Source organism: Panicum hallii, chromosome 8, assembly GCF_002211085.1.
Source record: "Panicum hallii strain FIL2 chromosome 8, PHallii_v3.1, whole genome shotgun sequence".
Taxonomy (NCBI): Eukaryota; Viridiplantae; Streptophyta; class Magnoliopsida; order Poales; family Poaceae; genus Panicum; species Panicum hallii.
Genome location: NC_038049.1, coordinates 38,970,661 through 39,042,215, shown reverse-complemented (window position 1 = coordinate 39,042,215; position 71,555 = coordinate 38,970,661). Strand labels below are relative to the sequence as shown.

General features: G+C 47.1%; 4 protein-coding genes and 1 pseudogene across 4 annotated transcripts; 2 read left to right on the top strand and 3 right to left on the bottom strand.

The window, feature by feature from the left end:
- Window positions 1-26,804: 26,804 nt before the first annotated feature.
- Window positions 26,805-39,707, bottom strand: LOC112902905 (protein synthesis inhibitor I-like). Its single transcript, XM_025972097.1, has 2 exons — window positions 39,408-39,707; window positions 26,805-28,355 (listed from the first exon to the last, which is right to left on the bottom strand). Exon 2 carries the CDS (start codon window positions 28,306-28,308, stop codon window positions 26,914-26,916), a length of 1,395 nt encoding a protein of 464 aa, XP_025827882.1. The 5' UTR covers window positions 28,309-28,355; window positions 39,408-39,707; the 3' UTR covers window positions 26,805-26,913.
- LOC112902906 lies at window positions 38,950-40,356 on the bottom strand (annotated as a pseudogene).
- Window positions 40,357-51,073: 10,717 nt separating this feature from the next.
- Window positions 51,074-52,232, top strand: LOC112902981. Its single transcript, XM_025972185.1, has 2 exons — window positions 51,074-51,363; window positions 51,455-52,232. Exons 1-2 carry the CDS (start codon window positions 51,120-51,122, stop codon window positions 51,769-51,771), a joined length of 561 nt encoding a protein of 186 aa, XP_025827970.1. The 5' UTR covers window positions 51,074-51,119; the 3' UTR covers window positions 51,772-52,232.
- A 2,282-nt stretch (window positions 52,233-54,514) lies between these two features.
- On the bottom strand, window positions 54,515-56,895 carry LOC112903789 (P-(S)-hydroxymandelonitrile lyase-like). Its single transcript, XM_025972995.1, has 9 exons — window positions 56,487-56,895; window positions 56,310-56,402; window positions 56,069-56,161; window positions 55,888-55,973; window positions 55,505-55,771; window positions 55,295-55,425; window positions 55,053-55,148; window positions 54,841-54,949; window positions 54,515-54,721 (listed from the first exon to the last, which is right to left on the bottom strand). Exons 1-9 carry the CDS (start codon window positions 56,893-56,895, stop codon window positions 54,515-54,517), a joined length of 1,491 nt encoding a protein of 496 aa, XP_025828780.1.
- A 7,804-nt stretch (window positions 56,896-64,699) lies between these two features.
- On the top strand, window positions 64,700-66,438 carry LOC112902732. Its single transcript, XM_025971896.1, has 3 exons — window positions 64,700-65,251; window positions 65,687-65,794; window positions 66,138-66,438. Exons 1-3 carry the CDS (start codon window positions 64,880-64,882, stop codon window positions 66,258-66,260), a joined length of 603 nt encoding a protein of 200 aa, XP_025827681.1. The 5' UTR covers window positions 64,700-64,879; the 3' UTR covers window positions 66,261-66,438.
- Window positions 66,439-71,555: the final 5,117 nt, after the last annotated feature.

The following is a 71,555-nucleotide window of genomic DNA, read 5'->3' as shown; positions in this document are numbered from 1 at the left end:
ACATTGGACCGTATCGAGTTTTGAAGAGAGTCGGAGCCGTGGCATACCGACTAGAGTTACCAGAAGAAATGTCAGATATACACCCAGTGTTCCATGTTTCGCAATTGAGAAGGTGTTTAAGAGTACCCGAGGGAGAATATGTGCTAGTGGAAACAATAGACCTACAGCCGGATTTGCGATACCAGGAAGTGCCGGTCAGGATTCTAGACACTGTCACTAGGAGGACCAGAAACTCCGAAGTACGGATATGCAGAGTTCAATGGAGCAGACACGGAGTAGAGGAAGCAACGTGGGAACGCGAGGAGGCTCTAAAGAAGGAATTTCCCCATTTGTTCGGGAGCCAGCCGAATCTCGAGGACGAGATTCATTTAAGTGGGGTAGGTTTGTGACGCCCCGGAAATTTCAAATTTAAAACTACGCATTAAAGTGTCCCGACCAAAAATTTATTCGTCATAAAACCCTAACCCTAACCGGAACGCTGTCCCGTTCCGCACCGCTCGCTGACTTGCCGCTCACGCGCGACCGCCCGTCGCGATTAGCACCGGCGCTCCTCGAGCAGCGCGCGAACCCCGCGCGCGCGTGGCCGACCGGCCGCGGTCACCGCCGCGACCGGCGCCGACACCCCCCCTCTCTCTCTTTCTCCTTTTCTTTCTCTCTCCCATTTCCTTTCTTTTCTTTCCTTTTCTTTTTCTCTCTTCCCTTTCTTTCTTTCTTCTCTTCTTTCCCTCCTCCTTTTCTTTTTCCTTCCCCTCTCCCCTGCTCCCGAGCGCCGCCCCTTCTGCTTGGCACTGAGCCTCGGCCCCTCCTCCCTCGCGCACGCACGCGCCAGCCCCCCCCCTGCGTCACGCACGCGCGCGTGCCCGTGCGCGCCGCGCACCCCTGCCGCGCCGCGCGCAAGCCCCTGCCGGCCGTCGTCAAGCCGTGCCGTACCGCACTGTTCGCGCACGCGCGTGCTCGCCCCGGAACGCGGCCGCGCCGCCCGTCGTCAAGCCGTGCTGCCCGTCCGTTGCCCCCACGCACGCACCGCTCCGCCCCCTGGCCCGCGCGCCGCGCCGCCCGCCGCTGCCGCGCCCTTCCTCGCCGCTTGCGCCACCTCCTGTGCTTGCACAGCCCCTCCCCACGTGCCACGCTCGGCGCCCTCGCCGCCACGCCGCTACGCGACACGCGCGAAGGGCCGAAGCGCCATTAACGGCGCTCCGCCCCGGCCCCTGTCGCGCCTCGACCTCCACCACCCCGGCCGCCTATAAGAAGGGCCGAGGGGCGCCTCCAGCACCCCACAATCGCCGCCGCACGCCTGGCCCTTCCTCTCCTAGCCCACCACGCCGCCACACCGAGCCCCCGCACCCGCCGCCGCCAGCCTCCGTCGCCCCGTCTCCACAAGCCGTCCCGGCCCGAGGTGAGGCCGGGGATCGGTCCCCCTCGCTCTCCTCCCCCTTTTCCCCCACCCGCAGGGCCGCCATCGAGCCCGGGCCGCCGAGGACGGCTGGCGCCGGAGCTCCCCTCCCCTCTCCTCTGTTTCCAGTAAGGGGAGGAGGAAGAAGGTGGCCCTTTTATGCAAAACCCCCTGGCCTTCTCTGTTTTTCCGAAAAGAATCCCCTTTTATGTGTCACTTTTAGTGGCAGGAACCCCTGCTCTTGGTTATTTAGAAAATAACCCCCGCCGTGTAAACCAATGTCAAATAAACCCCTATGCCTTCCTAACACACCCCAAATAGTTCAGGAAATTACAATCAAGTCCTTTCTATAGTATAACTAATTACGAACGAGTCCCTGGACCCTGTTTAACCCCTGAAACCACCTTTAACCCGTCATTTTATGTGCGAAACGACCCCCGATTGACCCGAAACTTTACCACTCCATTTCTAGAGTAGTTCTAGCCATGCCATTAAGAAACCACCCGAAAATATTAACCCTACCTCCGTAACTAAATTATTTCCGATTCGAGCTCAACGATAAAAGCTTTTAGTTCTTGTGCTTGATTGTGTGTCTGTTTGTTTGCGTCGTAGGACACGGAGTGAACGAGGAAGGCCTCGACTGTGATCAAGCGAACGAGAACCAGTTCCGCGACTTCGAGCCCGAGGGACAGTGCTACGATCAGGACCTCCCGCAAGAGTTTGACGATGGCAAGTTCAACTCCACCCTTTGATGCATGTTTCTGTCCTAGTTTTTATAAACACAACCCGATGGCCTGTTTTATAAAATTGCATGGTTTTGCATGCCAAAAACATGGTAGGATAGCCACCCCTTCTTGTGATAACCATACCTCGACCACCTGGTTTTGCAAAGAAAGTGTGTGTACGTGTGGGAAGGGAATAAAGTGTGGTTTTGAAAAGTGAGTTAGACAGGATGGATGGCATTTCTGTGTGAATTGCCGTTGGTGTGCTCGTACCTGTGTGGTTGAGCGAGGAAGGGAGATATCCATCTTGTCACCCCTAAGGACCGAGTTGATGTGTCATCTCACCTAGCTTACTGTCGTGCAAACCACTTGACCGTTGTATGGGCAACGGCTTAGCATAAATCCCACTAGTTAGTCTGGTAGCCATCAGGAGAGCTGAGAGCAACGGGTGATCAAGGAGAAGGGATAAGCTCTGTGTGACTTATGCCCCGGTTAAACCTCGGAGGTAGGTCGAATGACCCCTTGATGGATCCCGTGGTGGCTAGTCAGGTCTAGCTAAGGTGGGTAATGGCTTTGTTGGGATCTGCACCGACACTAAGGTGATCGTGCTGTGGTACCCCACCTATGGGTAAAGTTGCACACCTCTGCAGAGTTAAAATCTATTCGAATAGCCGTGCCCATGGTATCGGGCAAGTTATGGTGTGGTCACATAACTAGTGTTTATCTCTGGGAATGGATGGGCTAGTGTGAGTTGTTTGGAAAGTGTCCGGCAGTTGTGCCGTGTGCTACGGCGGACGGGGTGTCCGGTAGCGGTTTAAAACTTGGATCCTGTGTGGATCAACATCGTGTGCTCCTTGGTATTGGAAAACTTGTTTTGAAAATGTTTTCAAAATGAACCCTTGCATATAACCGAGTTTTCCGCAAATAAACCCTAACCGTACCCTTGGATTGTCCTTTGCATTAATTTCTGTTATACCCCCCTCCGTGGGTGTGATTGGACTTGCTGAGTACGTTTGTACTCACCCCATTCATACTTTTACAGTGGAAGACCCAGACTACGTCCCCGAAGACAACGAGTAGGGTTTCGTCCTGCACCCAGTCTTGCCTGTGGATGAGGCCACCGTTGGATTCCGCATGGCGCAAGACTCTGATGATTCTCTTTTCGTAGCTAGTGTAGTGGTGTGGGTTCTGGTTGTAATCCTCGCGATAGTGGCGCTTCACTGCCCATTACCGCGTAGAGTTGTACGGTGATGTACCATCTGATGTAATAAAAGTGTTATCAGCCTCCTGGGACTGATAAATCAACACTTTTAAGTCTTCCCTGATGGGGGGGACGCTTCATTTAGCTATCTTGGAGAAGTCTGGAATGAATCGGCGATAATATCCTGCCAATCCAAGGAAACTTCGTATTTGATGGACTGAAGTGGGAGGGTTCCAGTCCATAACTTCTTGAACTTTGGTTGGATCAACCGATATGCCTTGACTAGAAATAGTATGTCCCAAAAATTTCACACTATCCAGGCAGAATTCACATTTTGAAAATTTGGCATAAAGGTGATGATCCCGTAGTCGTTGAAGAACGACACGTAAATGATTAGCATGGTCTTCTTTGGTTCTGGAGTAGATCAGAATATCATCGATGAAGACCACAACAAATTTATCGAGCTCCGGCATAAATACAGAATTCATGAGATACATGAAATATGCCGGTGCATTAGTAAGTCCGAATGACATAACCAGATATTCATAAAGTCCATATCTGGTTGAGAAGGCCGTTTTTGGAATGTCACTAGGCCTGATCTTGATCTGATGATAACCAGAGCGTAAGTCAATCTTGGAAAAGACCTTTGCTCCAGTTAGTTGATCGAACAAGATATCAATGCGGGGAAGAGGATACTTATTTTTGATGGTAACCGCATTGAGTGGACGGTAGTCGACACATAGTCTTAAGCTATCGTCTTTCTTCTTAACAAAGAGAGCAGAACAACCCCAAGGTGAAGCACTTGGACGTATATACCCCTTATCAAGAAGATCTTGAAGCTGAATTTTCAGTTCTGCTAATTCATTTAGAGGCATGCGATACGGCCTCTTTGAAATAGGAGCAGTGCCCGGTTGAAGTTCAATGATGAACTCGATGTCTCTATCTGGTGGCATTCCAGGCAAGTCGTCTGGAAAGACATCGGGGTACTCACATACTATAGGAATATCCTTGACTTTGATATCTGTGATAGCATAAGTACAAGGATGCAGATATTCTAGCTGAGGCAAATAAAGAGTAATGGCCCCACGATACGGTGAATCAATTTCGATAACTCAGGAAGATATGTCTAACCGGACTCGATGTTCAGTCATCCAGTTTGTCCCAAGTATAATATCAATACCCTCCAAACTTAGTAAAACCAAATCAGTTTTGATTTCAATGCTACTTAACTGAATTGGCACACTTTTAACTATTTTGTTGGAGGTGATTTTTCCTCCAGGGGTAGAAATCATGTATGACCCCTGGATAGGACAAGAATCAAGTCCTAGTCGGGTACCACAGTTGTTACTAATAAAGCTATGTGTTGCTCCAGAATCAAATAAAGTAACAACTGGTTTGTGGTGAATAGAAAATGTACCCGACATGACGGGAGCTCCATCTGGAAGTTCTGCTAGAGTGGTGAAGTTAATCCGTCCTTGACGGACTTGCATCACCGGCTTCTTGCCCTTGTTTTGGTTCCCCTGAGTAGAGCTTTGCCCGGGATTAGGCTTCTTGGGCCGCGGACAATCTCGGATGAAATGATCCGCACTCCCGCAATTGAAGCAGCGATAATTGCTACCTTTCTGTGGCACTTGCTGAATATTTGGCCGTTGGCCAGATTGTTGTGCTTGTTGCGGGGGCACAGGAGGTCTGTACCTCCCTTGCTGCTGGGGCGGCCTAAAAACCAATCTTCCCGTTGGAGCATTGCGCTGTGGTGCTCTGGGCGGCGTATTGGAAACAACCCGATACCTCGGTGGTTGAGCACTCGAGGGTCCAGCAGGGTTCTTCCGCTTCTTCTCGGCATAATGCGCCACAATGCAGTCTTCTTGAGTTAAGGCCATGTTAACCAACTCACTGAAAGTATTTGCCCTCACAAGGTTCAGGCATTCCTTGAGTTTGGTGTTAAGGCCTCGGCGAAAACGATCTTGTTTCTTGGCATCATTATCTGCATGATACCCTGCATACTGGCACAGATGATTGAAATTCTGTGCGTACTGCAGAACTGTATTGGCACCTTGAGTAAGAGCCAGGAACTCATTAAGTTTTCGCTCCAACAGTCCTGCGGGAATATAATGCGCTCGAAAGGCGACCCGGAATTCATCCCATGTGATGACATGCCCTGCAGGTTGTATGGCATGGAAATTGTCCCACCAGATTCGAGCAGCACCACGAAGTTGTTGAGCAGCAAAGGAAGCTTTGCTAGAATCCGCACATGGTATGGTCAGGAGAGCGAACTTCGATTCAATAATCTGGAGCCAGGCATCGGCATCCAATGGTTCTTCCGCCTTACTGAAGAAAGGCGGCTGGGTACTAAGAAAATCTTGGTAACTAGCCACAGGAGGATTGCGATCATCACGGCCTCCTCGGAATTGATGCTGCTGGTTTTGCTGGGCTTGTACCAGCAGGTTGAGCAGCTCCGTTTGCCGAGCCATGACTTCGGCAAGGTTGGGAGGAGGTGGTGGCGGTTGTTGGGAACCGCTGACCTGATCAGCCCGGAAACCTTCCGGGGTTCCACGTGTGGCTCCAACCATCTGAAACAAAGGAGATGCCCATCATTAACCATATAGCCTTACTCCCAATTTCAGAAGATATAAACAAAGCACATACTCCATTCAATCATCTCATTTCAGAATCATAAGGATAATGAACAGGATGATAAAACAGGAAACTTATATTACAATATTGGTTCTTTTGTTTTCCACATCGTACATCCGAAAGATCTCTACGCAGGCCATCTATGTTACAACAATTGGCATGAGATCTAGCTAAGTTACATACTCCTTAAGCTATTACACTCCCCATAGGTTACATCTAGATAGTCGATGATTTGCTAAACTAAAAATCGTCGAAGTTGCCTACAGAAGATTGACTGCCAGAAGAAGAGTGATGGGGACTAAGAACTGGATCCTCATGCTCAGAGTCAATCTCTGAAACACCCTCAATCTCTTCTGGGTCTTCTTCTTCTTCTTCAGGTACTATGGGTATAACGGGGAGTATCGGTTGCTGCTGCAATTCCTCAATGTGAGCCTGGGCATCATCAGCCACAAGTATCAGATCATGAATTTGTGCCTGTAGGAACTCAATAACAGTGCCACGCTGAGTGATAATATGATCACTCTCATTGATCTGATCTTCACGATGGAGGATTGTCTCATCTCTTGCTGCAATAATTTCATCCTTCTGAGTCACCAAAGCTTGTAACTCTTCTATTTGGGTTACTTGATGGTCAGCATTCCGATAGTGACTTTGAGCCACACCAGTTATCTGACTCACCCCATGACGCAGTAGCATCTGGTAATGATATTACACATCCATAAACCTGGTAACGATACGGACGGTTTCTTCAGCCAGATCTCCTAGCAGATGACCATGATGGTCTATCCGAAAATCCCAGTCCAAATTACCCGGGTCTATGGTAGGAAATAACCCAATAGGATATGTGGCAACTTCAATCGGATGCTGATTACAGAAAAGTTTGATAGCTTCTAAAGCAGCAGTTTCAAGAGTATCCACTAGACGATATCCAACCACTTCCACTTCTATGGGAGGCCATAAGGAGCGAAAAGGGTGTTGAGGAATTATCATCTTAACCCTGCAGCGGGGAACTCCTTCTTCACGATACTCTACCCCATCATACAGAGGAGGCTCTGTATAATGAAACATACTCAAGGATTCCCACAAAAGACGAGGAAATCCTTCCCAATGTAAACCATTGGTGTGAAAGTGCCCCTCCTGATCCCAAAAGGTATTAGCAGGAGCAGCCATCTGCGACAACAATGCAAATGGTAAGATATTTTTACCCTATTGAGAAAATTTACAAGGTAAAATTGGATTAAGATAGCTGATTCTGATAACAGCAAAGGCTGGAAATCAGATGGATACCTAAGATACCCAACTAAAGATTCTTACTTACTCAAACTAAGAAAAACCAACATGTTGCCTATTTCTTAGGAAACATCAAATTTAAGCATTCGATTTAGTTGATTAATGGATTATGCATGTACGTACTAACCGATCTCACACACAAAAATTAACTGCCAAGTAATCTTGGTCTTACGTGGTTAGTTACGGTGGCACAATATAAATACGTCTCTCACTATTAACTAGTCGATAAACCTTATCCGTCCTAGTTTCGTAATCGTGGTTAGTGTACCTGCAGAAGACCACAATGCATATATATATGTATTCAATGAACCTTTCATGCCAGCATGTCATGAAAGCGTCCCCATTCATTACTGCTCACTATAGAAACAGCATCTGTACAATTACCGCCGTACAGACAACGTTAACATACGTTATCGAGATAACGTATTCACGGGGGTACCGCAAAATACGGGGGTATGAACAGCGATCGCCATACCCTGCGCCGAACCATATACTCCCAATGTAGTCAACCGAAATTGGTACATTGGCAGCATCTCAAGTAGGCCACTGCTTGAGAAACAGCGTTCGGTTCGCATCACCGACAGGAAGGCCAAGCTCCCTCAGTTAGCTGAGGATCCTTACCTTCTTACCTCACGATCGAAGATGTCGTTACAGAAAGTAAGGTTGGGTTGTGCATAAATTTAAGTTTCAACAGAAAAGTAATGCTGGAAGTTAGAGTTATATATATATATATATATATGTTATAGCCACCTTTAATTTTCCCTTAAATATCACCCTAGGGCTTTACGTACTAAGCACAACCTTAACGAATCCAACGTACCTTTTGCAAAATACTTTGTTGGTCAAATTTTATACCGAAAGTATTTTTAAGGCACTTTATATCTCCAGTATACCTTGTTGGCTCTGATACCAGCTGTGGCAGAACCAACCTGAATTATACCGGCTCAAGTACGCGAGTCCTCACTGAAGGGCTACCTCGTACTTCAAACAGTATAAAACTATTGGTCTGTCGGGTAACGTCCCGATAAACCACCAAACGCAGGATCCAACAAGGTACCTCACACGAAGGTGAGTCCAGAGATACAATGCCAAAATATCTTACACCACAGGCAGTTACATTACAAAAATGTACAAATCATCATTAGCTCCCACAGAGGAGAGATTATTACAAGACAGGTTTTAGTTTTCAGTCAAAGCAGCGGAATTTGAAAAGCGTAGTCATTATACCCGTCGTCATTACAGATATTATGCTAGCCCTGGCATAATATCACTCGGCGGAATCTGTGTTGGCCGGGGACGGATCCCATTCCACGGACCAACCATCAGGCAAAGGGTAAGGCCACGGTGTAATGAAAGCTGGCTCATCAGGGAGATTACCTGGATTAAATCAACAAAAGCAAGGCTGAGTATACTAATACTCAGCAAGACTTACCCGGAATTGGGTATACCTTAGCCCATAACTAGACTCATGAAGGCTTTTAGCTTTAGGTAGAGTTTTCAGCTGAAAAGCAACAAAGAGTAGATCCTTATTTCCAACTTTTAGCTTTCAGGTTCGAGTGGATTAACCATTCTAGGTAAGCACCTATAACTAATCAAGCATGGTAAAATCTTTAATCAAGCACCATCTTTGATAATCATAAAGTTGCTCTTGTTACTCTATGTGGTAAAGGGAATAAGCAGTCTCATACATCGTGAGAGGCGGACGATTCTGAATCGAGATTCAACCCTTGCAAGGTAAACCTAACACACACGCTTGGAACACCGCAGGGTCATTCCGAAGCAACCGTTTGCCTTTCATTCCGACTCGTGGATCAGATCCACCACAAGCGACTGCAGGTCATACGCACTTCCAAAGTGCAGGACATACGTCTGTAGCGCGACTACAAAACCCGTATTCCTGGTTGCCCAGCAACACGTATGCCTACACGTCGAACAAAGTAACCAAAAGAAGCAAATACATGTGGTGGGAGGTATGTCCACTCCTCGGGCCGATCGGTTACTAGGCTTACCGCTTACCATATTTCACGGCATGTGGCTAGTACTTTCAAACACTTAACCACCGCTACTACACACTGCGACCTTACCAAATTCATCAAAACAGACGGGGTACCATCTTGACCATGATACCTCATAAAATTCCCGTCCGTCATCCTTATAGTGATAACAGGAATGTAAACATCACAATTCCTATATCGCGCGAGTGACAGGAAATCACTCGACTTCTACCGGTCCTATAAGCAGAGCGGCTATTCGGACTCAATTTCTAGTGTTCAATACATCGGTTCCTGGAGATATGCAACTAAGGTTTCCAAACAACTCCTAAGAACGTAATGCATAAAGACATATATGTAAATAGTATAGATTGCAGTGTAATAAAATAGGGGTTATGTCCGGGGCTTGCCTTCGCTGGTGGGGTTGGGGTTAGTCAAAATATTTTCTTCCGAACCTTGGTTCGGGGCTTCAGAGAAATCCGCGACGAGATTCCCGGGGTCTTCAGAATAAACTTCTTCTTGTTCCGGGATCAGCTGATAATCCCCGTCAGCGAGAGTGGTCGAGTCTACATGATATGCAAGTTGAAGTTTAATGGATGTATCCATTTTCATTTCAATTTCCGATAAAGTTGCAATCCAAATAAAAGAAACTATATTACAATAAATAACCAAACTACTCTCTACTGGGCAGTCATTTATCGAGTATTAACTAAACTAACTAGTCTCGATAGGCAACAGGGTGGTTACCCTAAACATCCGATTAACTATAATAAGTAGTATATCAGTTTACTATAAGCAACACTAAATACACTTAACAAACTCTATTTATTTTATTAGCTAAATATTGTAATTAATCTTAGGTTATTACTTAATTATGGCTAACTTGGATTAATTAACCAAATCTTGAATTAAGAAAAATAATTAGTACTTATGAAAATTATCATAGGTGGGTTTTATTGAAATTTTACTCTAAAGGAACTAAGCCACAAAATTAAACAAGATTATAATTGGAATTTTTAAGATATAATTATAATTGGAGTTTTACACTAAAACTAGAGTTCAGAATTTAAGAACATCATGAATTACTCAAGATTAATAGTCCAGAAAAGTTTCATAATTTTTCATGCATAACAATTATTATTTATGAATTACCTTTGAATTTAAGTTTGAAATTTGTAACTCAAGTTATATTAGGTTTCTGTTTCTCAAATTTTTATCTTAAATTACTCCTGTTGTAACAAAGCTAAGATAAATTTTTCAGCCCTAAATATGAAGGAACACATTTGGAATTAAATTAAGTAACTTTTATCAACATATAACAAAAAGTACTCGAAACCTAAGCAAATGAACAGTCTATGATCCGAATTTCAGCTTTAACATATAACATAGCACCTACAATCTATGATCCAAATTTCAGCTTTAACACATGCCTACAACATGAGATACAATTAAAACACTTATTTTCTAATATTTAATCTACATCAGAAATATACACCTACAGCTCAAACTTCATAAACAAAAGTAGTCGAATTTGACTTAAGGATTCCAACAAAATTTAGTTTGCATTTTTATGATATTTCCTCGAATAGATACAGAATTTCTAAGTTGACAGCCTAATTTACACAAAAGGTCCTTCGGTTACTATTCATGCCTTTACTTCAGTCTTGATTGCAATATTGTTAGAGCCCCTTCCTATGTAAAGGTCTTAGTCTTCCTCGTGTATCGACTACTTAGTTAATATACCTTTGTAACTAGGCTTAGCAATCGGCTACTAGTTCAGCTGATTTTCGATAGGCACGACCCTATCGGCCATATACCTTTTTGGCTACAGGTCTGTAGGACCCCATCGGCCATAAGCCTTTTGACTTCTTCCCTATCGGCAAAAGCCCATCGGCCCAGTGTTAACCACCCTATCGGTCCGATCCGATGCTAGTGCTCTGACCGACCTGATCCGATCTAGACAACCACGCCGGTTATGCGTCAATCGGATGTTTGCTGATATCATCGAACCACTCCAACACGGATTACTCCGGTTAACACTTCCGTCAATAGTTGGATGGGTACATCCAATAGAGAACGTATTTATCGGCTAAGCACATCCAGTACAACATAGGGAATCGGCTACTTGTGCCGATTCACAAATCTAACGCATGTGCACATAGTAACAGCCAATGTTCACACTCTCGACTAGTTTGCTAAAAACACAAATCGGCTATGCCGATGCGCACAGTGATCAGCTAGCCATCCGATTTAGATAACGTATCGGCTGCACATAGTCGATGCACACACGATCTTAGAGTTCGGTTACCCATTGATCTAAGCCGATTCCAGTTGTTTCCCATAGCGGTCAAATATGGCCGATCAATTCTTAGTTTTCTTATCCTTATCCACACACTGTTATCAGCCGATTTATCGGCTGAGAGATCGGCTATATGCTTACCAGTTACATACCCTCAACCACATCCTCCTTTGTCTAACTCCACACTTATGATCTCACCAACCTAGTTTAATATTAGTGTTCTGTTACACCTAATTCTTGAAATAAGTCTAACTTAGATAACCCCATCGGCTGAATGACAATTGATTGTTGTACTGACATAGTCAAGCCGATGCAACCACACCTAGTTACCTAGGATAACACTTAAGCACATCTCATTTAGGCACAGCCAGTGCAGAGTAGGACAATCAGCTACACAGCTGATATGCCCTCATAGATATAGGAGAACATTAAGGATGAAAACTGGCTACACAGCTGATTCACCAATCAGCTGAATACGCTGAGACACAGACCGTACGGATACATAGTTCGACTAGTCTATCAATACACCATCGGCTAGTTACTCGCATTAGTCAACTAGCTATGCCGATACATCACTCGACTAATTCTACCCGATGTTTAAATCGGCGAATGTGCCGATACACTAAATCGGCTAGAAGGTCAAATCACCGATCGACTAGTTTTGCTAAAGCATGGATCCGCTATGCTGATACACACGCGATTAGTTAAGTACGCCGATGCTCACACGAATTAGTTAGGACACAGCTGCTTTAGGAAACATCCCTCTGCTAAAGTGATCGATGTTTTCATCGATCAAGTAGAAAACCAGTGCACCTGTCAACCGGCTACCCAGACCAAAGTACACAACCTTGGATCAGTAAGATCGCACAGTAGACACGCCTCTGTTAGGCACGACCAAAGCACATCAGTCAGCTAAACCGGATGCATCCTCATCGGTTAAGACCAAGACCTATACACCAACCAATTAGATAATCAAACATGCTACCTAATGAAGTTAGTATAGATGTTTAGGGTAACCCCCTGTTGCCTAACGAGACTAGTTAGTTTAGTTAATACTCGATAAATGACTGCCCAGTACAGGATAGTTAGGTTGTTTGTCGAAATGTAATGTTCCTTTATTTGGATTGCAACTTTATCGTGAATTGAAATGAAAGTGTATGCATTCATTAAACTCCATCTTGCATATCATATAGATTCGACCACTCTCGCCGACGGAAATTACCAACTAATCCCGGAACCAGAAGGAAGTTATTCTGAAAACCCCGGGAACTTCGTCGCGGGATTATCTGAAGCCCCGAACCAAAGTTCGGAAGATATTGACTTACTGACTTCAGACCCACCAATAAAGGCAAGCCCCGGACATAACCCCTACTTTATTACACTGCAACCTATATTATTTATATATCTTTATGCATTAGGTTCTTAGGAGTTGTTTGGAAACTTTAGTTGCATTGTTCCAGGAACCAATGTATTGAACACTAGAACTCGAGTCCGACAAGCTGCTATGCTAATAGGGCCGGTAGAAGTCGGGTGATTTCCTGTCACTCGCGCGATATAGGAGTTGTAATGTTTACATTCCTGTTATCACTATAAGGATGACGGACGGGAGTTTGCGAGGTATCATGGTTGAGATGATACCCCATCTGTGTTATTGAATTGGATAAGGTCGCGGTGTGTGGTAGCGGTGGTTAAGCGTTTGAAAGTACTAGCCACATGCCGTGAAATATGGTAAGCGGTAAGCCTAGTAACCGATCGGCCCGAGGAGTGGACATACCTCCCACCACATGTATTTGCTTCTTTTGGTTACTTTGTTCGACGTGTAGGCATACGTGTTGCTGGGCAACCAGGAGTACGGGTTTTGTAGCCGCGCTATAGACGTACGTCCTGCACTTTGGAAGTGCGTATGACCTGCAGTCGCTTGTGGTGGATCTGATCCACGAGTCGGAATGAAAGGTAAACGGTTGCTTTGGAACGACCCTTTGGTGTTCCAAGCGTGTGTGTTAGGTTTACCCTTGCAAGGTTGAATCTCGATTCAGGAATCGTCCGCCTCTCACGATGAATGAGACTGCTTACCCCCTTTACCACATAGAGTAACAAGAGCAACTTTATGATTATCAAAGATGATATTTGATTAAAGATTCTACCCTGTTTGAGTAGTTATAGGTGCTTACCTAGAATGGTTAATCCACTAGAATCTGAAAGCTAAAAGTTGAAAGTAAGGATCTACTCTTTGTTGCTTTTCAGCTGAAAACTCTACCCAAAGCTAAAAGCCTTCATAAGTCTAGCTACATGGCTAAGTATACCATGAGACGGGTAAGCCTTGCTGAGTATTAGTATACTTAGCCTTGCTAGTTGTATGTTTTTCAGGTGATATCTGTGAAGACCCTACTCTTCCTTGCCTTGGCCCTGTGCTCTTCCAGATGATTGGTCCATGGAATGGGATCCATCCCCGGCCAGCACTGGTGATATCGAATGATGTCATGCTCGGGCTTAGCATGGCATCCGTCTGGACGACGTGTTAGGAATCGTCGCGTATGTTTTCCGCTGCTAAGAACCTTAACTTTAACAGTTGTAATGTTTTCTCTAGATTTAAAATTTCATACTGCTTTTAGAACTCTTGTAATGTAATCCCCTGTAATGTAACTGTGACATTCTGGTAAATAGCTTGGTCACACCCTAAAGTTTTGGAGAGTTGTTATGTGCCAAATGTAGTAAAGGTGTGTTTGAAAGTGTTAATAATAAGTAAAAGTGATTGTTTATATAATTATATTTAAACTAAGGTCCTTTTGTGCTAAATGGGTGAGCATGGAGGGTAGATTTGGAAAGTACAAGGGTTATTTTGTAAAAGTTAAAAACTTATGTTTAAAATGCAAAAATAGGTGAAATTACCTTTTGGATATAATTGTGGTGTAATTTTAAAATAGGATTTAAGCAAAGTCTAGAAATCTTGCTAAATTTCAAGTTGATTGTAAAACCTTAGCTCTTCTGTGGGTGAGCCTTAAAGCAAAGTTGTGCATTTTGAAAATCTAAACATTTTTGCTTTTGGGCCCATCTTCATTTGAGCAGTGGTGTGAAAGTTAATCATGCTTTACAGATAGGCCCCTAAGTTTTCTCCTTTTCACAGTTTAGTCCCCTGTCTTCCTCCTCGCACCCTCGCGCTCCTCTGTTTCAGACCACGCGCGCGTGCTCTCTGTTTCCCGCCGCCGGTACAGCTCCCCCGGCCACCGCTCTACGCCGCCACCGCTCCACCTCCTGCTTCGCCCCTTCCACGCGTCGCTTTCTTCCTTCCCGAGCTGCTTCGCGCCCTGGCACTTCTCTCCGCGGCCGCCACGGCTTCCTCAAATCCTCGGCCGTTTGACACGCCGCCGCCGCCGTGGCACGAGCTGAGTGCTCCCTCGGAGCCTTTAGTTTCTTGCCCGTAAGCTTCTCCAGAGCCTTCGCGTTCCATTCCCCTCTACATTCGCACCACATTCCACCCAGAAACCCGAGCGCCACTGCCGTCTTCCTCCTTCTTCTCCGGTGAACGTAGCTCACCGTGGGCAGCCACCCACCGCCACCCCCGGCCCTCGTGAACCCCCTAGGAAGCCGTCCCAACCCTCGCTCGTGCTCCCCACCCCCTGGTCGCCTCCCAACCCTGACCGGAGCTCCACGGCCGCCGAGCGCCGCCGCCACCGCCCCTGGCTCACTGTGGGGAGCCCCTCTCCGGCCTTCCCCGTTTCCAATCGAGCCCACCCCGAGCATCTCCACTCCTCCAGGAAGCTTTTTGACCACTTCTTCACCGTCCCCGACCACCGGAACCCGGTCCCCCACCGGTCCCCTCCGCCGCCGGCCGCTGTCTCTGCCACACCACCACTGCCCTCTGCCTCTTTCCAATTCAGTGCGACCAAGGGTGCGCAGACCCCCTGCGGTACTTTCCCTTCGCGCAACCTCGCCACCGGTGCCTTCCCTCGCCGGCGGTGACCACCCCCCCTCTCTGCCCCTTTCGTTTCTGGTCAAGGACCCCGGCTCAGAAGATGCCAAAGCCCGGGGTGCTTTTTGCAAACCCATAGACTCAGAGAAACAGTATCAAACAAGGGTCTATACGTAATGGTGTCTGTTATTTTATGTGATTGCTATGGCTGTCTTGCAAAATTCATAGGAAATCATAGAAAAATCCAAAAATTTCAAAATTAGTTTTGTTAGAAAGTAGAGTTCAAATTCTACAACTTTTGTTTATGAAGTTTGATATGAAACCAAATACTTTTGTACCTATTTAAAATCTAAGATTAAAAAGGTCTTTGGTATATAATTTCTATATTTAAACTTTGTTTCTCATGATTGTTGACATGAATGTTATGTGAGTTAGGTATAACCTTGAATTAAAGTTTCAAACTTAGATTTGTTTCATAACTCAACTTCTTTTGATTTAACTTTTCAAAATTGGAAATGCTAGCTAATTAGGTTCTATAAACCTAGTTAGTTAAAATCTTTTTCTATTCTTTAATGTGTTAATGATTAATGTATGGTTAGATTTCTAAAATCTTATAATCCTTTTTATTTCAAGTTTGAATTTAAATTTGGATTCAAATTCAAATCCAAAATTCAAATGTTTTAATTCCTGTTTGCAATAGGTTTAGAGATATCCTCATGAACTTTTGTGTGTTAACTTTTGTAAAATAAAATCTTAAAAATTAAACTTTGTCTTACTCATTCTTTTGCATCTCAAATAGAAACAACGACGCTTGACGACGGAGACTACGAATTGGTCTTAGGACAAGACCAAGGTTTTCCAGAAGATCCAGCACAAGTCGTCGAGGGACTAACTGAAGCTCCGAACCCGAGTTCGGAAATCTCTGACACTCCTGCCCTCAACCCTACTCTAGAAGGCAAGCCCCGGACATATCCCACTACTTTATTACACTGCAATCTATGTCTATTTATCTATATTTATGCATTAAGTCTAGGAGTTGTAATGAAACCCTAGATGCATGAATCCTAGGAATCCAATGTAATGCTCCCGAGTCCTTATCGGATAGATGCTCCGCTAATAGGACCGGTAGAAGTCGAGTGATTTCCTGTCACTCGCGCGACATAGGAATTGCATGTTTACTTTTCTGCAACCACTATAAGGATGACGGACAGGGTCATGTGCTGTATCATGACCTGGAAGTTTACCCTGTCTATTTTGTTAAAAGTTGATAAGGTCGATATGTGTGGTAGTAGTGGCTAAGTGTTTGAACAGTACTAGCCACATGCCGCGAAATATGGTAAAGCGGTAAGCCTAGTAACCGATCGGCCCGGTAAGTGGATATATTCCCACCACTCGATCTTTATGTTATGTTCACACGCACCGACCTGTGGGAGTACGTTCTGCATGGCAGACAGGAGTACGGGTTTTGTAGTCGCGCTACAGACGTATGTCCTGCACGAGTGATGTGCGTACGGTCCTGCAAGTCGCTTGTGGTGGCCTGTCCACGAGTCGGAATGAAAGGTGAACGGTTGCTTCGGAACGCCCTGTTGGTATTCCAAGCGTGTGTGTTAGGTTTACCTTGCAAGGTTGAATCTCGATTCAGGAATCGTCCGCCTCTCACGATGCATGAGACTGCTTATCCCTTTTACCACATTGAGTAAGAAGTGGAACTAATGATGGATAATCTTGATGAATGATAATCACTACCTTGCTTGCTTAGTGTAGATGCTAATCTAGAATAATTACTCAACTAGAAGATGAAAGCTAAAATTTGAAAGTAGTACATACTCTTTGTTACTTTTCAGCTGAAAATAAACCCAGAGCCTTTACAATGCCTTCATGAGTCTAGTTATGGGCTAAGTATACCCAGCCCCGGGTAAGCCTTGCTGAGTATTAGAATACTCAGCCTTGCCAATATCTATTTCAGGTATAACCTTCGAAAATCCCACGGACAACCTTGTGTGGCCAACGTCCGTTCCTTTTGGCTGGTCCGTGGAGTGGGACCCGTCCCCGGCCGGCACTGACCCTTCGGAGTGACACCAGGCTCTGGGCTAAGCTTGGTGTTCGCCTTCGCGACGTGTGTAGCCACGTAAAACTTTTTCTTCAGCTGTGAGTTTAGACAAGCTGTTACGCTTGTCAGTTTGAATATGGTTGTATAAATTTACTTCTCTTTGAACTCGGTTTGTAATAATGTATATATATGGCTGTAAATTAAAGTTGATGAGCTATTCTGTGATGTGAACTCGCCTTCGTGCGAGGTAAACCTGCTTCGATCCTGCTGAACCGTGGTTGTATCGGGCGGAGACCCGACAGACCAAAGGATTGTTCCGTTTGAAGTGCGTTGGGCTGATTGCAGTTGTACGGCGATCCATAGCGCACTTGAGCCGGAATAATTCGAGCGGTTCTGCCACAGTAACATATGATGGTGACTGTATCTCTGGACTCACCTTCGTGTGAGGTAACCGTATTGATCCTGTGTATCGGTGGTTTATCGGGACGTTACCCGACAGGCCAAGGGATTATACCGTTTGAAGCACGTTGGAGCCCTCTAGAGTGGACTCGCGTACTTGAGCCGGTATAATTCAGGTTGGTTCTGCCACACCTAGCCTATATAAGGTCTCGCCCCGGGTTATTTGAGGCTGCTGGAGTTTATGAGAAGCTACAGAAACTCTGCTGATGTTCTCCAAGCCAACCAAAGAGCTCATTGATCAAATCCTTAGGTTTAGCACAAGCTTTGTGAGGTGTAGTGCTAGGCTAGCTCTAGAGATAGTGTGAGAGTAAGGTATTGTGACCTTGTGCTGGTTCTTGAGTGAACTTCAAGCTTGTATCTTGGTGTGCCGGCCCCTTGGAGTCTTTGTGGCTCGTTGGCAAGTCTTCTACCCTCCAGCTTGGTGTAGAGCGGTTACGATGGCCTTGTGCGGGGAACATGGAGACCCCCTTCTTTCGTGGAGAAGCTCCTTAGTGGAGACAACATCGAGGTGATTGGGAATTTAGTGAGAGCCTTGGTGGCGAGTCAAGAAGAGTCCCGGAATACTCTCGGTGACTAGAAAGCAATACTCTTAGTGAGTACTTCAATAATATGCACTAGAGGTGGCTTTGTGCCTACCGATACCACAGCATAAATCTTTATGTCGAGAGTTCGCTTCCCCTCATCCCCTTCCTTTAAGCTTCCGTATTTTTTATTGCAATCTTGTGTGCCTTTACATTCTTAGTATAGTATCTTGCTGCCTTTACATTCTTAGTGTAGTATCTTGCAAGGATTTGTTACAGGTTGCAAAACTCTTTCGGATGAGATTTTAATACTAATTAAACCCTAGTTGCACATCTAGATAATATGCTTTAGCTTATATTTTGTGCTAACTAATTGGAGCCAAAGGTTAAGGTTTTAAGTTAGCCTAATTCATCCCCTCCCCCTCTGTTAGATCTGGGCATATGGGACTGCGCATATAGCCTACATCTTATATGATAAGGGGTGAGATATGGCCCACGTCCCACACTGGTTGTAACTACTCGTAGCCTAGTAGAACTACTCATACAGTAGTAAAACTAGTCGGATACAATAGGGAGCTACCAGAAAAGTATTCGGTTAGGACTCTAGAGCATCTATCCGACTAGGACTTCCATGTAACCTGTACCCCCAAACTATATAAGGGCGGACAGGGATCCTCTCCAAATAGGGGGGAATCACCTAGGGGATCACCCGATCACCATAAAAGGCAATACAGACCACACAGGATGTAGGGTATTACACTCTCGGTGGCCTGAAACTGTATGAATCTTTTGTTCATTGCACCTTCGAGTTCCTGATCTCGGCGACACCCTACCTACAAACTCACCACCTCGGGGGTATCCCTCGGTGGGCGTAACGGTAAAACACCGACAGCTGGTACGCCAGGTAGGGGTGTTCATCGAGCATCCATTGGAGAACTCGATGGCATCGCTCAGCTTCACTAGTAACGCGCTCGACAAGGGCACAACCTTCATCTTCGGCTCCTGGATCTGCGTCGCCAACGGTTTGGGTGGCTTCATCAGCCACCTAGTCGATTCGAAGAAGCCGGAGGCCTCTGCAGCAACTCGACGCAGCAACCTTGACTCCTTCGTCGACGATCTCAACGAGTTGCTGCTCTCCGATCTACCCAGGCAGATGCAAAGGACGTCCGTTTTTGACGTGACTTCAACTTGTGCTGCACCAGGACTACTCGGATTGGATTCAAACCGATCTGAGGAGGCTTCGCGATCTAAGTCCCTCCCCGACTTGGAGGAGGACTTTGATCGCCTCTTCAAGATTCGAGACGAGAGAGTCACCGCGTGTCGGGGGCTCCCCTTTCTCAACTACGACTCTGACTCAAATGAAGAGGACCCGTCAACTACAAGTTCGGGCCGAGAAGGACTCGAGGATGGGGGAGCCACCGCTTGTCGGGAGGCCCCAATTCTCGTTATCCACTCGCAACCCGATGATTACTCCGAGTTATTTTTGGGTGATCATCCGGATTTAACCATAACATCTATGCCACAAGGCCGTTTCGTGTACTGGAAGGGTCTAGAGCCCTCTAAGTTACTCGAATACGACTCCTGCCTTGTGGCAGAATCCACCCTTCAGCATATCGATCCCAGGGAGCCGGAAGATTTCGACTACTCCGCTCAACTTCATCTCGTATCACAACATCGACGTGCTGCAGCGACGACCTTGACTACTCGACTCGCGCCACAGTCATGACTGCTTCGACATATCTGCAGCGCCAACGACAACTTTGACAACTTGTCTCGACTAGAAACTAGTCAGGAACGAGCTGCAAACTACTTGGCGACTAGCTCTGCACGGTCAATAACTAGTCGGAATCAGCTCCGGCTAGTTGGCTCCATCGACAAAGCACTCACGGATCAAAATCGATTCAAGGAGGTTCAACCGAGGACCCTTCCACCTTGGAAGAGGATTTTGATCATCCTCCACCACTCGGAGAAGGAGAAGCCACCGCTCTTCAGGGGGCTATGGTTTCCGACAACTACTCGAATCCATCTACTCATGTGACCGAGGGTCTGGTAAGGGGATCAGATTGGTCAGGTAGGTTTGGGCATCGGAAGGGCATGAAACCCTTCAGATCTCTCAAATCAAGTCCACCACGATTCATTGCCACACTCGGGGAACTCCCTTTTCAAGAAGGTAGACCCCTCCCCCCATCTGACGATGAAGACGAGGGCCAGATGGTGTGGAGTGCTAAACGCTTAACCCCCAATCGAGAAGTACTCATGATTTACTATGACGAGGTCTGTGAAGGCCTAGAGCGGGTCCAGCTAGATGACTACGATGACTACCTCCTTGACCCACTTAACGAAGACGTGGACCGAACAATAGAAATAGAGAATATTCAACAAACATCAAGGCAGAAGACGCAGATGACATCCAGAAGGAACGCCATAGGCTCATCAATGCGAAGCGCGCCGAAAGCAGACACTGCGTAGTCGAGAAGAACCAGCAGGGGAGCGGTAACCTCCATGACTCCTCCACAGGTGACCTTCATGCCATCATCAACGCTGGCCGGGACGCCCAAAATGTCATCACTGCCAGGCAGTAGAAACGCGAAGAAGTGGAAGCCTACAGCCCCACCCGCTATCAACTTCCTCTCGACTACCTGGAGACAACTCGGAAGCGCAAGCCAGAAGCTGGGGAACAATCCACCCGAAGAAGGAAGACTCCAAGATCAAAGAAACGATTCGAGAAAGCCCTCCACGGGCAATGCTCGTGCCACCGAAGAGCAAGCATTCTGCGTTTGAATGTCAAGCCCTTCAGAGGGCCCTTGGAGCTCCTCCAAGTCTACGAAGAAAGGCGACAGGACTACCCGACTAATGATTTATTCATAAATTAAGTACTCGGCTCAAGGAGGTTCCATCTTTTTGGTGTTTCATTTGTTTAAACCATTGTTTTGGGACCATATCTCGAAACAAGAGGTTCTGTACACCTAAAAGCATCCCTTTTTAGCACTTAGTCAGGATCGCTATTTATGTTCATTTACTCGGGTTAATCACGACTCCTTCGCTAATCTCAGGGAACCCTGTCACAGCCGAACCATGCGACTGCCAAAAGTAGTCGTCTTGTTTTGCAATGACTAGTGGAACCTGTTCATTAGTCAAATAAAGCACCTACGCGATTGTTTATCAAATACTTCCAATAACGGTCAGATTACTAGTTCCCAACTAGTTTTCTATATTACTGTAGGGTCCTTGGGAACTACCAATAACCCCCTAGATTACTAGTTCCTGACTAGTTTTCTATGTTACTGACGGGACCTTGCTCCCAAACTCCCAGTAACACTCCGTTTACTAGTTTCCGACTAGTATTACGCGTAGTTTACTGAAGGGGCCTTGCTCCCACACAATCTTGCCAAAGGTATCGCTGGAACTCAACTTTTTCCGACTAGAAGCAGCCTGAAGCACCCGTACCACCGCATGGATGTCAACCTTGCAATTGATGACTCGATCAACAACCCGGAACCCCTCAAACCGAACCCGGAACCCCTCAAACCGAATCCCTCTCGGTCGGAGGTCCTGTAACACAAAGTCCTTCACCAAGTCGAAGGAGAATTTGAATCGTCTACGACAAATCAGAGGAGGACTTGGATCGTCTACTACAAGTCGGAGCAGGATTTTGATCGTCTACCACATGTTGGAGGAGGATTTGGATCATCTATGACAAGTTTGAGGAGGATTTGGATCGTCTACTACAAGTTGGAGGAAGATTTGGATAGTCTACTACAAGTCGGATAAGGACTAGCTAGCATCCATCAAAGGGTTCCCATCCCTGCTGACTACTCGGACTTCATTAACAACGCCATACCTTTTACCAAAAGGCCACCGTGGCCTGATGGTGCCTCCATCTTGGTCAGGCAGGCCGGGGCATTGGAAGGGCACGAGTCCTCCAAGCTACCCGGCTCAGTCCACCTTTTTGTGCCTCCATCTTGGTCGGGCAGGCCAGGGCATTGGAAGGGCACGAGTCCTCCAAGCTATCCGGCTCAGCCCACCTTTTTGTGCCTCCATCTTGGTCGGGCAAGCTCGGGTATCGGAAGGGCACGGAGTCCTCCAAGCTACCCAGCTTAGCCCACCTTTTTGTGCCATCAACCTCGACAACCTGTCGGGCCTAGCACCGTTCCAAAAAGGCAGGACCCTCGACTCCTCGACGACTACTTCGCCATCGCGAGGCCACTCGGTGACCCGTCGACGACTACTTCAACTACACAACTAGTTGGGAGTGGGATTCACACCACAAGTGACTAGTTGGATTCCGACTAGTCAGGATCATCAACAAACCGGCACAGCGTCATCAACAAGCGACACGACTTCATGGGCTCACCAACGAATCAAGATTGCCAATTAGGCACGAGAAGACTGAGACCCGATTCAAGGAGGTTTTATGGATATCTTTAGGGAATTTTTTTAACCATTGTCTCGAGTTTTATCTCAACACAAGGGGTTTTTTCCAAAGAATTCGTTCAGCCCCTCGGTCAGGGGATCAAGGAGTTCACCCAAAACAGGGCTTGTTCGTTCATTCTTACTTCAGCGCCGTACGAGCTGTCTTGGCCCGCCCAAGGAATTCCTTCGGGCTAACCGAGACATCTGCGCATGGCAACATACGACTTGTCTTGGCCCGTCCAAGAAGTTCCTTTGGGTTAGCCGAGTCATCCTTGCTCAACAACTACTTCTGTAACAATGCATGCACAGGATTCCGTCGTCACCTCCTTTGGGCCAACCGAGACATCTTTGCATGGCACTTAAGACTTGTCTTGGCTCGTCCAAGGAGCTGATCACCCCACGTGAAGGACCTCGTCATCAATCCCTCCGGGCCAACCGTGCTATTTTTCACAAGTCAACATGTGAATTCTTATGGTGCGCCCAAGGATATGACTGAAGCTACCAGCAAGATTCATCTCTCCCTCGCTAATTGACTTCCAGTCACATTTACATATTTCCAGTACAACTCCGTTTACTGGTTCACAACTGGTATACGTGCGAGTTTACTGAAGGAGCCTTGCTCCCATACTTCCAATAACACACTACTAGTTTCCGACTATTATGCCATGTTACTAAAGGGGCGTCGCTCCCATAATTCCAGTACAACTCCGTTCTACTGGTTTACAACTAGTACTACGCATAGTTTACTGAAGGGGCTTCACTCGCATACTTCCAGTAATACTCCGTTTACTAGTTTATGACTAGTACTACGCGTAGTTTACTGAATGGGCTTCGCTCCCATACTTCTAGTAATACTTTGTTTACTAGTTCTCGACTACTACTATGCGTAGTTTACTAAAGGGGCATCACTCGCATACTTCCAGTAATACTCCGTTTACTAGTTTCCGACTAGTACTACGCGTAGTTTATGCAAGGGGCTTCGCTCCTATACTTCCAGTAACACTACGTTTACTAGTTCTCGACTAGTACTACGTGCAGTTTACTGAAGGGGCATCGCTCCCATACTTCCAGTAACACACTACTAGTTTTCGACTAGTATGGTATGTTACTGAAGGGGCCTCGCTCCCACAATTCCAGTACAACTCCGTTCTACTGGTTTACGACCAGTACTATGCATAGTTTATTGAAGGGGTTTCGCTCCTATACTTCTAGTAATACTTCGTTTACTAGTTTATAAACTAGTACTACGCGTAGTTTACTGAAGGGGTTTCGCTCCCATTCTTCCAGTAATACTCCATTTACTAGTTCTCGACTAGTACTACGCGTAGTTTACTGAAGGGGCATCGCTCCCATACTTCCAGTAATACTCTGTTTACTAGTTTCCGCCTAGTACTACGCGTAGTTTACTGAAGGGGCTTCGCTCCCATACTTCCAGTACAACTCCGTTCTACTGGTTTACGACTAGTATTACGCGCAAGTTTACTGAAGGGGTCTTGCTCCCATAATTCCAGTACAACTCCGTTCTACTGGTTTACAACCAGTATTACGCACAAGTTTACTGAAGGGGCCTTGCTCCCATAATTCCAGTATAACTCCGTTCTACTGGTTTACAACCAGTATTACGCTCAAGTTTACTACAGGGGCCTTGCTCCCATACTTCCAGTAGCACACTACTAGTTTCCGACTAGTATGCTATATTACTGAAGGAGCTTCGCTCCCATATTTCAGTAAGAACAGACTACTAGTTTCCAACTAGTATGTTATGTTAAAGGGGCTTCACTCCCGTACTTCTAGTACAACTCCATTTATTGGTTCACGACTGGTATCCGTGCAAGTTTACTGAAGGGGCATCGCTCCCATACTTCCAGTAACGCGCTGATTACTCGTTACCGACTAATATTTTATGTTACTGAAGGGATTTTTATCCAATACTTCTAGTAACGTTCAGACTACTAGTCTCCGACTAGTACTCTACATTACTGAATGGGCCTCGCTCCCATACTTTCAGTATTTCTCTATTACTAGTTTTTGCCTAGTTATACATGGAGTTTACTGCAAGGATATTGCTCCCAACATGGTTTCATGTGTTTCAGTTACAACATACTTTTATATTTACCTTGCAGGGAACTTGATCTGGACCGTGCTGCTGGGCGAGTCGGATTCAACTTCGATTAGTTGGCTTCATCAACAATCGCCAACGACTACTCCGATTTCACGAGAACGATCGACTACGTGTCGCTGACAACAACGACTACTCGTCGGACTTGACTTCGACTAGTTGGCTTCATCAACAACAGTCGGCGACTACTGGACTTCGTGAAGAATGCACAGCGACACCCTAGCGACTACTTTGACTACTCGTTTCGACTACAAGATAGTCGAAATCGAATTTGCTTGGAGATACGCTGTCGACTACTTCGACTACTCGTCTCGCCTATAAAACTAGTCGGAATCGACCGCGACTAGTACCTTCATCAACAGTACAAGATTTAGCGGCAACTTGGCTAATACCTAGGCTTAGGGGCTAGCGCCACCGACTATTAGGCATATACTATGCGACTCATCTAGCTCCTAGGCTCGGGGGTTGGATACGACATGGCTCTCAGCAATGAAGGTTTGATTTGAGTGGTAATTTAGGGCATTTTTTGATGAAGCCATTTGTTTAACCATTTTTTTATGGAATGCTTCCCGAAAAAAGCAGTTTTCGAATTACTGAGTCAACTTGCCCATCTTAACCATCAAATCTCTACTGTCATATATTGAATACCACGATTTTTTGGATCCTTTATTCCAAACCTAGGGGATTTGTATTTAAGGCTTGGAGGCTACGGGACACATGTCATCAGCGACTTATTTTCTAAATCTGCTGGAAGATAAGGATAGAAGACTCAAGATTAAATTGACCCTCAGTCTAATTCTACGAGTCAACCTAAGGTTTGAGGGCTACTCCATATGGTGTACGAGTTTAATCGCACCCCATAAAAAATAAGACTTGACAACTACTCGGGGCATGAGCACCTCACAGCCTCGATGCAGCCAAGGAAGTACTCGGAAGACACCTTCAAGATGGAGTTCGGGAGGACTCGAAGATGCCTTTAGAAGTACTTGGATGTCTTGGATGTCTGCAGTACTTGACTATGAAGAGCTCGGGAGCTTGTCAAACGCGGGCATACGGGACTGTGCATATGGCATACTTCTTACAGGATAAGGGGTGGGACATGGCTCATGCTCTACACTGGTTGTAACTACTCGTAGCCTAATAGAACTACTCATACAGTAGTAAAACTAGTCGGATACAGTAGGGAACTACCGGAAAAGTACTCGGGTAGGACTCTAGAACATGTATCCGATTAGGACTTCCATGTAACCTGTCCCCCAGACTATATAAGGGCGGACAGAGACCCCCTTCAAACAGGGTATTACGCTCTCGGCGGTCCGAACCTGTCCAAATCTTGTGTTCATTGCACTTTCGAGTTCCTAATCTCGGTGACACCCTACCTACAAACTCACCACCTCGGGGTATCCCTTAGTGGACGTGGCGCTAAAACACCGACACCCTCTTATGCTACGAGCACCGATTCCTTTCAGCTGCAATAGTAAATTTGTAGGCCACGTATACAACATGTGTTGGGAAAAGATAGAGTGGCTGTAAGACAATATAGATGCATGTATATGTACGAACTTTTAGGAATGGAGGGAGAATAAAGAAAAAAATTAGGTATCCACGCTATCTTCACGGGCCACCCTACTGGTTCTTAGTATTACAATGTTATAATATGTCTATATAACCTCCATCGTAGGAATTCACGAGTATAGTTATATCCAATTTAGATGTTGGCATTCTCTTCTTTGTATTTAATTAAACTTAGGATAATTCTAGAATAACCTATTATTTGAAATGGATGGAGGCCAGGGAGTATATGCCATGGATCAGCACCCATCCTCTTCAACTCCATCCCAGTGAATTTTACATAAAAGTTTGTGGGCCAGGTACAAGTGACATTACTGATTGTGAAATCTTGAGCAAGATTTAGTTCATCAATTTCTTTCTCCCGTGCACGGACTTGAGAAGTTCAGTCAGCATGGAAGGGCAGCTTGCTTCTAGGTGCCTATATCCCTCTGTCGCTAACACGGCATTGAGAGTCTCCGGAGTCTGAACGATGAAGCTGATACACTTGGCCTTGAGCCGCCGATAGCCGTGCTGCTCGGCCAACGCTAGCGTTTCTGCCGCCATGTCGACGAAGATGGCACCAGATTCCAGCTTACGTCTGCACAACACCTTCAGCCTGTCCAGCTCATACCTGTGAGCCGCTGCGAGCAGACGGTAAGCCAGTATCGCCACCGACTCCTCCGCCACCGCCGGCCTCTGCTGATCGAATTCGGGCACCGTGCCTGTGTAGATGAAGTGAACCATGGCCTTGAAGGATGCGGCGTCCATGTCCGTGACCTCGACTGGACATGTCATCTTCTTCCCTCCACTGCGACCGATGAACCGCTGGCGCAAGAACACGGCGGACTTTCCGGCCAGCACGTACCTGTGAGCCGGGATGGACTCACCAGAGACGAGGAATGTGATGTCCGCTCCCGCCCCGTCGCTGCCCGTCCCGCACAGGTTCCCATGGAACAGGCGCAGCGCCTTCTCAGCCTTGATCCCGTTCCCCACCTCGACAAACAACAGTATCCCCACCGTCGCGGCCGCCCTCGCCACCCACTCCTTATTGCGATGCGCCGGCGGCCCGAGGTCCCCAGCGTGCCTCATGGGCCACGAGTCCGCGCTGAGCAGCAAGCAGGACCAGTACCTCCACCCGAGGTCCGGCGACGTGCTACACCTCATGATCGTCCCGCCCTCCGCCGCCGCCTCGGGGCGCATCAGGCCGGCCACGGTCGCCGCCACGTCAAGGAACCGCGTGGCCTCGTGCACCATCAGGAGGAGCACCGCGAGGGTGTCCTTGGCCAGCCGCCGCTCCGCGGCGCCGCCGGAGCCGGTGCGCGCGGCGAGCGCGTCCACGGCCTCCGCCATCCGCCGCCGCCCGAGGGCCACGTTGGCCACCTCGCGCGCGCCGCCGACGAGGTCGCGGTACGTGCCGCGGAAGCCTAGGGGCACGGCGCCCGGGATGAGGCCGCGGCAGCGGCTCGGGAACGTCCCATGGCTGAGTTCCCACCACGTGCCGTCGGCGCTCTGGAAGCCCGCCAGGTAGAGGTTGTCGGCGCGGGTGGCGAGCGTGAGCGCGCTCGCCGGCGTCCTGAGGACGACGTGGAACCACCGCCGCGGCGGGACGCCGGGCTCGACCGGCGGGAGGACGGGGCGGTCGTGGGAGACGTGCCGCGGGTTGCCGAGCCTGTCGCGGATGCCGGCGAGGAAGGCGCCGTAGTCGTCGCTGCTCGCGAGGTCGAACGCCACGGTGAAGAGCGGGGCCGTCGCCATGGACGAGAGCCAGATGTGATGAGTGAGACACGCAATGAGAGTTGACGCTGGATGGATACAGCACAGGCATTAAAGTCAGAAGAAGAACTACTCGATCGGTACAAAAATTGTCAACCTCTGAATGGGTCGCAACTTGCATTCTGATCAAATGTCAACTCTGTCGGGAAATTTGTAATCTATCGCACCTAATGTATGGCAATGGATAACTGACTCAACGGTTAGTTGTGTTTCATTTTCGACCATTGACAGTGATCATGATTGATCGAGGACCTTCTTCCAAATGAGAACGAAATGGTGATAAATAATTGCATATTCTGAAGAGCGAGATGACTTTTTCCCACAAATCAAACACGGTTGAAACAAACATGGCTTAAATGGATGAAATCTATCTTCAAGTCTGGAACTTCATCTGTGTTATTGAATGGTGTGCCTGGCAAAATTTTCCATTGCGAAAGAAAAGTTTTAGCAGCTGATTTCCTACAATCTCTAATCAAGAAGGCATCAGAACAGACTTCTCCAGCTACCCATACCTTGTATTTCGGATAATTCCAGTGGTCCAATATGCAGATGACACTCTTATTATTATGGAGGGATGTGTTAGACAACTGAGACCCTGAAAGGCATTCTAAACACTTTTACATTGGCTATTAGACTGAAGCTCAATCCTAGTAAAATCTTTGATGGTCCCTGTTAACCTGCCTGAGGAAAAGTTGGATTTGCTCTCCACAAGCTTCAATTGTGCAAAATGTTCCCTTCCTTTTACTTATCTTGGGTTACCTCTAGGGACCACTAAACTAAAAATTGAAGATTTTTTGCCAATGGTTTCTAAATGTGAGGGACGACTACAGGACACTTCTTTGTTCTTAACACAAGCAGGCGGTTACAAATGACAAATGCAGTCTTCACTGCTATTCCAATGTTTTAGATGGGCACTTTTCTTTTATCCAAGACCGTCATCAAACAGATTGATAAATACAGAAAATATTGTTTGTGGAGAGGGGCAAACATCAATTCTAAAGCACCACCGAAGGCAGCATGGACAATGGTTTGTCTACCAAAAGGAGGACTGGGAGTGATCAATCTTAGAGCACAGAATGAGGCTTTGTTGCTCAAGAATCTACACAAATTCTTTAACAGGGTAGATACTCCCTGGGTTCAGCTTGTTTGGGAGAAGCATTATCAAAATGGTAAGTTGCCCAGTCATATAAAGAAGGGTTCCTTTTGGTGGCGAGACAACTTGAAACTTCTGGATAGCTTCAAAGGAATGGCAACAGTACATCTACAAGATGGTTCCACTTGTTACCTGAGGAGGATTTGTTAATTGTCAGATTTATCCAGAACTCTTCTCCTTTGTCAAACATAAGAGGCTCTCTTTCAGTCAGGCAATCCACACTGAACCCTTTCATCGTTTGTTCCAGTTACCCCTTTTAGAAGAAGCCTATGCACAGCTGTTACTCTTGGAAGAGAGGATTGACCATGAGCAGTTAACAGTTGACACAGACTGGTGGGTTTTCATTTGGGGCACGACACATTTTTCTTCACAAAAAGCCTACAGATATTTACTGGGTTATGCCGAGATTCATGCGACCTTTAAATGACTATGGGAGTCTTGTTGCCAAAACAAACATAAGGTTTTCTTCTGGCTGTTAATCAAAGACAGATTAAGTACTAGAAACGTCCTTCGACGAAAAAAATATGGTATTGCCATCTTATAATTGTGCAGTCAGTAATAATGGCAGTGAGGAAACGTTGCACCACCTATTCTTCCAATGCCCCTTGGTGCTTGCCTGTTGGAACCTTCTACATATACAGCCAGCAAACTCAAACTCAACTTTTGACGTCATGGAAGTCTCAAGACACAACTCAACACTCCGATCTTTATGTGCCTCATTATATTGCCCTGCTGGACAATTTGGACAACAAGGAATGATATGATCTTTCAAGGAATTCAACCCTCAGTTGTTGAATGTCGAGCCTTGTTTCGAAAAGAACTCGTTTTGCTTAGGCATCGAGTAAGAGCCAAACATAAGCTTGCACTGGAAGAATGGATAAGCTCCTTAGTTATTTCTCATAAATTTTACAGGAATTTTATAATTCCTTAGGAATTACTGTAGAAAGAAACCAGTTTGACAGGACTTAGAGTTGCAGGACTTAGAAAGAAACCAGTTTAATCGCCTGCACGAACACAGACAGCACTTGAGACGAAATGAAATACTCTATGCACGTTTGAAGGTTCAGTTATCACTTCAGAGATCAGAGTTGACAACAGTACTTCAGCCTAAGTAAGCGACTATGCTCCCTGCTTCCTTATGTCGACCAGGCCTTTGCTAACGTTGTCAGCGAGAACAGGAGACAAGTGAGGAACAATAATATGCTCACACCATATGGGCGTCGATGAGGACAGGACACCACTGAGGAACCATATGTTATCTGCTTGCCCTACTCCAGCGCCCCCCACGCACTGAGGAATCATGCGACGGTGACGGGACGACGAGCACGGTGACGACCTCGCGCTACAGCCTGCGGCGACGTCACTCGGCGGGAAGCACGGCGGAGGAGGTGGTCGGTCTCGGCGGGCGGCGAGGCTCAGTCCACGGCCGCAACGGATGGCAACAGGAGGAGAGGAGTGTTAAATTGATCTCGACCCGGATCGGTCCAACGACCGATCCGGAGCCAGTTGCCGCGCCCCGGTCGGGGGCGCACGGCCAAGTCAATGGCACGTGGGCCCCCGTCGCGCAGCGCCACATTAAATAGAAGGTGGGGGCCGGGGCACACGGTACGAGGTTCGCCGCCGTGCTTTTCCCCACCTAAAAACCCTAGCGATCCGATCCTAAGGGGAGGCGCTGAAGCGACGGGAAGTCCGCCGCCTCTGTGCCACGCGCCGCCGCCGCTGCACAGCATCATCACCGCCCGCTCACCGTCATCCTCGACTCCGGCTCGACTTCTCCATCGTCATGGCCAACAATGGCGAAGCCGGGGCTTCAACCGGTGGTATGGCTCCGTTAATCCACCTCTCTCTCTGTGTTTCTCTCTGGATTAGATTCAAATACTATCTTGTTTCCCTAATCACCGAGCCAACTGTTACTTAGTTGATTCCTAAGATCTAACATTGGTATCAGACAGCCTAACTAAGTATAGTTAGGCTCGAGCAAGGATCTAGCAAAGCAATTAGAAGGAGGGGAGAAACATTACCCGAGAGAGAAATTGCAAAACAAGAACGCAAAGAAAGAATCAAACCCTTCGGGGTGCAAGAACACACGCACCCCGAGCCAATCCGGACCCGAACCCTAACCCTAACCCTAACCCTAACCCTAACCCTTTCACCCGGCCAACACAAGGAGGCCTTACCTCACCACCGGGAGCCACCTGCTCCACGGGACAGCGCCGCCGCGACCCAGGAACTCCGGCGCACCATCGTCGTCGATGGGCGCGGCACCCTGAGCGTGCCGTCGCTCGGGGATCCCCACCGCGCCTCGCGCGCGGGCTAGCTCACCACCTCGAGCCCACTCGACGGCGGCGCGCTCACGTCCAGGCGAGCACGCTCGCCGGCGAGGAGGCCCGCGGCGGCGTCACGCCCTCGGTCGTCGTCGCAAGGAGAAGGCCGGAGAGGTCGCGGAGGAAGCGGGAGAGGCCGGCGAGGAGTGAGCGACTGGATCTAGGGTTTGAGGGAGCCAGCGACCGCGGGGGGGTTTTGTTCGGCCGCAACGGCCGGACGTCCGTCCGATGAGATCCAACGGCTGCGGGTGGTTTTGGAGACGTTGGGCTCCTTGCGGCCCAAGCGGGGCGCTGCTTTGCCGGCCCAGGCCCAGGTTGCGGCCTGGTGCGCGGGTAAGCCCCCCGCGCGCGCGGTTGCCGTTGGGACGGGCTGGTTTGGGCCGTTCTGGGCCGGTTTGAGCCAGAAAACAGTGAGTCTTTTAATATTTTCTTAGAAACACTTTTAGACATTTCATGTATGGTTTTATCTCTGTTTTAATTTTCACCAACGTGATAATTTCTATAGAGAGACAGAAAGTAAGAATGTTCTGAGAGTTAGCACAATTAATTTTTCCGCTGCAAAATTTTAATTAAGTCATATCCTTTAATTATTTTAGACCCAACGAGACATTATAATTAAAGGAGTCAGTTTTCAGTTTTCTTCCGTTATAATATTGTTATTTTCTGACCAACGTTGATCATAGCAGTATTATAATTTTTTAAGTAAGTTTCCATGCATTTGCTCTAATTCTGCCCAACGGTATTTTAGAATTAATGCAGCTAGTTAATTGTATATCTTAATATTGACCAACGTTAAATTGAGATATGCAATTATTGTTTTATAAAAGCAGTTCTCACCCTTCTTGATTTAAATTTCAGGATCTAATGCAATGACTTTCATTAATGCGATACCGCCGTTGGATGGTTCCAACTACGGGATATGGGCACAAAAGCTAGAAGTGGCTCTCGCACTGTCAGATATCGACTTAGCCATCACCTCACCGTTTCCTGTTGGTCCCGAGGAACTGGTGAGGGACCCGGAAGAGACATCTACTGTTTGGCAAGCTCGTCAGAGAGAACATGCAAATGTTCAAATGAAGTACGATCTTGAGAGAGCCAAATGGAACTCTTCCAACAGAAAGTGCTTGATGGTTATCAAGAGTTCCATAATAGACAGTATTAGGGGAGCAATCCCAGATTGCACCACCGAAATTGAGTACTTAAAGAAAGTTGAAAGTCAATTTGTTGGCTCTTCAAAAGCGTATGCACAAACTCTGATTCAGAGGTTAGTAAATGATAAGTACACTGGCGGTGGTGTGAGAGAGCACATACTGAAAATGAGCAACATGGCATCTAAGCTCAAACCTATGGACATGGAGCTTCCTCATGCTTTTGTTGTCCATTTGGTTCTGGCTTCTCTGCCAAAAGAGTTTGAGACTTTTGTTGTTAACTACAACATCAGCCCAGAGATATGGGATCTAGAGAAGCTCATTGCGATGTGTGTGCAAGAAGAGGAAAGACTCAAAGCCTCGCATGGTGACACGCTCAACTATGTTAGGCACAACAAAAGAAACAACTCTTCAGATAAATATACGAGGCCACAAGGGAAACCTCAGTTCAAACGAGGTTCCACTTCTTCTTCTTCTACTACTCACCCAGGCAAGGGTGGAAAGAAAGATCAACCACACATTGAAAAAGATCAATGCATGTGGTGTCACAAGACGGGACACTACAAGAAAGATTGCCCAGATTTTCTACGGCATTTAATTAAGAAAGGTGAGGATGTTATCACATTTATAGATGAGACCCTGTACGTAAGTTATTCTAAATCTACTTGGTGGATTGACTTAGTTGCAACTGTTCATGTTGCTAATTCTTTGCAGGGTATAAGTACAAAGATGATGCTACAAAGAGGGGATAGATGGCTGAAAGTCGCCAATGGAATTAGAGCCAACGTTGAAGCAGTTTGTCAACTCACGTTAGAATTAGAGAATGGCTTTAAACTCCAGTTACATATGTTCTTTATGTACCCTCTTTGTCTAGAAATTTAATTTCAGTGTCATGTTTGGCAGATGATGGTTATAAGTGTCATTTTGGAAAAGAACAATGTGAGATTATATTTGAAAGTCAGTGTGTTGGTCTTGCCATCCGACAAGACAAACTTTATATGTTGCCTATGCATGAGACTGTGAATTCTGTTAGCAATACTACGAGTATTGAACGCACGACTAACGACGCAAGTCATAAGCGCAAACGATGCGACAACGAAAATTCAGCGAAATTATGGCACTGTCGTTTAGGCCATATTTCGAGGGGGAGAATTGAGAGATTAATTAAAGAAAATATTCTCCATCCGTTAGATTTTTCAAATGAAGAATATTGCATCGATTGCGTTAAAGAAAAGTACGTTAAGAAAATAAAGAAAGGAGCCAAACGCAGTTTAGGGGTTTTGGAGATAGTGCACACAGATATCTGTGGTCCATTTCCCATAAAGTCTATAGACGGTTATAATTCGTTCATAATGTTTACGGATGACTATTCGCGCTATGGTTATATTTATCCAATTAAAGAAAGATCAGAAGCATTGGATAAATTCAAAATTTTTAAGGCTGAAGTAGAAAATCAGCAAAATCTTAAGATAAAAATAGTAAGATCTGACCGTGGAGGTGAGTACTACGGTCGACACACCCCGTATGGCCAAATTCCTGGACCTTTTGCGAGGTTTCTACAGGAAAATGGAATAGTAGCTCAGTACTCAACACCGGGCGAGCCTCAGCAAAATGGAGTCGCTGAAAGACGTAACCGTACCTTAATGGATATGGTGAGAAGTATGCTAAGTTACTCCACGTTACCGATTAATTTATGGATGGAGGCGTTAAAAACCGCTATTCATATTCTTAATCGCGTACCGAGTAAGTCGGTGCCTAAAACACCGTATGAGTTATGGACAGGGAGAAAACCCACACTAAATTATTTACATGTGTGGGGCTGTCCAGCTGAGGCGAAAGTATTTAATCCAAATATCGGAAAGTTAGACCCTAAGACAGTAAGTTGCCATTTCATTGGCTATCCAGAAAAGTCAAAGGGTTATCGTTTCTACTGTCCTAATGGATATACAAAGTTCGTAGAAACGAGACACGCTGTCTTTTTGGAGGATCAGATGATGAGTGGGAGCACGGTAGCTCGGAAGATTGACCTTGAGGAGAAGCGGGTTTTCGTACCTACTCCGATGATCCAAGATCCATTTTTCGTGTTGCCCATTGCTGCTTCACCTACGGTGTCAGCACCTGTTGTTAGTTCTTCACTAGTTGCTGCTTCATCTACAGTGCCAGCACCTGCTGTTAGTTCTCCAGCTGCGGCGACGAGTCAGAATCAGGAACCTGTCCTTCAGGATCTGACAGAACCGGTAGCCGCATATCAAAGGGAGCAACAGCAGCCCCAAGTAGAAGAAGTACCGACAGCTGGGGCACTGAGAAGGTCTCAAAGAACGAGAAAGCCCGCTATTTCGAGTGATTATCAAATCTATAATAGCGAGGAAATTCAGATGGAGGGTGACCCCACTTCATTTGAAGAAGCCATGAGAAGCGTTCATTCGTCTGAATGGTTGGAAGCCATGAAAGATGAAATGAAATCGATGAGTACCAACGATGTTTGGGATCTAGAAGAAATTCCTAAAGGAGCCAAAACAGTAGGCTGCAAATGGGTCTACAAGATAAAATGTGACTCCAAAGGGAATATAGAAAGATATAAAGCGCGACTTGTGGCGAAAGGTTTCACGCAAAGAGAAGGGATAGACTATAATGAAACATTTTCTCCTGTTTCATGCAAGGATTCCTTCAGGATTATAATGGCGTTAGCGGCATATTATAATTTAGAATTATATCAGATGGACGTAAAGACGGCGTTCCTCAACGGGGATCTTTATGAGAACGTTTACATGGCACAGCCGAAAGGTTTTGTCGTGGAAGGAAAAGAAAAGATGGGATGTCGTCTAAAGAAATCCATTTATGGATTAAAGCAAGCCTCCAGACAGTGGTATTTGAAATTTGATGAAACCGTAAGAAAGTTTGGTTTTAAAGAAAATGAGGAGGACAACTGCATTTATGCAAAATTTAAGAATGGAAAATTCGTTTTCCTTATTCTATACATGGATGATATTCTGCTTGCTAGCAGCGATATTGATCTGCTATTAGAGACAAAGAAATTCTTGTCCTCAAAGTTCGATATGAAAGATTTAGGTGAAGCCTCATTCGTTTTAGGAATTGAGATTCACCGAGACAGAAACAAGAGGGTTTTAAGATTATCGCAGAAAGCATACCTAGAAAAGGTACTAAAGAAGTACGGTATGCATGCGAGTAAGCCAACATCTGCTCCTATAGTCAAGGGCGATAGTTATGGGAAATTTCAGTGTCCCAGAAATCAGTACGAAATCGATCAGATGAAAGCGGTACCATATGCTTCAGCTGTCGGAAGCCTACATTATGCTCAAGTATGTACGCGCCCCGACTTAGCTTTTGTCACCGGGATACTTGGTAGATTCCAGAGTAATCCAGGGATAGAACACTGGAAAATGGTTAAGAAAGCTTTGCGTTATGTGCAAGGAATAAAAGACCTCATGCTAACATACAGGAGATCTGAATCTCTAGTAATAGAGGGTTATTCAGACTCAGACTTTGCGGGAGATAAGGATGACAGAAAATCCATGTCAGGCTATGTGTTTACTCTCGCAGGTGGAGCTATATCGTGGAAAAGCTCCAAACAGACAGTCACTGCATCATCTACGATGTATGCAGAATTTATAGCTTGTTACGAGGCATCGGGGCAGGTTAAATGGCTAAAGAAATTTATACCCGGATTAAGAGTGGTTGACAGCATAGAAAAACCACTAAAGATGTACTGCGACAATGAGTCTGCAGTATTTTACGCTCACAACAACAAGTCGAGTGGAGCTGCCAAACACATCGACATAAAGTTTTATGTTGTTAAAGAGCAAATCCAGGATCATACAATCAATCTTGAGTATTTGAGCACAAAGAAGATGTTAGCGGATCCGCTCACAAAAGGCTTACCGCCCAATGTGTTCAGAGAACACTTAGCCAGCATGGGTTTACGGGAAAGCCTATGATTCCTGGACAGTAAGGGCCCAAAAGTATGGTTCTGTTTCAAACAGAGAAGTGTGTTGTGGCTGTTAATCCAATAGTAATAACTGTTGAGACGAGGCATGCTCAATATATTAATCTGAATGAAATCGGACGTAAGAAGTGAGTAAGTTGGTAGAGATCAAAGGGGAGAATGTTAAATTGATCTCGACCCGGATCGGTCCAACGACCGATCCGGAGCCAGTTGCCGCGCCCCGATCGGGGGCGCACGGCCAAGTCAATGGCACGTGGGCCCCCGTCGCGCAGCGCCACATTAAATAGAAGGTGGGGGCCGGGGCACACGGTACGAGGTTCGCCGCCGTGCTTTTCCCCACCTAAAAACCCTAGCGATCCGATCCTAAGGGGAGGCGCTGAAGCGACGGGAAGTCCGCCGCCTCTGTGCCACGCGCCGCCGCCGCCGCTGCACAGCATCATCACCGCCCGCTCACCGTCATCCTCGACTCCGGCTCGACTTCTCCATCGTCATGGCTAACAATGGCGAAGCCGGGGCTTCAACCGGTGGTATGGCTCCGTTAATCCACCTCTCTCTCTGTGTTTCTCTCTGGATTAGATTCAAATACTATATTGTTTCCCTAATCACCGAGCCAACTGTTACTTAGTTGATTCCTAAGATCTAACAAGGAGGTGGTGCGGGAGGAAAGCCATGACGGCTGAAGAAGCTATGAATGCAGGGGCGCAATATGTAATAGAAGCGAAAAGTAGGAGCTTTTAGAAACTAGAGATCCAAACACCCATTCAATTTTTAAAAACTAGAGGCAAAAGCTGGTATCTTAGAAACTGATGCAAACATGGCCTCTGGGGAGGTGTGCGAGCACTGAGCACTGACCACAGGGCAGCTGGAAGAACGGCAAAAGCCCGCACAATAGGCCATTATCGAACACAGGACGAAACGATCCGATGCTCTCAGAAAGAATAAGCAAGGAACAACCGATCGAATCTCGGATGAATTGACTGCACGACGTGCGGCACTGGTACATGCAAGCTGTGTAGCCCCCTTCAATTCTCAACCGGGTGTCCGGGTCTGTATTACGGGTGGGCTGGGCAAAAAATACCGCCGGTCACCGATAAACGCGTGGGATTATATCAACGGTAGACAAATTTTTTTGGTCAAAATTGAATTATATAAATGAAGTCATTTAAAACTGGTACGATGACCCGCGCATTTGCATGGCTAGTATCTAGAATGCAAGTGTTAACATATTTTTGTATCCTTGTTAGTCTACGTAGTATGCCTATATTTGTCACACACTATGATTTTTTTTTGATAAAGAATTAATTCAAATCTATCTCTACCATAGTAATCTCCTATAGATAATACTCTACATACATTTTTTATTTTATTTCTGGTTTGGTTGAATAACTTTTGTTGGCTTTTTTAACTGATGGTAGAATATGGTAATTCATATGTAATCGAAGGCGTTTTATGTTGATTTCTTCATATTGGCAATGGTGGGTGATTTTTAGTCAGGCATAGGGGGCATTTTGGGCTAATTTTATCATAATGCCAGCCGTGTAATTTTTTTTCTCCCATTAACTTGGTAATTTTGTTTGGAGCGTGGAGGCTTTTTGTTGGCCAAATACAAAGATAGTAGATAAAAAAGCTGCACCTAGCAACCCAGAAATGGGAGACTAACCCACTTTCATGTGGGTGCACCAGCATCACACGATTTCTAGTGAAAATTAAAAATTCGGGTGATAAGTCAAATTTTACGAGAGGCCACAGCGGATAAACATGAGTTTCGGATTTATCAGAATTTTAACTTTTCCCTGAGTCTCGCAAGTGCACCAATCAGCAGCACGTGATTTTTAATGAAGATCAAAATTTCCAGTGTTGCGGAAATATTACCAGAGGTCACCGACAAAGTTTTCCCTGACTCCCAATTCAATAAACACGTTGCTCGGCGTTCATGCTCATCAGGCTAGCATATGCATGGTTCTGGGATTCGGTCTCAACAAAGGGGCAAATTTAGGTACGGTGAAGCACAAAACGAAACCGAAACAAAAAAAAAGTTCGACTGAAGTTGAATTTTGTTGCCACCATCACTAAGGTCCATACATGTCCATATACTCCTTTAGATAAAAAATATAAATAAACTTTAATTAATTATGTGTCTCTATTATGGCCGTCTCTATTTGAGATGGCTAACGAACGCAGAAACAGCCATCTTTTCGCGATCTTCCTCCTTAGCTACTCTCTTATCTTCCCAATATAATTCTCCCTACCACCTTCTTCAGGAGTGCTCAGTGTCTAAATATCTATCAAATCCTAGCCAAACTTTATTTAAAAATGATTTTGTTGACCGACCGAACCACTAAATGCCGAACCGAAATTTCCTAAATTCACCCGTTCCGGTGAGGATCGAACTTTTGTTTTTTTTTTGTGTTTTGAATCCCAGAACCTTGAGCGTATTGTATAGTATGTAGAAAGCGGCAGGAAGACGAGACGAGGCCGGATCGGACACGCACCTGGAAGTCCTTGTTGACAATCATGCCGACGGTGCAGAAGGCGGCGGCGGCGATCCCCATCACCATCTGCGTCTCAATCACCAGCGCGTACGTCACGGCGCGGCCGCGTCCCGCGGCGCGTTTGTACGCGAGCTCAACCAGCGGCAAGTAGCTAGGGCCCGTACAGCAGCGCGGCGCCGAGGGTGAGAGCGAAGCCCAGCCAGTACTTGGCCTTGGTGACCCCCGGGGGGCGGTCGGAGGAGACGTGCAAGCCCAGTACGACGGTGCCCACCGTCAGCAGCATCACGGCGTTCACGGTGGCCGCGGTCAGTCGCTGCCGCACGATGATGAACGCGAACAACACCGTGAAGACGAGCTGGGTGGCGAAGAGGATCGCGGAGGTGGACACGGGAAGGAACTCGAGCCCGTACGCGTAGCGGAAGTCGTCGGCGCCCAGGACGAGGCCGAGCCCCGCGGTGGCCAGCAGTATGCGTGGCGGGGTGAGCACGACAGGGGCGGCCCTGTCGCGCGCGCGGCGGCCGGCGTAGGAAGCGGCTAGGGGGATCAGAGCCAGCGGCCAGCCGCCAGTCTGAAGCCACGCCGACAACCATTTCCGGCTGCCGCCTTTGGTGTAGTAGAGGCGGGCGACTAGCTGCCCGGCCGTGGTGCCGACCCCAAGCAACACGATGTTGAGCACCACCAGGAAGCGCTGCATGGCCTTGCTGCGCGCGGGCGGTGCCGGTGAGTCGAGCCGCGCTACTTCCACGTCGTCGTCCATGGCGACGACCGTGCGTAAGTTTAGAATTTTGAAGCTATACTGCGCTTTGGATGCAACACGACGATTCTGAGTCCGGCCAAGGATATATATATGTATATATTTGTGTACCAGTAGAGAGCTAGGAGGGCAACATCGAACCCCGGGGATCACGATCGCAGCATATTGTTAGGAGTGGTTGCAACGACTCTGAGTTCGGCCAAGAATATATATATATATATATATATATATATATATATATATATATGTATGTATATATATATTTGTGTACCAGTAGAGAGCTAGGAGGGCAATATCTAGATCACGATCACAGCATATTATTAGGAGTGTGTGTGAACTTTTCTTCCATAAACAAAATTTTATTAATTTCAAGTAACGCTACATCAAGGCGATACAGCAATTCTTGAAAAATTCCAGACCTCTGCCCAATCGCACACAGCCTAGCAAAAGAGAAAAAGAGACCGACACTGATGGCTATCAATCCGTAAAGTAGACTGTCACCTATGTGCATGGGTAAAAAACACCTTGACCATTTGTGCCAACTGCTGCAATGCCTCCACGGCTAAGTTGTAACATCCTGGAATTTTCCCATAACGTTAAGTTGAAAAATCGTGAATTTTAAAAACTTTTTGTGTGCAAATACTAATAGCTAGAATAACCTAAGGTTGGCATCTCATCTCCCTCAAATTCCTAGCAATACAACCCAATATAAATAAAGGACAATATTGTTAGTGTGAAATATTTGAAGTTATTTGGGTTTCTTTTGAAATAAACTTGTTTACTCAAAATTGAATTGGTTTGAGTTCAAATCTATGTGGAAATTAAATTTGAATTGAGCCATTCAAATTTAATTTCAAAAGCTAACTACCCTAACTCTAACCCAACCCATCACCACAGCCCTAACACAGCCCAGCTCGCTGCCCTAAACCGCTCCCGGCCTGCTAACACAGCCCGCACCTCCGCATAGCCCACAGGTCAGCCGGCCCAACCTCGCACCCCGAGCCACTGACGGGTGGGACCCACCTGTCAGCTTTCTCCATCCTCGCGACGTGACTGCACTCCGCCTCACCGCCACACCCGCGTCGCTCCGCCCCCGCTCCGTGATAAAGTCACCCAACAGCCGCGCCCGCGCCACGCCTACATCACGCTGCACCTGCCCCATCGCCAAACCCTAGCACCGCGCCGTGTGATGCCGCCACGTAGCACCCGCATGCGCACCGAGCCCCGCCGGCCAAATCCTCGATGTTCATGCCACCTCAAGCCCTAGAGCGCCCCTATAAACCCTATGTGTATGGCTTGATCTTTATGGTTAAGCCAAACTTGTCCTTGATCTTCATCTCACCCATTGTACCTCCCCCTATGTGACGTGGTCTTGCATTGGGATATCCTCTTGAAAGCAAGCACGTACTTCACCTTGAGCTCTCCAAGTCTTCAAATCTTGCTTTGAGCCACCATTTCTCCCCCTTTGGAATCAAATCACCATAAAAGGCCTTGTAAAATATTATTTCTCATAGGAAGGTAGCTCCATGAACCCTGATCCACATGTGATGCTACCAATGAAGTTGTCATTTCAAAATTAATAGTATGGATCAAGAATTCATGAAACTACCACGACATGGCCTAAGCTCCCGTAAGTGTGTACACAACATGATGATGTGAAAACCAAGTGTGCACAACTAGACATTCAAGCCAAGGAAGTTTAGATCATATCGTGCTTGGAGGTAGCTTAAAAATCAAGAACCAACTTGTTGCAGTTTAACCTTTGCATATCTCCCGGGGGAAGTTACCATTTACCACTTGAAAGAAGATCACATCGAAGCATGTGTCCCACTCGGTTTTAAGGACAAAACTGAATGCATAACTATATGTATGCCAGGATCAAGTTCCATACATATAGTGACTTTATCAGTGAATAATCCGCAACAGTATCACAAAAAGATATATAAACGATTAAAAGACTATCAGAGTTATACAGCTTATCCTGGAAATGAAGACTCCAAACTTCACAGGCAATCGACCAGGGGTTGCGTAGACCTAGAACTCAGCATCATCTTCAAAAGACTTCACATCACTCTCTCCTCTAAGCAGCAATTATAACAAGCGTGAGTACACTTATGGTTGGTACTCAGCAAGTGTTGGGAATTATATGACATGAAGGCTAAAATTAAGGAAAGACTGACTGGCTTACTGCGATAAGCAATTTTAGTTGGTCAAGTTTTATTAGCACCCGATTGCTAAGGTATAAGTTTATACCAAAACCCACACTAAAAGAAATAGAAGAGATATAGCAGAAGCATAACCACAACCATAAACATGATCCACGATTTAATTCATCTTCAAGTTCATTAATTATGTGAGGGTCCAAGTCGCTCTTAACCGTGAGCACGACTGATATATCAGTTTTCACTCTGCAGAGATTGTACACTTTACCCACAATTCATGTCTCCCAATTTGCCCGAGGTAGCTAGCCTCTTAAACGCTTCCGAGGTAAGTGGTAAGGATTCACTACGAGGCCTATACAAAGATTTTTTAACTTATGACAATCCACTAAGGTTTCAAGTCAAAGTGGTCATAACTCTCCCTAATGAGGCCAGGACCATATCATACCCTCAAGAAGATCGAGCTATACCCCGACGATGCAACCCCTCTTGCCCTTTCGGTAAGATCGTCATAAGCTAGTGATTCTAATTAATTAGCCAAGACTAGAGCCATATAGTACTATGGTTGCACTGTTTTCCTAGGTTGTTCTCCATGTTCCGATTAAGACATATTATTGTGTGATTAACAACACAAAGAGCATGAACATGGATAGAACAGGTGTAACATCAAAATTGTTATCATCATAATTATATATTATTCCCAAACCATAACCAGTTATAGCAACTAACCAATAGCTCACCCAACATAAAGGTAAAATCCAGGTTGACAAGGAATGATCGTAAAGACTAGGCATATCCTTAATTAGGATCCATCAAAATTAGGATACATGCATGCATATAGAAAAAATATATTTATTGTGATTATTAGGATAAAAGAATGATCAAGAAAATACTTGCCTTTTTTTAGAGAATAGCTGTTCAAAGTCTTCAACTCTTGTTCTTGAAACTAAATCCTCAAACCTCTTGGATCACGCTCCTTCTAACATCACACAAGCATCAGACCCAAGCAAAATAACAAACAAACAAAAAGAACAACTAAGAACATATAAACCAAATAAAAAGAAAGCTTTAAAAGAGCGTACAAAAGGATAGGGCTCGTTGCTATAGTCAAAAGGGCGCAAGAATCACGGAAAATGGAGTTAGGGTTGAAAAAAAACAGTTATCAGAAGATTTATGTTATAAAAGAATAAAAGAACTATAGGCTTTCATTTATTTTAATTTTAGAAAACTAATGTAAAAGATATTCAAAAGGGAATATCCTTAAGTATATTTAACTCATATTATATTTGCATTTATAAAGACGAGGTACAACTTAGTCAGAATTTTATATATAATTGTCAATGTACAAATTATCCTATTTAAAAAATTAATTAGAAAAGAAACTGGTGAGAGCATCTAAACAACAAACTTTATGGTTCGTGTTGAACTAAACAAACTAAATTACAAACACATTTAAGTTGATATTAATCAAATTAACATTAATTAAGAAAACCGGAGTAAAGACTTAATTGGATTTTAATTGGAAAAGCTAGATGAGAGGACATTAATCAAATTAAATCTACATTTAATTTTAAAAATAGGAATTATGGTACAACAGCACTATTAAATGATAGCTTAGGATTTTAGAAGACTAACGCAAAAAGAACGGATCGAAACAGATTTAAAACGCGGAAACAAGGTTGCAGGGACCTATACGTAATTAACTATAGACTTTAGGGGCTAGCAGCAAAGAATTACAAGACACATAAAATAGTGCTCGCAATTTAGGAAAAGTTTAGGGTTAGATCTAAAAAATTCCACGGTGGGGCTGGATTGAGAAGATGTAATAGATCTAGGGGGTTTTCTGCAATTTTCGCAAGACACATGAAAAACTGCAGAAATTACAAGATTTTCGGGAGGCTAAATGAAAGAACCCCCATGGTGGCCGGCAGGCACTATTCTCCAAATTCCCGGCGATTCCTGGCACGAGAGGTCGCAAGGAGCATGGCAAATGAAAGAGGACGACGAGGGGATTCGATTTCATACCTTACTTACCGCGAGGATACATCGTGGTGGTCAAATTGGGCCGGAAAAGAGGCGGCGGCGGGTCTGTTCATGGCGGCGGCCTGCAGGGCATCAGGGCGGTGCAGGAGGAGGCGCAGGGGCTGCCAAGGCGCGGCACTGGGCGGGGCTGAGGCGTGTAGGAGGGAGGGGGCGGCGGCGTTGGGCAGGGACGGCGCATGGCACAGAGGCGGTGCGGTAGCACAGGGTGCGGCGGCACAGTTGTAGGGCGCGGCAGCATAGGAGATGCAGGGCGTGGCGATGCTCTGGTGGCAGCGTGCTGTAGGAGCGCAGGAGGAAGAAGGGAAGGGGCCAGGCAAGGCGCGCAGTGGGCCAGGGGGAAGGCGACGGCGGCACACGGGCGTGCAGGAGGAGGAAGAGTAGGGGCGAGGCAAGGCGGCGACGCTCTCGCGTGCAGAGCAGGGGCGCAGGCTTGGGGAGGCTAGGGCACAGGGAGAAAAGAAGGTCACAGGATTTCTAGGAACGCGGAGACCTTGGATTTGGCAAGCTGGGACGAGGCGGCGTATCGGACTGGGACTCATTCTTGAGTCCGGATTGCCCACGGGAGACGAGATTGGGCTGACCAGCGGGCCCCACAAGTTAGCGAACAAAGAGAGGAAGGAAGAGGTAACGGAAAAAGTTAGCAAGAATGGCCGAGCGAGTTCGGTTAAGGGCCGAAATAGGTTCGGGTGAGGGCCGAACATAAAAACGGGTTGAAAGAGCTGGTTGAACACGAACGGGCTATTCGAGAATGTGAAATAGAAAAAAGAGAGAAATCAGGCCGAGTCGTTGGAGCTGACGGTGATCGAACTTCATCGGAAAAACACTGAAGACGAGCCACGAGGCGTTGTTTTCAAGCATGACTTGATCGGGAAGAAAGGTCAGAGAATCGGGAGCTCGATAGGGCATCTTAAGGATTCAGAGAGGATAAGGTTAGAAAGATATACGACAAAGATACGGCTCGGTCCGACTACGATGAGAATTTGATATCAAAATAGAAATATTTTTCAGAATATATTTTTAAGCTTAAAATAAATCTAGAAAAGTCTAGATAAATATTTTAAACCACGAAAAATATATCCAAAAGAATCCAAAAAATTCTGAGGAAAACTCGGGAGATAATTTGGGATACGAGGATTCTAAATAAAATATTTAGGACTTATGAAAAAGAAATTTAGAGCTTTCCAAATAAAAATGGATCTAGCTCTAGAATAAATAGAATAATTACCAGAAAAATCTTTAAAATTCTTGGAAAATCCCATTGATAGAGGAACACATTGTAAAAGATATTCACATCCTAAAATTAGATATTTTAAGGTGTGACAACATGCAAGTGGTGACTCGTGTAGGTAATGTATCAGTACATTGCCTATGAACTTAGCTATATCAACATAAGTTCGCTAGGACATGACTGAATATGCATGAAGGCACAACTTTGCTTTAATCACACTTATAGAGTTGTTGGTTCATATAGAGATAAACAACATTTTCAAAGTGTGATAGCCACTTAGGTGCACGCTGTCGACGGACTACATCAGATAAGCTTGCAAACATGTTAGTCTCAAAATCACAAACCATAGAATGAGCTCCCCCTAAAAGTGTGCATTTAGTGTTTGAATCACCAATCAAAAGTATGCACATTTGTTTTGAAAAAAACAATTGAGAAGCCTACCCTATAGCTTATGCTCATGGTACACAAATGAAACACATACCTCATCAAGTCCATGTACCATGAAGAGAACAAGTGTAGTTTTCCTACGCACTTATCAAACCATGTAGGTTGCTTATAGGTTAGATGATAGACACAAGCAACCTACCATATGTAGCACAACACCGCCGCAATTCTCCAACCCATTTTGAATTCAATGCTGCTTCCAATGGGCACACCGGAACTTCTGCCATTCAAATGGGACCAACGGCCATTTTACATTGGCTCTGCATAATACTCTGACGTTTGTCCGCCGTGTAGAAAATGATCAGCGCTGGAACATCCGGCGTGCAGAAACCAAACCCCCATCATAACCATTGTGACGGCCTTCATCCAAACAGTACCGCCTGATCATCCGCCCATAAGCGCCGGATCATCTGGCCTGTAGAACTGAACAGTGTTGTTCAGTTCAAAATAGACCGTCGTCACCTTGACTTGATACTCCGGCGTGTGTATTTTCCCATATGGTTTTCTTGTGATTATTTTGATGTTTTAACTTTATTTGGCATCCTTGGGACCTAAAAGCCTACAATTAGACATGCTTGACAAACTTGTTATTTCCAATGACCATGTTGTCACTCAATCACCAAAATCACAAACAATGGCCTATGGGGCCATTTTTGTTATAGGCCGACCGAGCGGTGGTGATGTGGTTGGCTGCAGGGCCCTGGCATGATCCCACGGCATGCTGGTGAACTTGTTTGTGGCCTCGGCGACGTGCGATCTCGCGTTGCGAAACGGGCACGCCAGATGCTGCAGTGTGTGCTCATCCAATTGGCAACCAATTAGCCAGAAATGCTTGTAAAATCGCATGGCGACGGGACCAAGGATCCTGGGTCCCCAGCGAGCCCATTTCCCGCTGGCACTCTGGATAGTCTAAGACCACGCATGGATCAAACGACCGCCCTCCTAGGCCGTGACTTTATCCAGACCGCCCAGGCCCATGGTCCCCACCAGCCAACCGTCGGCAGGAGCCTCGACTCGCGTCCCCGACCGAGGGACAACTGGGGCCTGGGTCCGTACCATGGTCCTGAGCTAAGGGGCCAACCGTACTCCGCCGTACACGTGTCGCTGCCCCCGACTGACGAGGTCGAGGGCCGGCCAGGCCTTGCGCACTTACGGTCCTCGGGAGCAGGAGCTGAGGATAAGGGCGGACGCCGGAGTCAACTTGCTGCACACGGGGGCTACAGTCCCCCTTGCTGCCACAATAGAGGGATGCTATTCCACCTACCCATCCAGACGAAGGAACGGGGCACAATATCATCATGGCATGACGGACACGCCTCCATCATGACAGGACAGGGCATGACTGTCGTACCGTACTTATCGACACGCCCCTCCCCCCCCCTGACCGGCAGAGCACGACATACAGGGAAGGAACACGACGGCCACTCCGCGAGATAGAACTTGGACGGTGGCCGCCCGAGAACTCTGACTGACAGAGCTGACGACCCCAACCGGCGGTGCTAGAAACTCTCTCTCTCTCTACTTCTCTTCTCCAACCTTTAGTTCTCCCGTAAAGGAGATCCCACTTGGACTATAAAAGGGAGGGTCAGCCGCCTAGGAAAGTGAACTAGACTGGAATCCAAGAGATTCATCCTCCACTCGCAAGCTTGTAACTCCCCAACTCTCTTAAACACCTGGGCTCAAGCAATACATCCGACCAATCCTCAACTGGACATAGGGCATATTTGCCTGAACCAGTATAAATTTTGAGTCATTGTATGCTAGGCCACCTCCGATCATGACGCACGATACACACTACGAGTAGGTTTAGCTGCCGGCCATTTCTGGAACAGACACATGACATCTATCCAAACCTAAAGCTTCTTTAAAGCAACTCCAAGCAAACTTTGGCAGAGGACACATTTGAAAAATAAATGATCTATGGTCTCAGGAATTGCGCAAAGAATACAGCTCGTATCTTCCACTTTCTATGTTTTAAAGCTACTCCTGTTTGATGTTTCCCTTGATACATCAAAGGAAAACTTTTAGTTTCAAAAATCCATTTTGTTTCTCCAAAATTTTTGCATTCTTCTGCTTATTACGCCTCTGAAAGTCGGCAGGCTACGTTGATTTAATAAATCAACTTGCCGGAGTTTTTCCAAAAGCCCACCCCCACCTTGTCAGCTTCTTTGTTAAGCTGCACCCCTCTAAAGGAGAGAATAAAGAATTCAATTCCTCTAAATCAGATTCATCACCCAAAGTTCTTCCAAGTTCTGAGATCTATATTCCAATTTTCCCCCATCAAAGCAAAGATCTATATTCCAAGAACATTTCTATCCCGGCCCATTGAACCTATAAATCAAGGAAAAATCCAATTAGAGGGTTATCTCCATTAACCAAATATCTTCCTCAAATAAGCTATTCTCCCCATTCAATTGTCTTACCAGGAGAGCAATCTCATCACCGATGCTTTTTCATCCTAGCGAAGTAGGCGGAGGTGGACATGTTTCCCTTCTAGCAGTTGGAGAGTTGCGTCCAGGGATTAGTAACTCTAGCATGTGATTGCGCAGAATACATACCTCCAGCTCAGTCCACATGGATGCAGACGAGCTGAGTGTGGAGACTTGGCTCAACACCTCTCTTTGGTGAGGGAGTTGAGTAGATAGGCAAGCAATTGCTGGTCATGAGCCAGCCATTATTGATCATACGCCGGACCGGGACGATCTCAGTGCCCTCTCCCTTGGCGACTTGTTTGGCCTTGCGCAGCATGAGGGTGGATCCCTCAAGGAACCCCATCAGCTAGGCTCCTCGGATGGCAAGGAGGGTGTTGATAGCCAAAATTGGCAAATACCGAGGCTGACCGGTCAGACCGATCTAGCCTACAGTAGTCCGAGTAGGTTTAGATTTTTTGATCCGGGATGATTTAAAAACCGACTTTTGAAGGTGTACGACTTCTCCGGCCTATATACATGAAGGCTACGGCTGATTGAGGGTTATTCCAATCGAATCAAACATATTTGCAATAACTTTTTACTCTTCAAACTCATCTCTTTTCCAAACCCTAATTCTTTTCTTCTTGGGTCTCTACGGCGTTCGAGGACGTTCTAAGTGGCCTGCCGACCTTAGGACAACCCTAGCTTCATCAACCCCGACGGGGTCCCTCCCGAGCTAGTGGATCTAAGTTTTCGCGGCGCTACTAGACGAACCTGTCTGACGGGTCAGCAGAACTGGTCTGACGGGCATGTGCAGGAGCACTGCAGGAACGATCGTTGCGATCAGCGCGTTCTAGTGCATTCAATTTGTTGACCAGATTTTGCGTCAACATACTTTTGGCGACTCCACTAGGGAAGAAGATCTTGGTTCTAGAAACTGATCCAATATCCTCAAGCAAGACGGGCACCAACACCGAGCTCAACAAGGAAAACATCATCTCCGCATCTCTCGAGGAGCTCACCGAGGAGGAACGCCAGGACTACCTGGTGGCCTAGGAGCACTTCAAAGCACAATTCTTGAAAGGATTCAAGAAAAATCCATTCTGGTACACCCAGCAGCACCTGAACCGATTACTTCCATTCCGGGTTCGGCGGCTCCTAGCCAAATGAATGAGTTGGCCAATTTTGTGCCACCTTATTCTGCAGTTGCGTACAGTGTACCGCCTATTCCTCCGCAAGGGACGGGGGTTCCTTGTGGACCAATACCTAATGATATATATGATAGTTATTTGAGGCGTGCACCTGTAAGTCCAGTTAAGATGATGACACATGCTAATTCCACTGCACATCGTCTTGCTTCCACGTCACACATTTCAGTGAATAGCAAATGTGAGGCCAATTTTGCTAAATTGAAAGAAGATCTGGCTAATATGATGAATATCAAACTTGGAGTGGATACGGGTAGCTCGAGGTTGTATCAAAAAACCATATTTTTCTGGATTCAATTTGGTTTCTTACCCTGTTGGTTGGCATGTTCCTGATTTTGTGAAATTTAGAAGTGGTGATGATAATAGAACCACTTGGGAGCACATTAGCCAATAAATTGCTCAGCTTGGAGAAGCTAGTTTCAGTGATGCTTTGCGAGTTCGGTTATTTTCTATCTTTAACTGGAAGTGCTTTTTCTTGGTTTTCTTCATTAGCTCCTAACTCTATTCATGCTTGGAATTAGTTAGAGAAGAAATTTCATGATCACTTTTATAGTGGGGATAATGAAGCAAAATTGACTGACTCAACATCGGTTAAACAAGGTAGAGATGAATGTGTACTTGATTATTTCAAAAGATTTAAAGATACCAAAAAATGTTGCTTTAGTTTGTCAATTTCTGAAGAGGATTTAGCTGATCTGGCTTTTGGTGGTTTGCGTTTCACATCTTCAAGAGAGGCTTGAGGGTTATGATTTTCTTTCTGTTAACCAAGTTCAAGTAAGAGCTTTGGGTCAGGAGTATAAGTTTAAAAATGCAAAAGAAAGTCCTAAAACTCATCGGTTCAACATGCATTTCGTTGATTGCGAATCGGATTGTTCGAACAATGAAGATAAAGAAGTATACATTGCTGAATTTGTGTGGCCTTCTAAAGCTAAAACTTATTCTTGATCATCTCTTATGCTGACTTATAAGAATAGGCAAGAAGAAGTTTGTTTTACTTTTGATGTTTCTAAATGTAATTATTGATATATTTGTTGATAAATATGTTATTTTAGATGATCTATCTTTGCGTGCTTTTGTTAAATACTTCTACCTAATTTCTACTTATATAATGATTTTATTCTACTAAAATTATCGATAAAAAGCAAATTGATACCTGTTGTCTTTTAAATCGAGTCGATGTCTGAATGCGAATCCATACTCAAACCATCCGTTTCGTATCCATATTTGAGAAGATTGGTACCGTATTCATATTCACCCTAAAATGTGATAAATAGTGCTATATATAGGAATCCAATTCCATGCGCCTTATTAGCCAGTACGGGGTTCCTGAACGCCCATTTCTCAGCCACTCGATCTCTCAACCTCATCAACATGCACCTCAATAGTCTTGGTCCTCGAATTCCATGGCAGCCTGCTAGCTGGGGGCACACTACACCTATAAGTACCCCTTGATCGCTCAACACACATGCAACCATCTTCGTGGCAACTAACTTGTAAACATTTGCACCGACTGACTGACACGATGGTCGCCGGCAGAATCACCGAGGAGTTGGCGATTGCCGTGCCGGCCGAGCAGATGTGGAAGGCGGCCTTCGCGAGCGGCGACGAGTCCTCCATGCGCAACGTGTTGACCGGCGTGAGCGACGTCGCCGTGAAGGTCGAGGGCGACGGCGGGCCCGGGAGCCGCTACACCCTGAAGTTCAACCCAGGTACAGTAACCAACTTCGCGCGGCAAGTCGCGTTATTAATTACGACAGCGTGTCGCCGGCAGTGATCGGCCTGTAATCTCTGTGTATACAGCCGTCGGCGCAGGGACGGTGCTCATCAAGAGCCGGCTGGCGGCGCGCGACAACGCGGCGCGCGTGATTAGCTATGACGAGGTGGTGGTAGAGGGCGGCGAGGTGGCGGCGCCACAGTTCAAGTCGCAGGTGGTCCAGTATAAGGTGGAGCCCGCCGGCGCGGGCGGCTGCGTGACCAAGATCGCCGTGGAGTCCGAGCGCCTCGACGGCACGCCGCTGTCGCTGGCGGATGACCAGGCCAAGCTGATGAAGGTCTACGTCGACCTCATCAAGAAGGTGGAGGAGAACATCGTCGCGCGCCCCCGCGAGTTCGCCTGAGCTGATCCGAAGCTCAGATGATCCACTGAAGACTGCCGCCATTATATAATAATAAGAATCGATAGCACGGTAGTATGATCGATCACCCCGTTTGCGTTTTGTTGTGTTTCCAGTACATATAATAACCGAAGGAAGTGAGATCCTTTGTTTTGTTTCGTCGATTGTGTTTGTGAGGAGAATATAGTGTCTTAAGTTCACGCCCAGAAAACGAGGCCAGCCGGGGCCTCCACCGATAGTCAGGAAGGAAAAATAATCTGGTTGCTACATCGATGTACTATAGTGTCATGAGATGGCCTCTTTATAAATTACATCGTGCAATGACATGTATAGCCAAAATAAAGTTTTTTGGCTTAGATAAAGGAGACGGGGCCGGGATTTCCTAGGCAAATAGACTAGGAAAGTACCGGTGTCATTTTTTTCCGATAAGGGAAACTTTATTTAATTCAAGATTTTTCATTTTCGACGGTTAGTTGTGTTTCATTTTCGACCATTGACAGTGATCATGATTGATCGAGGACCTTCTTCCAAATGAGAAGGAAATGGTGATAAATAATTGCATATTCTGAAGAGCGAGATGACTTTTTCCCACAAATCAAACACGGTTGAAAGAAACATGGCTTAAATGGATGAAATCTATCTTCAAGTCTGGAACTTCATCTGTGTTATTGAATGGTGTACCTGGAAAAACTTTCCATTGCAAAAGACAAGTAGTAAGGCAAGGAGATCCTCTCTCACCATTGTTGTTTGTTTTAGCAGCTGATTTCCTACTGTCTCTAATCAACAAGGCATCAGAACAAAGACTTCTCCAGCTACCAATACCTTGTATTTTGGATAATTCCTTTCCCGTGGTCTAAAATGCAGATGACACTCATTATTATGGAAGGATGTGTTAGACAACTGGAGACCCTGAAAGGCATTCTAAACACTTTACCCTGGCTACTGGACTGAAGGTCAATTCTAGTAAATCTTTGATGGTCCATGTTAACCTGTCCGAGGAAAAATTGGATTTGCTCTCCACAAGCTTCAATTGTGCAAAAGGTTCCCTCCCTTTTACTTATCTTGGGTTACCTCTAGGGACCACTAAACCAAAAGTTGAAGATTTTTTGCGAATGGTTTCTAAGTGTGAGATATGACTACAGGACACTTCTTTGTTCTTAACACAAGCAGGGCGGTTACAAATGACAAATGCAGTCTTCACTGCTATTCCAATGTTTCAGATGGGCATTTTTCTTTTACCCAAGACCGGCATCAAATAGAATGATAAATACAGAAAACATTGTTTGTGGAGAGGGGCAAACATCAATTCTAAAACACCACCTAAAGTAGCATGGACAATGGTTTGTCTACCAAAAGAAGAAGAAGGACTAAGAGTGATCAATCTTAGAGCACAGAATGAGGCTTTGTTGCTCAAGAATCTACACAAATAATTGCATCCATTGAAAAATCTACGAGATTTTTTTCCATTGACCTCGAGTAATATAGTTCCAAGTTCTGCTAGTTTGGTCTAAAGAATTTTTAGAAAATTGACAACTTCGTGTTGGACAGAACATATATTCTTTTAAAGAGCCAAAATTTGGATACAAATATGTTTGAATAGTTTTCGTAACAACCAGACTGCAAATAGATACTTTATTTCAGTGAAATTAAAAAGGAACATTTTTTTTAGTCAAGGTATCAATTTTAAGTGACTCCGGAGCAAATTTTGGCACACCAGACACAATACAATATTATGGTGGATTGATGGCCTGATTCTGATCAAGTGAATGATAGAGTTGAAGGCGACACAGATGCTATGGTGGATGACGCCGATGCTCATTCACAGATGAGATGTATGTGTATGTAGAGCAGCAGAGAGGGCATGTTGCGTCATTCAGAAATTGTGGACTATGCTAAGTGTTAATAGATCTCCCCTGGTGAGAAGGTCTCCCTTGGTGAGGAATCTACAATGAGATGTAGATATGCAGTAGCTATTTGGCTCGTAGATCTTGATAGGCGTCTACACGCCTTGATTTATGCCGACAAATCCAACAGCATATCGTAGGTTCTTGACATACGTTTGGGCTCCTGCAGAACGATTAATTAGTGCTTGGAGGTGATGCGGGTGGCCCTGCAGGTGTCTGCAGACGGGCCCGCCTGCATCCTTATGCAGAATCACAGGTTTATAAGGACTCGAAAGGATGTGATGTGACCAGGAGTGGACTATGTTGCATATGGTGGTGATGCTTCTAAGGTTGAAGGCTACCAATGGATGTTCGGACAAGAGTTTATCTGAGTTTTGCTTCCTTCCGCCGTTGCAAATTTGAAGTGCCCTGCTTTGAAGGTGCTTTTGGTGATGAAAAGCAAAACCTTAAAAGCAACAGCGGTACATTGCTGGGGGGCACTTGTTGGCCTTGCCATTGAAAAATGCCTGAATTTTTTATTTAAAAATTCAAATTACTGATGTCGGCACAATCCAAGCATGCATTATTCATATATGGCTTTCAGGAGAAACAACCGATCCATCGCCACACCAACTGTTTATACACTCAATAGCTTCCCGGAAAAAAACATGGTCCTTAAGATTTTTATTCTCCACGTACACACGACTGACGATTGTCAGTACAACCAACCTTCATCAGGCACTAGTGCTCCCCTGCTCAGTAGGAGCGAGCCTTGTCACTGGGAAGGAGGATGAGGCTGGCATTCGTTGCCTGCACATAAAACCAAACACCTTTCAGAGGCAAAACACATGCAGCTGATGGCATCAGTTGTCAGTCAACTTCAGCAAATAAAGTTGATTCGATGTGTCAGCGAAAGCGAAACTACTGGCCTCGGCCGGCATGGGTTCGCCCTGCAGGAAGTGCTGGAACAGGACGAGCGCCTGCGCCGGGCGGTGCTGGGGGACCGCGTGCCCGGCGCCGCGGATGGTGACGAAGGTCAGGCCTTCATACTCCATGCTCCAGCCGCCAACCTACCACCACAGCATATGCACATGACCATGGTTGAGACAGTAAGAAACTCTGCTCGATTCAGAGAGGAACATGCAGCGCATGAACCTTGGTGGTTTCTCCTGTCCTAAAAAACACTGACCTCAGTTGGGACCATGTACCAGGGGTACCAGTTGGTTTTGACAGGAAGGCCCAGGGCGGCAAGAGAGCGCCTGGTCGAGGTCAGCGGCACCACAGTGTCCGTGTCACCACTGCAAACGAAAAAAACAAACAGGGATGCATTTGCTTGCACAAGAAACTCGCTGAAGAAAGCAATGTACACTAGGGGTATGCACAACCAGCAAAGCTTATTACCTGAAGACCCACACCTTGAGGCCAGCTGCAATGAGCTCCTTGTAGATGGGTAGCATGGAATGGGGTGTCTCTGGCCAGTTATCATATACGGGATCGCTGCACAATAGATTAAAAAAAATCCAGTCGATGAATTCAACACGTACACCAGATCAGCATTTGTAAAAAAAAATTCGGTGAAAATTGAAATATGAGAATATGAGCAGATGGGTCAAATAGAACTCAGATCAACGTGTTGAACAGACCTGCATAAGCTCCATGGGTACTCTATGCTGCCTGTGACGTTGGCGTGCATGGCCTTCTGCACCTCGGGGAGGTTCATGTACTTGGTCGCGTGGAAGTCAACGCACGGGTCATACGCGGGCAGCATCCATGCCTGATCCAGATCATCGTCAGGGTCATCTCTCTCTAACTCTCGTGAAACCAAACAAGAGCTGGTGGCCATGGCAGCTTACGCGGCGGCGGCTCCTCTTGAGTCGGAGCTCGAATGCGCTCCCCTTGTCGCATGGTGGCGTGTAGATGCTGTAGACGTCGATGTTGCCTTGCTCCTCGAGGGCCCCGGCCCATATCTCCAGGCACTCCCGCGAGGGGTGGATGAAGGAGGTCTCGGAGCAGACCTTGAGCCCGCTCTCCAGGGTCTCGTCGGAGATGAGGCCGTGGTGCCACCAGTACTCGAACATGCCGGTCATGTCAGTGTGGTCGTTGATCAGACCGTTCCCGACCTAGAATTATTCAAATTGAAAGTTCTTTTGTTTATTGATTTGTTTATTTGGTTCAAATTCTGATGAAATAATTTTTTGTGCGAATTCAGTTTCTCGGCGCATGTATCCATCAATACCATGAAACCTTTGAAGTTGATGACAGGCTTCTCCACGCCGATGTTGTTCGTGTGCACAAGCTGCGAGAGCTGAGGAACAAAGTGACCTGCATACATGGGGATTTTGAATTGAATGCCCCCAACAAATTCTCAAACAAACAAATCTTGTTAAACAATACATTAATTACCAAATACTACTGACCTCCGTAACTTTCTCCGATAATGTAGAAATCGCGGTACTTGTACTGTGGAAATCTCTCAAACCATTTCACCAGGAACGTATACGAGTCATGCGCTGCGAAGCAAAGAATTAATATTGATGCATAGAAAAGATATCATAGATATGTCAGGAATTCAGTAGGGTAATATGTCACAGTACCTCTGTTCTTACTGAACATTATATTTTTAAGAAGAAGAATGGAGGGAGTATGCTCGTCACCGACCTGTTCTGTTGTCGCCCATGACCACGTCGGAGCTGGTGTTGCTGTAAGAGAACCCCACGCCGGCCGGCGACTCCAAGAACAGCACGTTCGCCGCTGCACGCACATCACATTTACATGTCTGAAAACTAAGCGATTCTTGCTGTGCACATAAATCTCGATCGGGTTAGCTTGTGCAACCTTTGTTCCAGGCGTACTCGTTGAGCAGGAGCGTCTCCCCGTCGGTGTGGACGCGGAACGCGCCGAGCTCCTCGAGCGCGCCGGAGCCGACGGAGGAGCAGCCGGGCCCGCCGTTGAGCCACAGGACGAGCGGCGCGGCGCCCGGATCGCGGTCGGCCTCCTGGAGCCAGTAGTAGAGCGCGCGGCCGGCCTGCTCGTCGACCGTGACGTAGCCGGCGTACATGCCGAACGCCACGCCGTTGGGCTGCCCCGGCAGCCCCAGGATCCGGTCGTCCTCGAGCTGCTGCTGCTCGGGGGACCCGCGTGCCAGCAGCGGCAGCAGGAGGAGGCCGGCGGCGGCTAGTGCGAGGAGCGGCGGCGTCGCGGCGGCGCGCCGTGGAGAGCGGTGGTGGCCGGAGCTGCGAGCCATGTTTGATTGCTTCTTCCCTTGGTTGGCCGGATACATATAAGGCAGCGCGAGCGAGCAGGGCTGATTGATTTCTTTGCGCACGCGAGAGGCATGCGTAAACTGAAATTATATATCTAATGGGACGTTGGTGTTTTATGTTAGTTAAATAATGTTAGTTGCATTCTTTTCCGAAACTCACCATTAACTTTTTGGTTGCGCTTAATGTATCTATACACGCTCGCTAGGAATCAAGTAGTCGTTACATCTCTAATTTTTCATAATCTCAGTGAGAGAGTTTCTACAGACAAAAGTAGTTGCAACCACGCTCTACCACAACCACGTTACATGATGTGGCATGGCAAGTGGCGGGCCCGCTCATGCTAAGTGGTGCCACCTGTGAACATTGCTTAGAGGTACATTAGACATTTAGACTATCTAATTGACGGTCTCATACATTAATATATAATTTTAAAACAACTTAAAATAATGACTTATCTTTTCCTCTTCAATAGTAATACTATACCCCTTAATTTATGGAATGAAAAAATATTATGAGTTGCACGATAGCAACTCGTACAATATTGAGAAAACGATCTCATAATTTTATGAGATGAGTAACCGCCTTGCTCCCCTCCCCTTAAAAATTCTATGTGGAATTAGATGAGATAACCTAGTAGCAATGTAAATGTATCGCCCTTAGGGATTTTGTTAGGGCTGTACAGTGACCGGCCTTCCTTGTGTAAATTTATCATCGTCTTATCTGTTCTGATTTTTGCTACAAATTACTTTTAGAAACCGTTTTGCAGAAATTTGAGCAATCTAGGGAATTTTCGACTTCTGGTTTGTGAAAATTTGATGAACTACATTTTGGCTCACCAACCGCACCCCATAATATATAACTTGTCCCCATGTCTCGAGCTCATGTCAAGTGTTAGCGACCGGCTCTTCTTCTCTCGCGCTTGGTTCCGTTACTGTGTACTTCACCCCTGACGTCTGACGAGACTGTACTAGCCGGTCAAAAGTCTGTTACAACTACCCGATGGATCTGCCCCGCGTTCAGTAAGGCTTCCGGTTGATTCATTAACGCACACATGCAGCATGCAATGAATTGTACCAGAGGATCCTGTACGTGCATGCGCTCGCTTGTCTCTTGTACCCGCTGCAGCACATGGTGAAACGGCCCATCAACTAATAAATGATGGAGTTTTTTTTTTGAAAAGGGATAAAAAAATAAATTCGAAAAAGGGTGCCGATGGGCAAAATTTCGGAAAATGGGCACCTCCCGCCCGTTATCAGGCGGGAGGCGTGGGGCCGGGCACCTCCCGCCCATCCAACGGGCGGGAGGTCCCAAAATTATTTCCAGACCCCTCCCGAGAGCCTCTTCGCGAATAAGAAACTTTTCTTATTCACGAAGAGACCCCTGACGCGGGCACGGGGGCATCCCGCCCGCCCGTTGGGCCCGTAGACTGCGGAGGGTCATCCCGCCCGTTGGGCGGGTGGGAGGTTGCGCCAGCCACGTGGTCCGCTATCAGGCTATTCCCAGCAGAGCTCCGAAAAGGCTTCCGGTGCGGTGTTTGCTCACGCGACTGTACTGTAGCATGTCCCAGCAGTATGCGGATGAAGGAACGGGAAAAGGGACGACCCCTCCGGCAACCCGTAAATCCACACCCTCTCTCTCCAAACTCCGATCACTTCCCACCTATTTTCGGCTGACGCGTGGCGATGGGTCAGGAGCAGAGGAAAGCGGGTGAGTGGAGGTGGGCCAGCAGGGTGGCAGATGCGGTGCCGCATCCGCATGCTGCTAGAAGCAGCCACTGCCAATCACGCGGGCCCCACATACAGCCTGCCCCTGTTTCCTGATGGGGAGGGGCGCACTGCTGGGAACAGCCTGGGGCCGCGGGAACGGGGAATTGGCCCGGTCTCCAACGAGTAATCACTGGACTGTGGAGTGCGGTATACTCGATGACACGTTGTAAAATGTTATCGCTTAAATATCTTCATACGAGTTTTACATACCGTAATCTTCTTCATAAAATTTAACTAAATTTAAAATTTATGTATATAAAAGAGTATGGCGAATAAATCTTGTATTTGAAAAAAATATAAATTTTAAATAGTTTGTAAAATATAAATTCTAACAAAAAATAAAATTTATGTACACAAAAGAGTATGACGAATAAATCTTATATTTGAAAAGTATGAATTTTAAATAGTTTGTAAAACATAAATTTTAACAAAAAAATAACAAAAAATAAGCGAGGTGGGCACCTCCCGCCCGTTGGGCGGGCGGGATGTCTCAGGGGCCTCTTCGCGAATAAGAAACTTTTTTATTCGTGAAGAGGCCCTCGGAAGGGGCCTGGAAATAATTTTGGGACCTCCCGCCCATTGGATGGGCGGGAGGTGCCCGGCCCCACGCCTCCCGCCCGTTCATCGGGCGGGAGGTACCCAATTCCCGAAATTTTGCCAATCGGCACCCCTTTTTGAATTTAAATTTTTTTATCCCTTTTTCAAAGAAAACTCATAAATGATGCATGCCACCGTTTTCAGGCCCACGACGGGAGATAAAAATTCCCAGCGCCCGTGCCGCAAACGCTCCTTCATGCGACCCTGTTGCCGATTTATGCCACATGGATATTAAGGCTATCGTACGAAGAAAATATATACGGCTCGATCGGTCCTGCGGCTCCGCAAGCTGTCAACACTCGTCTGCCCCGGATGGCTCGGCTCTGGCACCTCGCTCCTAGCTATGGGCTCGTTCCTTGGCGAGGCTTCTTCCAACACTACAGCCACGGCGGCCGCCACCGCCACCGCGTGAGCCGCGCTCACGCGCATTCGCTGCTGCTAGCATTTGTCTCACGTACATGGAAGAGATGCTTATGAAATCTCCTATTGCTTCGGCAAAGGAGCTAGCTAGATGCCGGAATGAAGATCATAGCCTGCATCGCGGTTTCTAGAGCAATGGGTGCTAGTACTTGAAAACACAAATATCTTTTTGTACTCAAAAGATGTGCATGAGTCTGAGTACTAGCTAGTTGAAGCCGTGGGAAGCCGTGGGACCGATTGAGCTATGCGGGAGCAATGGAGCCGTACGCACCTGTGCTCTAACCATAGGCAAAATGCCTGCAAAGAACAAATGCATCCACACGTAGCCACACGAGAAACATTCAGGGAGAAAAGCAAGAGTGTGTCTGCCCTGGTGATTCCTACACGTAATCACACGGGGAACATTCAGACCGAAAGCAAGTATTGGTGAGATTTGGACTTTGAGGGTCAAAACAAAAGCATGGGTGAAAGCAAGCATGCAGGTTTGTTTTACCATCAGGAGGTCTGTGTGTAAATAAAATTCCGAGTATAATGTTGTAATCCTGATCATACTATTTATAAGAAGATAGGTGCAATATTCATGAGTGCTTCTTAAATAAAATACAAGAATACGGTTATATATTTTCACTATTTGATACACCATCAAAAGTTTAATGTAATTTTCTGACAGTTGATGCAGCATCTTGATCAACTCCAAGTAAGAGACTTGTGTATCCTTCTTGTGCACCAAGAGAATCCATGACAGAAAAATTCATGTATATATTAAAACATGGCACTGTGGTATTAGCATAGACAGATGGAATCACCATGGTTGAAGATTGGCTATGAACGTCATTTGGAAATGTTGGAATTGACATGGTTGAAGGTTGGCCAGACTCATCGTGTAGATCCTCTCCTAGTTAACAATACAAATTAAAACAAACGATAAATACAATAGCACATAATGGGTAAAGTACTAGATTGGTGGGATCATTACCTTTATTTTTTCCACTTTTATTTTTCTTCTCTTTTCTCTTTTCGAGGGATATGGTTGATCGTTTAGTCTTGGAGCCTTTTACCACACAGGGAACTCTAAATGTTATTTTCCCTATTAATGTATCTGCAGAACAATCAGTCAAAATTAGATGAACCTCTTTAGCTTTTTTTGCACCTGGATTATTGAATTATCTGCTTCCAAGTTCAGCTTATCTATAGCTTTCTCCAAATTATCAAGAAGTTGTTTAGACAGTGAACACTTCAACACAATAGATGTCGCTTTGCGTGAGATATGTGCAGCTTGGGTTAACAAATTTTCATTCTGAGTTCCTTGTTTCTCAACCAAAAATCCTCTTTTTGCATATTTTGTCCATCTGTTCAGTATACATTGTGATGGCAAAATAAAAACATCCTTTATGTTGAAGACTTTGAGGACGTTCTTGCATAATATACCTAAGATATATGCATGGTGTTATTCATCAAATTGTTTAATAAAAATATATTACAATCCAAAATCAGTATACATACCTATAGATTCATACTTTCTGCAAGAACATGTGGTGGTCATATCTTGAGTGTTGAATACAATTATGGCTCCATGATCAGATTGCATATGTGTAATCATGTATGTCAAGATTGACCCCTCAGTTTGTAACAACCGACCAGTTAATAAAAATTGATTCTTAAATTCTTCCTCAAACTCTGAGAATATTCTCCGTGTATATGACTCAGCTGCATACTTCAACATTGGTAAATTCAGGCTATAGGTAATCGGGATCTTTCGACGTGAATGAAAATCCGCATTCACCTTATTTTCACGAAGACCGGCAGATACCTTCTCACATTCTACAAGAAGCTCTGAAAGTCCCAGCTTCCTACGGAACCTTTTTTTGAAGACATTGTTCATTCCTTCACTCCTTTGAGTAGAAGTCATATCAGCTGTAAAAGAGTCACGATAGACGGCAGCCCATTTTTTCCTCAAACTATATAGGTTTGAAATCCATTAATTATCCTCAAGTTTATACTTCCGCAACAAGTCCTGCCATTTCTTATTAAAGTAAAACTCTGATCTGTCTTTATAGACACAACTCTTAAAAGCAGGTAGAAATTCCTGAGGATGCTTATGAATTACATGCCCGAAATATTTGACAGCATTAAGATAAATATGCCAAATACAAGGACGATGATTTGTATTTGGGAATAGATAAGCAATTGCACCTGCCATGACTACGTCTTGATCGGTGAAAATTGTGCTTGGTTGCTTGCCTGACATTGCTGTTAAAAAAGTTTCAAAGAGCCAAACAAACGATGGAATAGTTTCATCATATAACAATGCAGCTCCAAATATTATTGTTTGTTTGTGATGGTTGGTACGAAGAATTGGAGCAAAAGGCATCTCAAACTTATTAGTTTGAAATGTGGTGTCGAATGAAACGGCATCACCAAAGCATGCATAATCCATGATAGACTGACCATCTGCCCAAAAAAATTAACTATACGACCAATCTCCTCATCAATATCAACTGTATAAAAAAATGTAGGATCCTCTAACTGCTTATTCTTCAAATAGTTGCATAGTGTTTGGGCATCATTGGATTCTAAGTACTTCTTGCGATCACGACTAATCTTATTATTGCAATCCATCCTTCCAAATGGCACCTTATCAGCTCCTCCATAGAATTGCTTCATGAACTGAAACACCTGGCTAGGCCTCATCCCAGCCTCTCGTTATCTGCCCAATTAGCATCCTATCCACTTCTGTGACACGTCGTTGGGACCTAAGATTTTTCTTCTTATTTGGGCTAGTAAGATAATGATTGTGCTCAAGCACAACCTTTTGAACCATCCAAATCCCTTCTTTACTAATAGTAAACTGAACACGAGCACCACATCCTGTCCTTGTCGTGCCCTTTGATGCGTTCCCAAATCCTTCACTGCTGCAAACTAAAAATTTCTGATATAAAGTACCATCCGGCCGATGCTTTGTCGTGCTCTTTCTAATGCTGAATCCAGTAATACCAGCATAGGTGTTGTACATCTCATTAGTATTGTCCTCCGATTCGAACGCCATTCCAACTTCGGGCACAATCGAAGTTTGCTTGATTTTATCAGCCACCTGCTGTACATGCTCATCATTATATATCAAGCGTCGCCCATAAAAAAATAACTATTGAAACAACTAGGCAGTCTTACCTCAGTTGCATGCACCTGATCATCTACACGTTCAGCAGGTACGACCATGTTGGCCTCAAGATCGTCATGCCTGGCTGCTGCTGCTGCTGCATTGGATGTCTCGAGACGATCGTCATGCTCGGCTGCTACATTGGACACGTATTGAGTAGGCACAGGCTTGGTTGCATCATGATCTGCAGAGCACGTCAAAATTGCATCATGGTTTGCAGCACACGTAATTAAATATGCAAGCACGGTTGCAGCAGGAACAGAGGCCACACCTGTGACTTCTTCGCTCTCCATATTCGACGGAGGCAGATCGTGTCGACGGATCGGAGGCTGAGAGAACCGCCGCCGCCGGCGTTGGCCTGACCTACCGAAGGCGTGATGAGATCAGATGGATTTGCGGTGAGTCAGATTCGATTTCAACAATCAGCTCACAAAAGGACCTCATCGATTCGAGCCGAGCTGTGTGCAGCTGAGCTACGAGCCATGCAGCCCGTGGTAAGTCAAATCAGCTGAACAATGCCTGGTCGTACGATGCGGAGACGGTACACGCGGCGGTAATCAGGTCGCGGTTCACACACAGGAACATGTCTGCGGCCCTGCCGCAGGGAATTTCTTTCCCTGCTGAGATGGGAGGGGCAGCGCACGCACGTACGAACGTCGCGCGGCGCCGCTTGGGGACTCTTCCAACGGGGGGCCGGACGGATGAGGCGACACGCCTGCACGGCCTGGCGCGCCTGGCTGCATCGCCTCCTTGCCGCGGCAACACCCAGGGCCGAGGCCAGCCACTGCGAAGCGGGCCCAGCTGAGCGGTGGCCCACCGCTCAGCAGAACGGGGCGCCACACGCCGGCGTACAGGCGCCGCCGCCGACCGCCCTATCCCGCATGCTGCCCTCGCCAGAATCCAAGGGGCGGAGGCCTACCGCTCAGCCCATCGACCGCCCCCTCTTCTGCTAGCTGGCACCATTTGCGCCCACGCCACCGACTGACAAGCGGGCCAACCGCAGTACGTGGCCCCACCAGCCAGCGTCACGGGCAGCCGCACGGGTGGTCAGCAGCCGCCGCGCACAGCAGCCCACCCCACCGCTGGACAGCAGCGCACCAAGCACTCACCTAGCCACAGGAGCTGACAGCGGGCAATGGCTCGAAACAAGGCCCACCGATCAGCAGGGTGGAGCCGAGGCTAGTCGCGCGCTGCCGGACCGCCTCACCGCCGCTGGCGCTGCCGGATGCTTGCTGCGCGACACGCGTCTATTTTTTGGCATGGGATGCGGGGAGAAGAGCAGAATGCAGTAGATTTTAATCAAGCTGATTACAGTGCCTATGGCCTCTCCAGCACTCATGCGGCTAACAAAGTGGGACCTCGCATTGTCTTCATCGCTCGTGAGGCTATCGTCCATAGCTTGTCGAGCCGCTTGTTGCTCAGCCTGTTTGACAAGCAAGCTTTCTAAATTTGAAAATTCAGAAGTAATTGGAGCTTTGGAATGAATTTCATGCACTGAAATGGTGAATTCACCGGTGACCGAAGAAGATTTGGAAGACGAAATTGAAAGGGTTTGAGCTCTCGTTACTCCACCGTGCACGCTTTCCTTTCCTGGAGAACCGAAGTACTGAACACCCCACAAACTGACAAGTTACTTCGGCGACAACTTGACTCAAATGGCCAAACTGGTGCCGGCGTGCACGCTTCAGCGGGGTTTTTTTTTCCGAACTGATGCTCCCTCGCCGCACACGTGTCCCGTCCACCGCCTCCCGTGCTCCGGGCCCCTGTCTCCGCTCCCCCGCACGCCACCACCTCCTCCTCCCTCCCCAGCCGCACGAGGCCCCTGCCGGATCCCCACCCTCCATCCTGCGCCGCCACGAATCCCGAGACCGAACGACGGCCGGATCCCCGCCGCGCAGCCGCGGCGCCAGCCCCACCTCAAGTCCACCCGGACTTGTCCTCTCTCCTCTCCCTCTCTCGCCCGCCGCCTCCGACTCGACGCGACGCGACGCCGAAGGACACCGGCGACGCTGCCCAGCCCAGCGAATGGCCATGGCCGTGATCCGCCTCGCGGGGCCCGCCGCCCTCCTCCCGCCAGCGCCGTCGCCCTCGTCGTCCCTGCGGCCCCGGGCGCGCGGGCGCGCCGTGCGGCTGCGCCTGCGCGTGAGGTGCCGCGCCGGCGGGGACGGGGAGGAAGGGAAGGAGGAGGAGGCGCCGGAGTCGCTCTTCGCCAGGGAGCTCCGGCGGCGCGGGATGGCGCCGGGGCCCGCCACGCCGGCGGAGGCGAAGGAGGCTGAGGAGGGGGGAGCGGAGGCGGGGAGGAAGCGCGGCGTGGCGGCGGCGGCGGAGTTCGATCGTGGCGCCGCCGCGGACGGCCAGCGGGAGCGCTCCATGGCGCTCAATAGCGAAGGCCTCGAGGTGCGCTCCCGATCCCGCTCACTCCCTCTCACACGCACTCTATGATTGGCGATCATGAACAAAGTTGCGATCTTTGGCTTCCCCTGAACTGAAAGATCAAACTTTTAAGGGATAGCTCAACAAAGCTGAATAAGTCATGAATTTGATGGGGTGATTTACTACTTGTAGTAATTGAGAAATGGAAAAGTGAGTGCTTGGCCTAATGAGTGCTTAATTTGTTCTGTCCTCACCTTATCATTTATCTACTGAAGAAGCTTCATCTTGTATCAACTGTTAATTCAGTAATGATAAAATCGGATAATCAATTGTTTTCTTTCACCTTAACATTATGTACTGAAGAATCTTCATCTTGTATGAATTATCAATTCAGTAATGATGTGATAATCAGATAATCAACAAGTTGTCTTCTGCTTACAATTATATATTTCTTTTCAGGGTCTTGTACCGCGGGCAAAATTGCTATTGTCACTTGGTGGCACCTTCTTTCTGGCATTTGGGCCCCTGATTCTTGTCACTGTTTCTCTCTTTGCTGGGTTATATGTGGTAAGCCCTCGCTAATATCGCCATTCATTTGCTCATGCCTTCTTATGGTCAATATGTGCTCTGTTTTTAATTTATTGGCACTGATCTCACTGATCATTCTGGTTATATGTTCTAGCCTACTTGAACAAATGCAGCAAAATCATATGATTTGCACTCTAAATAATGTTGTCACAATTTGTGCTCTAAATAGTGCCACTATAACCTGTTCTTTCAACCAGTCTTGGGCTTTTGCTTACTCATCTGGTATAAGCAGAGGAGCTCTACCTTACCCGACATTTTTTAAGCAATGCCTGGCGTAAATTTGAACTGACCAAAGCATTTGCATCTGGTTTTCTTCTTACAGTATTTTGGACCAAGTTTTGTACATGATGCAAGCAAGAATCCAGTGTCGCCACCACCATACATTGATCCATATCAGCTACTGGAAGACGAGAGGCTGACCCGGCCCTCCCCAGATGTGTTCTGAACCTGAATAGTGCAAGAACAAGTGCACTAGTGACCACAAGAAATGGTCATACATACATAGCTTAATACTTTTTTTGTTTTACTAGGCGTCTAGCTGTAAATGCAAATATAGCTGTAGACTGTTATAATCAAGCATTTCAACACGATATCCATTGATCTCACGCCAACATTGGCACCCATCTCTGAACAACTGACATCTTCCGAGCGCAGGGCTGCAAGCTATAAGCTTTTCTTTTACGGCACCTCCTTTGCTGTTTGTTCGAGGGTTGGCCATGGCTCGATGCGGTTGCTCCATTAGCCAATTTACCTGTACCGCTTGTGCTCCGCTGGATCAGAATAAGAGGGTGCTTGAACCTTATAGATGCGTAGCCTCTGGTTGGGGTGTGATCCGTGGTCTCTACGAAAGGATCTAGGGGCAACACCAATGTACTTGAACCAAGTAGTCCTTAGCGGCGGGCTCTATTCTCAGTAGTCTATAGCTAGTAAATAGACTATTCGGTGCAAAAGTAAATAGTAGTGAGGTGACATGGAGAAAGAAGAGGAAGGAGAGAGGGAAAGAAAGAGAAGGAAGGAGTGAGACAAGAGCCGAGAAGATGAGGGGACCCGGTACGGACGGGGGGCGCGTGAGTTAAATCGTTAATAATATTATGTTTGTTCCCGTGCGTTGCTACAGGTGATAAAAAATAGTTTCACAACAATAAATATAGCATTAGAAAAACATAATTTTTTAGTTTTATTAATATCCACACGCAGTTATATAAATAATAGTTTTTAAATTTAATAAATCCAAGTACATCAGAATATCCAATACAGACATGGCAACTAAAATGATAATATCAATTGTTCCTTTTGCTTTGCTTACACCTGAACAAAGAAGCTGGAAAAAGATGTTAATTTGGTATATATTTTTGAATTCAGAGTAAGAATTCAAGCCTTCCTTTCCCCATGAGTGCTAGCACAAGTGATAATCAAAATGAGCACGAAAGCTTTATCACATGGGGAAAAAAATCAGTCTTGCACTTTGAATGAAAAAAAACTGCTGACAAGCACATAATGTATAGTTTATTTTATCAGCTTTCCGAAATTATGCACTAAGAACCTAGTTTCATAATTTCTGCATGAAGTCAAATAAACTGACTATGTTTATTCTTCCATACATATGGCTGCAAATAACAAGAAGAGTGCCTAGTTAAACTTAATTTATTTTAACTGTTGAAGTTAGAAGACATAAAAAATTTATCCAAAAGAACCAGGGAATAACTTAAGAGTGGTAGTGTAACATTCCATGTTAATATTGATAGGGTTTGATTAGCAAAAGTGTGGATTTCAAAAATTTTTGTGGATTCTTTAGGTTTGGAGTGTTGTTGCATCCGATTTGATTTGGACCTTTGAAATTTGTTTGACTAGTTTGTGTGCGATTTGAATTTGAAAGGGGCTTTCAAATTCAAATCCATTTGCTAACCCCTAACACCCTGGTGGGCCGCCTGTCCACCGGCCCGCGCAACCAGCCCAGCCGCTCCTCCCTTCTTTCCTCTCTTCTCCGCACGCGAACCGGCCCGAGCAATCCGGCCCAGCCCATCGACGCGATCCTTCCCGCCTCCGCCACGTCTTCCTCCGCCCGGGGCAGCTGACGGGCGGGCCCCACCCGTCAGCTTTCCCCTTCCTCCCGACCGGCCCGCAGCCCCGGCTCCCTCCCGCTCGCTCACCTCGCCCGCGTCGCCATTCGCCGCCGCTCCGCGACAGGAGCTCTAACCGCCCGCTCTCCCTTTTCTCTTTTCCTCCCCCGCCGCGGCCCCGCACCCTCGCGTCAGCCGCCAGCCCGCGCGCCGCTCCGCTCCGCGACAACCCGACGCAACTGCCCGCCCGCGCGCGCCCTTTTTCCCCCACGCCGCGAACCCTAACCCTAGCCGCTCGCCCGCGCCGTGATGCCGCCACGCGTCCCGGCACGGACGCCCAAAAGCCCCGGCGCCGCGCTTAAGAACCCAGCCGCGCCCCTAAACCCTAACCACCCGAACCCCGTTCCCCCATTCCGCCGTCGCACCCGAGGAGAAGTGAAGGGAGAGGAGGAGAAGGAGGAGGGGAGCCCGGAGGACGACGCCGCCCGGAGTTGCGCGAGGAGGAAGACACCGCCGCCGCACCGGAGCTCCACCAGGCCGGCGACCCGTACGACGACCTCGACGCCGCGGCCCTTCCTGCACGGCATCGAGCCACCAGCCTCGCCTCTCCGCAGCCCCGAGCCCCTTCTTCTCCAGCCCGACGGTGAGCTGCTGCCGCCGCCTCCCTTCTTCCCCCGTGCTGCCGGCGTGAGCTTAGCGCCGCCGATGAACCCTCCGTAGGGAAACCCTAGGACCCCCCCCTTCCCTCCGGCCGCCGTGCCGTTTGTTTTCTGCAGGAGCCCGACGCGCTGCAATCCTTTCCCGCCGCCGCCGTCGCCCCCTCGCCGCCGCGTCGTGCCGCGGGCCCGGGTCGCCGGTGCTCGCGCACGGCACGGCCACGCCGCGGCCCTGGGATGCCAGGCCCCGCGCGCGTGCGTGCGCACCCGAGCCGTGCTGCCGCCCTTCTGCCTGGCCCTCGCCGCACCTTGGACCAGCCTCGCCGTGCACGCTCACCCCGCGACGCGACCGCGACGTCGCGTTCGCGTCGCGGCCAGGTCTTTGGGGCGTTTCCCCGAGCACCCCTCGGGCGTTCGCTCTGCACACGCCTTCGGGCGCCCCACGCACACGCACACACTTTTCCCTCCGCACCGGATCTGTGCTGCAGCGCACCGGATCCCGCCATGACCGACAAGTGGGGCCGTCCTGTCAGTGAAGGGAAGGAGACAGACGCCGCCGGCCCGCGAGGAGGAGAAGGCGAAGAGGCAGCCCAGCCAGAAGGAAAGAGAGGGAGAAGAAGAGGGCCGGCCCAGGAGGGAAGAGGAAGCCGGCCCGCGGAGGGGTCCGAGTCGAGTCAAGCCGAGCCGAGCTTCGCGTAGCCAGCCCGTCCGTCCGAGCCGGCCTGCCGAGCCGCAGGCCGAGCTGCCCCTTTGTGCCTGAGCCGAGCCAATGGGCCTCGAGCCGGCCCATTACCTCTTTTGGCCCAAGTCCGAACTGTGGCTTTTCTTATTTTGCAAACCGACCCGTGGGGCCCGTCTGTCAGCCTCGGTCTGAGGCTGACCGGTGGGGCCCCTTGAACGCTGACCCGCTTTGACCGTTGACCGTTGACCGGTCAACGTTGACCGGTCAACGCTGACATCAGCAGGGCCCATTGCTGACGTCATCACCCGGGACCCCCCTCTGCTGACGTCATGCTGACGTCAGCATGCCACGTGGCACACCCTGGTGCTGCCACGTGTCCCTGTTTTCAGGCTTTCTTTTCTGAAAATCCTTTATTAATTTCAGAAATAGGTTTTTCCTTAGAAAATTCATAATAAATTATCCGGACCTCCGAAAATTATGAAACCAGTTTCATAATTCTTCTAAAATCATGAGCTACCTGTTAGAGTAGGTTTTGTGATGATTTGGATCTTATTTGCAACCTTTTGTGCACTTTTGCACTTTGGACCCTACTCTTACTCGTATTTACGGATAGGACCCGTCCGCGAGGAGCTGACCGACGACCAGGACTACCGGGAGACTCAGGAGGACTTCGAGGAGACGCCAGGTTCACGCCCATCTACGAATTGAACTCCTATTAGGCATTTGCTTGTAGTTACGCTATTGCTGTATGTGTATATATATATTTATATATTTCGAGATAAACCTGCATGGCCTCTTTACGATCCATACTCCTTGTCAACCCATCTTAACTTGTTTGTTATATGAAATGCCTTGTAAATCCTTGAAAGTGTATGTGTGGGAAATGGTTGGATAGTCTTGGCGTGCGTGAAGTGGTTCTCTTCAGGAGTTGGTGATTAGGGTTTAGCCGGGAGTGGGCGACCTAACTCGATCGTGGATCGAGGGCTTGGGGTGTGTATCTTGGCACACCCTACGGAGTACCTGTGGCGGGTACAGTTTTGTTACGTGTTGAGGTGTTTGGGGCACCCGTTAAGGGTGCAGTTGCGGACCACCGTGGTGGATACGCGTGTGACGAAGATGCCCGCTCCGGCAGATAAGGACCGAGTGAGAGTAACCATGACTTGTGGGACTTTGTAAGCGTGCACACCACTTACCCATTATGAGGGTGGGCCCGGTCCGGACTTAGCAAGCGCGGTACCAAGCCGGTAGGAGGATCGAGTATCGGTGCAGGGGAAGGAGGTGCTGACCTCACGTTCCCCGAGACGCATGGGAGGCTTCACAGTCCCGGGGCGACCTCTCGCGGGAGGATGCGCCCAAGACCCGGGAAAGCCGGATGGTGCCGTGGCTCCTATTTCCGTTTCGTAGACCGGTGTTTCGTATACTAGTCGGCTGATCTCCGGCTAGTGTCGATTCGAGTGGGACCAGGTGTACAACCCCTGCAGGGTGAAAACTATACGTATAGCCGCGTCCTCGGTTATGGACATCCCTACTCCTCTGTTGCTCTTATTAGTTAGTGTTACTCATGATTTCTACCTCCCTCTAGAATATTGCCCTGCCAGGGGGCAGTTGAGATGCGAGGAGAGGGAGTTCTCGCATCGACTTGGCGGTGTTGGAAGGTGTGCGTGACCGGGAGTCCGGAATGCCGGAAGGGCCCGAGTCAGGAATGAAAGGAGATGTGTATTCTTATATATATTCTATTGCATGCATAGGGAAACCCCCAGCTTTACCCTTGATTTCTGTATATCCGTAGTATAGACCACAAAAAGCTTGCATACGGATGGTGACGTGAACCTATCCCATTCCTTGGGGATAGCCTGGTACGATGCAGGATCCGACCCGGAATTCGACCCCAACGACGACGGATGGTACGATTGAGGCTCGAGCCGCGCTCAAGTCGCCTGTGGAGGTGGAATCCGAAGACGGAGGACGGCCGAAGACCTAGCTACCGCTATGCGCTTTCTGCTTGTTCGATTTAGCCGAAAGGCTTGTAATAAATTCCGTACTACAGATCCTCTGGATTTATGTAATAATTAAACCCGTGAATGACCTTTTTATGAGTATGACTGTGATACTATGCCTGAAATGAGTTCTGTATGTGATAGCGCTTGATCCAGGGACTATCACGATGATACAGGGAGTCAGACAGAGACCCAGCTGAGGACGGCCGCCGAAGCCAAGCTACTCCAGACCGAGACCGAGCTCCAGAAGCTCCGGGAGGAGAAGGCCGAGTGGAAGCTCAAGGAGAAGGACTACCTCGACACCATCAGCAAGCTCAAGGACCGAGCCACCGACAGTGAGGCCGA

Coding starts and splice junctions, on each gene's coding strand:
- LOC112902732 (XM_025971896.1), top strand. CDS start 64,880: ATGGCCATGGCCGTGATCCGCCTCGCGGGGCCCGCCGCCCTCCTCCCG. Junction 65,252..65,686: donor TCAATAGCGAAGGCCTCGAG/GTGCGCTCCCGA, acceptor ATTTCTTTTCAG/GGTCTTGTACCGCGGGCAAA. Junction 65,795..66,137: donor TCTTTGCTGGGTTATATGTG/GTAAGCCCTCGC, acceptor TTCTTCTTACAG/TATTTTGGACCAAGTTTTGT.
- LOC112902981 (XM_025972185.1), top strand. CDS start 51,120: ATGCAACCATCTTCGTGGCAACTAACTTGTAAACATTTGCACCGACTG. Junction 51,364..51,454: donor CACCCTGAAGTTCAACCCAG/GTACAGTAACCA, acceptor CTGTGTATACAG/CCGTCGGCGCAGGGACGGTG.
- LOC112902905 (XM_025972097.1), bottom strand. CDS start 28,308: ATGGCGACGGCCCCGCTCTTCACCGTGGCGTTCGACCTCGCGAGCAGC.
- LOC112903789 (XM_025972995.1), bottom strand. CDS start 56,895: ATGGCTCGCAGCTCCGGCCACCACCGCTCTCCACGGCGCGCCGCCGCG. Junction 56,403..56,486: donor CGAGTACGCCTGGAACAAAG/GTTGCACAAGCT, acceptor ATGTGCGTGCAG/CGGCGAACGTGCTGTTCTTG. Junction 55,974..56,068: donor TATCGGAGAAAGTTACGGAG/GTCAGTAGTATT, acceptor CCATGTATGCAG/GTCACTTTGTTCCTCAGCTC.